A 72,089-nucleotide genomic window follows, 5' to 3' on the forward strand; every position below is an offset into this window, starting at 1 on the left:
AGTCTGATAGCAGGATGTCTTTACTAATTAACCACAGAGCAGAAACAGCTTGTATGGCTGGCAGGGTCACAACTCCCTCCGGAGGCAATTTAAGACTACTCGTGTAGGAGTGAACTTTTGACCCCGACTGTGCATCATACAATATATATGTCCCTTTGTAACTGTTCATCTGTCAACAATCCCAAACTTAGCAAAACTCGAAGGCAGCACCAATGCAGTCACTTGGGCGGTCGGTCACGTCTCTGTTATGCACTGTTGGCAAGTACTGGCTCCAGAATGCAGCTTTACTTGTACCAGTGTTGGTCAAGTCTGGCAGATTGTTCCAAGAGTTTAAAATTTTCACTCTGAAAAAGGTTGCCGTCACAATGTTCTGGACTTGTTGCTTTTCCAACCTTGATCTGTGACCCCAAGTGGGACAGGCGTCCGCCAGCTCCATTTATGGATACTCTACTGAGTAGTGCTCTCTGAAATGTTTTTAGACTTTAATAAAGTCACCCCCTGTCCGTCTATAGTACAGTATAAGTTAAGCAGTTGCAGGCGTTCTAATGTCTCTGGGTAACTGGGGTGCCATAGTACAGGCAATTGTCTGGTGGCCCTCCCTGGGACATTTTCAATCAACTGACAGTCTCTAAGACAGACGTTCCCAAGCATTTTCCAGTGCGACCTCATCTAGCGCTGTCGCCTATCCAGTGCGACCCCAAATCATTACATTATATATATTCGTATAATAAACACGGACATATTTTTACACGTATTTAACTGTAAAAACAATCAAGGAAAATACATTACATAATTGAGAAGTGTAAAAGTAAACACTGGCAGAAACAAGTTACAACTCTGTCATGATTATATTGTAGTGGATCTCTCCCCTACAACTACATCCGCATTCCAATGCGACAGTATCCTAGCAACCAAGTGAGCTGCCCAGGGGTGGAAGGGGGTCACCAGCTGTTACGTCTACCCTAGCAACGGAGTCAAGAAACCGGCGAGTTTCCACGGGTTTACTTCCGGCTGCTGTGTATATAAGCTCTGTCTCTCCATTGAGATTCACTTGAGAACTGAACCTCGGCGAGGTAGGTTCTCTCTGCTCCCGAGGTACCGTGTGACCATGTTCACCTTCGACCAGGCGAAGGTCGTTAGACTGCTTCCGGTCAAGCGCCCTTCGCGCAAGGAACTCAACCTCCTTGTCCTGAGGAAGTTTTTTGACTCCTCGGGAATCACGGGGGTGACAAGGGTCGTCCGCAGTGACAGCGGTGAACTTATCGTCACCTTCGCGGAGTGGGGAGGGGCCCAGCAATTAAAAAACATAAGAAAAATCAATGGAATCGAGATCCAAGTTGCATACTCCTTTCAGGACAACTCGGTTTTGGGAGTCATCTCCCACACAGAAATCGAACATCTCGAAGAAGAACTTGCTGAGCTGATCGGAGATCAGCTCTCAATAGTTAGGAAGCTGACCAGCACAGCTGCCCTGGTTGGCTTCCCAAAGGAACTTCCTAGCTCCGTTTTGCTGGGTTGGGAGAAAATCCCAGTAAAATCGTACCAGCAAAGACCTACTCGTTGCTACAAATGCCAGAAGTACGGCCATCTGGCGCGGAAGTGTCGTGCTCGGGAGGTGTGTTCAAGCTGCGGGACACCCGGGCACATTGACGCTGACTGCTTGGCGGCCGTGAAGAAGTGCGCAGCTTGTGGTGGCCCTCACTCCTCCTCCGACCGGGAGTGTCCCAAGTGGAGGGAGGAGTGCAGGGTGGCCAAGCTGCAGGCTAAAGAAAAACTGAGCTACAAGGAGGCCCTCCTTGTAGTGAAAAATCAAGAAAAGAAAAAGCAAGACAAGAACAAGCAAGACAAGAACAAGATCAAGGAACCCGATAACATTACACTATCTTTAACATCGCTTATTGACGTGTATGAGAATATCCTAGAAGAAGACCAGGAAGAAGAAGAATGGAAAGTGAAAAGCAAAAGAAGAAACAAGAAAAGAAAGAAGTCCAACCAATCAGCTTCGGCCGAAATAGCCAAACGGCGAAGAGGCCAGTAATCCCAACATCAACGTCAATTGAGATTCATTCTACCCTACGTTCCTGAACACGCAACACCTCCTCCAAGCAAGCTCCTCGCTGTCCAGCTCTCATTCAACCTGGAGGCCAGCAACATGCAACATCTCCTCTAACGAAGCTCCTGCACATCTACCTCCTTCAGCACGCTACTCACTGAACGTGTCTTCCAAGCAAGCTCCTCACCACACGGCATCTCCAGCACCAGACTGTCTTTCGTATAATATATTTTATATAAGAAAACCACTACCTAGAGTTTCCATCCATCCATCCTGAGTGCTAGACAACATAATATCACGTAACCCTACAATATCATCATTTAGTGTTCTATACCTGAGGGTATAATTACGTGGTTAAGCAACATAACATACAGTTTTCTTAGTTACAACTCTGTCATATTTCATATGTGATATGTGTGCATTATCATTTAATTAATCTTAATGCACGTTACATAAGTCATAATTCATATGTGACATGTGTGCATTATCATTTAATAAATTTTCTGTTAACTGGGGATATAATTATGTGGTTAAACAACATATGCTACGACTGTGTCATATTTAATATGATACGTGTACGTCATCATTTGATTAATTTTCTATACCTGGGGTTATATGAGGTTAAGCAACATAGCACACAATTTTCTAAGTAGAAGTTTGATGATATACTGTTGCCAGAACGTTGGTTGCTCGATTTTTAACAGTTGAAGGTCTCTGATAAAGCAATCACAAACTTTGTTATGTCATCATAGACGTAAAAATTCACCCTTGCCTCGTTGTCAGCCTGCAATTCTGACATTTCGAGTGCAAAGGACTCGGTAAGCAACAAATTGAAATTTGTTGCCATTTTCTGTGCGCATTCATGGGAAATAGAGTGAACTGAGCTGAGAATAGATAAAAGGGATACAGTGTATACGAGTGTGGAACTTCTGTTGTGAAATGTGTCACAGGGCAAGGAGAGTAACTGCATTAATTCCTTGACCATAATTTATGGTCCTGACTTAACAAGACAGCACCTGTCGGCCTTGTCCTTCAGTCTTGGACACCCGGATTAAAAAGAACGAAAAAAATCACGTGTGACCGCTGCAAGATCCAGGTGACCCCATCGACCCCAGGACCTCTATGCAACCCCAACCCCGTGTTTGGGAACCGCTGCGAGTCTAAGATATCTCGGGGACCAGACGAGGCGACAGTACTCTACACGGGTAAGCACCTCACTCTTGAAGGGCGTTACGTTACGACCTTCTTATAAGACCTACCACCTTAATAGCTTGATTCACCTTCTCACAAGGCCCGAGAACTTCAATTCGTTGTCAACATACACATCCAAGTCCTTTTCACATTTGGACTCTATTAATGCTGAATCTTAATCCCATTAGGACATGTGATATGCCTCCTTACTGTTGGTATGACATAGGTGCATCCCGTTACACCTTGAATTTTAACAGCCATTTCTTCAACCACTCTTGAAGCTGACAGGGATCTTTCTATAGTTCTTCACAGTCCATTGGTTCTTAATTTCCCTGAATAACTTGGCATCGTCTGCAAACATATGCATGGATTTCATGTCATTAATCACCACATGCTGCTTGTGTTCATGAAGAAAGTCACTTCCCCGAATCCTGTACCCTTCCAGTTTAATTCTAAGCCTTTCATGAAGTACGCTGTCGAAAGCCTTGGCAAAATTCAGATTTATATTGTTGATATTGCCACCCTGTTCCAGAATTTGAGTTCAAACATCCAGCACTTTGAGTAATTGTGTGAAGTAGAAGCGTCCCGGAATAAAACCATAGTGGCACTCCTTTACAAGGTTATTTCGTAGTAGAAGTTTCATCATAGCATCTCTTATAATGCACTCTAATACTTTACACACTATGCCAGTCAGGTTCACTGGTCTACAATTCTTCGTTGATTGGTGGTCGTTCTGCTTGAATGTAGGAATCTCACAAGCCATTTTCCAGTCACTGAGAACTTTTTGCTCATCTAGGCATCTACAGAACAGGATCTTCAGGGGCTCAGCAAGCTCTTTATACAACTTTCTTAGCTCTCTGGGATGGACCATGTCAAGGCCAGGGCTATTATGAACCTTTAGCTTTGATAATTGATTTCTTATACCATCTTCTGAGAACACAGCACTGTGTCAAACAGTCTTTCCTCAAACACAAGATTGTTTGAATCCTCTCTTGTGAACACCGAGGAAAATAAATTGTTTAACACCTTCACTTTGTCCTGATCTGAGTCTGTGTAACTACCATCTTCAAACCTCAGATCCGATATGCCTACACGTTTTTAATTTCAATTTTGCATGATGGCAGAGACTAGTTTTGACTTGACTTTGCCTGCAATTCACCTCTGGAACTCTTTTCCAGCCTCTCTGCACTTTGCCTTTGCTTGATTCCTGGCATATATCCTCCTGTGCTGCTCATCATTTGTTGTAGCCCACCTCTTAAATTTCTGATTTTTTTCTTAAATTTGTCAACTGATGCATGGTTCATGTGTAAATGTCTCTTTGTATTCCCAGAGCCAGTGGGTTTGGTCTCGGGTACACTCGTATATTTATCAATCGAATAGTTCACCTTACTCTCTATGGTATTCAGCATTGTACAGTACAGACATCTGCATTCTTGTATCCAGCAAGTCAGGCAAGTGAATACCCTACATCTCCTCCCTCATCCTGTCATGATCTCCCTTTTGTAGAAACTCTGAGAGATAATTTTCTGTTCCAACATGTTAAGAGACCTGACACATTACAGAGGGTAGCAAACACCCAAGCCACTAGACCTCATCAAACAAACGACGAAGGTATGGTGGCCAAACTGAAACACCTTGCTCCAGTTGGCACCATATAGTGTTGTCATTCAGATTTAACTGTTACCTAGTTTAAGATTAGGCCAGGCCAAGGTGCAAATATTACAAGGGAAATTACAACTGGATGAGGGGTATCCACTGGCCTGACTCATTAAGGCACAAGACCAAACCCAGTGCCTCTAGGAATACGAGGGGATCCCTACACATGAACCATGCGGCGGTCGACAAAGTTAGAAGAAAACCCAGAAATATCATATGTCCCAACGGGATGAAGAAACTGCACTATTTGAGACTGAATGTGAGAAGGACCTAGGTGTGTATGTTGACAATGAGCTGAAGTTCTCGGGCCATTGTGAGAAGAAGGTAAATCAGGCAAATAAATTATTGGGTCTTATAAGGTCGTTCAAGAGTGAAGTGCTTCCCCATCTGGAGTACTGTCACCGTCTGGTCCCCGACATATGCTAGGGACTGTCATTTGGTTGAAAATGTTCAAAGGAAGGTCACCAGACTGGTGCCTGCACTTCGGCACCTCAACTACCCTGAGAGATTGGAGCGCCTGAACTTGCCTAGCTTATACTACAGACGGGCAAGGGGCGACCTAATTGAGGTGCATGAGCATCTCAAGGAGCATTGCTCAGTCAAGTGTCCTTACTTGGAGCTGGTGGACGTTCGCCCCATTTGGGATCACAGCTCAAGATTGAAGAAGCCGCAGGTCCAGAAAACTGTGAGGGCAAGCTTTTTCGGAGTGAGTTGTGAATTCTTGAAAATATCTACCATTAAGTGTTGTGACGGCACCGAGTGTGAGCTCTTTAAAGACCAGACTTGACCAACACTGGAGCCGGTGCACGCCCAGTACTTGCCAACAGTGCGTAAGAGAGACGTAACCGATTGCCCAAGCGGCTAACGAGCCGATCAGTGGTGAATAGGATAAAAGTAAAAGTACAGTACTGTACCATAGTCCAATTGCCCAACATACACTGAACAAAGCAACAGTAATGCTTTACACTTTTGTACAATCTTTTCTGTATTATACTTTCATAATTAGATCTTAAATTAGGGAAAGTAACATGTTAGATGTCAATTGTATTTCATTAAATAAACTTGGTAGGTAAAAAGAGAACTTCGCCTGTAGTTGTATTATGTACGTTAAGTACAAAGTACAGTTCAAATGTTACTAACTACATTATATATAAGGCAGATTGCTATATTCAAGCTGAACTGTATAGATTATAAACATGCTTATCCAATTGTAAACATGTACAGTTGGGTCTCACATTACGCGGTTAATGTAACCCGGAGGGTACCGCGGAAAGTGAGGAACGCGTAAAGTGAACAACATAACATATGGGATTAATTGAAATGGAGTCCAGGCCGATCCCCAAACTCCACTTTTTGACGACACATAACTATGTTGCAGTAAAAATTTTATCTTAACTTTATGATGGTATGAAAAAACCAAGTAATATAGAAGAGGTTAGGTTAGGAAAGATAAAGGTTAACATAGGAAAAATAAAGGTAAGGTTAGAAAACTAAAAATTATGTGGAACACTTACGGTAGTAGAAGAGATGGGTCGGCATACGGGGATGGAGGCTGGTTCCGAGGCAGAGGGCAGATTACTGGCCCTCAGGTGAATCACCATTACTAGGTGAATCATCATCACTGTCACTTACAGTTGTCAGGGCTTCCCTGACAAATCCCTCAAAGTCAACTTCACTGTCACTATCACTGGCTTGGGCTGGCTGTGGTGGGTTGCGGGTGAAGAAATCTGTTATGCTTTGCTGACGGCTGGCGTTGATGTTGTCGTGATACACCTTGATGTACGGCTCCATAGCCTGCACCAGCCGGTTATGGAAGACTTCATAGCGGTCATCGTCATTGTCGCGGGAAAGGAAGGACTTCATCTTCTCTGCACACTCCATGGCACCCTTAATATCACTATGACTTAAATTGTGTTCTTCGGAGACTGCCGCACCTTCTTCCTCCTCTTCACTGACGTGTTCTTCTTCCAACATCTCGTCGGCAGTCACTTCAGGATTTCTGATCACCTCCAGGATGTCGTCGTTGGTGGTCTCGGAGAAGCCTGGAACTGTAACAGTCTGCGCAGCTTCTCTGGCAAGGTCCACTGCTACTGCAACATTCTGAACCTCACCAGTCACAGATTGACTCCTCCTCTCACCTGGTATTCCATGCAACACATGTCTCCATGCGTGACGAATTGTAGCAATAGACAGCTGATCCCATGACTCCACCAAGATGTCCACAGCTTTCTTGATGTTAAATACTCTCCAGAATTGTTTGAAGAGTATTTTTTGCTGTGCTATCGGTGGTGGTGTCACTCAGGTCACGCAACTCTTCCCTGGTGTTGGTGTAGTCGTTCAGGAGCTGGAATTTTTTTGTTGAGAATGCAGCTTTCACATTGCAAATCAACTCCTGGTCCATGGGCTGGATTAAAGACGTAGTGTTGGGAGGAAGGAAGACCACTTTTACGTTGGGGTGACGATCTAACAGTAGGGGTGAGTGTCCTGGTGCGTTGTCCAGCAGCAACAAAATATTAAATGGGACATTCTGTTGCTCACAGAATTTCTTTACATCGGGAACAAAACAGTCATCAAACCAGGAGAGGGACAGTGTAGAGAACATCCATGCCTTACGTGCTGTCAGCCAGTGGACATTTAGCTTGGTCATGTCCATGCTCTTGTAGGCGTGCGGCTTGCGGGCTGTGTGGATCACCGATAACTTGAGCTTACAGGTACCGGAGGCATTGGTGGTAAACAGGACGGTGATGCGTTCCTTCTGCATTTTCCGGCCCCGAATCCTGCTGGCATTCTTCACAACGTAGGACTTGGAAGGTAGTTTTTTCCAGAAAAGACCAGATTCGTCCATGTTAAACACCTGGTCGTCACTGTACTGTCCTTCCTCCATAATCTCACGTAAAAACGGAGGAAATTCCCGAGCCGCAGCACGATCAGCACTCGCTTCTTCACCACCAATGTTTATATTGGTGATCTTGTTCCGGATCTTAAACCTCTGTAACCACCCAGAGGAAGCAGTAAAGGGTTTGGGCTCTGAAGTTCCCATCTTTCGTGCCACTGCCATGTACAGTTCACGTGCGTAGTCCTTCACAGAGCCTGACGCACCAAGTACCTCACAAGTAATTTTTCTGTCTTGAGAAGCACCTGGTTGTGAAAATACTTGATCATAGAAGCACCTGTAGACTTTGTGATCTTCATGTGCTCCTTTATCTTGGCTGAATCCTTCTTTATAGTCCGGATCGTAGATTCGTTCACGCCATGCTGGCGCGCCAAATCAACCTGCCTTGTTCCTTTCTCCAACTCTTGGATGATGCTATACTTCACCTCGTAGCTTAAGGAACGTCGTGTCTTCTTTGGTTTAGTGCCGCTGGGTCCAGGTAAGGAAAGGTTTTTCTCTGGGGGTGGTGGTCCGGCGGAAGCCATTTTACGGAACAATGGATGCGCGTTTACACGGAGTGGCCTGGAGGGATGAAACTGCCGCGGCTAGGTCAAGCGTCGTCTCTCCTCCCTCCCTCCCTCCCCCGGGTGGACACGTCATAATACTTTAAGCCAATTACAGCTAGCAGCAGAGGGGGGTAGGGATGCATGGCCAATCACAGGTCTGATACGTCATATGACGTCAGTGATAACGCAACAAAGACACACACTGCGCAACCTTACCGCGCCGCTTGCCCAAGCGGAGGGAGGAGGAGGGAGAGGCAGGCAGGCGGGCGGGTGGGTGGCGCGTGGGGCAAATCTAAAAATAGCGTCGCGCCAGACACTCTCCGCGTAATGGCGTTCACGACCGCGGAATGTGAGCATGTTAGGTTCTGGCAAGGCACCGCGTTAACGGTGAAACGCGGAATGCGGGACCGCGTAATGTGAGGATTGACTGTACAATATACAGTTCTAATTTTACTGAATAAATAGTACAGTATTATTCTTATTATAAGATTACTGTAATTGTTTATTACAAACCTTCTCATTTAAAGTAGAAGACAAGAAATGAATACTGAGGATTTTTCCCCTGCTGGGGATATACAGGTAAATCCGATGCAAAAATTTTATTTGACGGAATTTTATTATTCTTTACTCAGTGGAAAGAGGATAAAAGGAAAGGAAAAGTAACAGAGACGTGACCGATCGCCCAAGCGGCTAACGAGCCGATCATTGGTGAAGAGGATAAAAGTAAGTAAAAAGAAAATAACACTATAAATAGCTTTCATTGGCAGATTAAAATATTATAAACAATGTTTTAATAACATTTTGGTTCTCCTTGAAAAGATGGTTATTCAGGTACTGGCTGCATAAAAATTGAGAAAATGGACAACATTATAAGGCCTAATATTCTGGCATGTGATTGTCAATCTGATGTTGCAAGGTTGGGTTCACACTCCAAACAAAGGCCTCTCATTTCTGAAAATTATAAACCTTAAACCAACATGCCTCAACAGAGAAATGGGTTTGTCTTAATGTTAGGGTCCAATAGCATCAATGCTAACACTACGAATGTCTGATTTATTAAGAAGTAATTCAGTGATTTAAGGAAATTTAATTTGGATAGAGAACTTAGTAGCAAAGTCTACACACTGCCACAACACACAGCTATTATACTGTAGGACATTAAAAATACTTTACATATTACTTTATTGAAACCCCCCAAATTGTAGAATACCCTATACTTGTACAAAAAGACTGTGCCTGTACTGACAAAACTGTATAACAAAGGTTCAGTTACTAAACCTTAGTACAGTACACACCAGTTCATATTCGACTACAATAAAATCTATTATAAGCTCACGAACTACTGTAAAAGGAATGTTTATTCCCTTTATTAACATAAGTTTTATGTCACCTCTTTTACTTTCACAGACTGAATTAAAAAAAAATTTCAGAATTTAAACTTGGAGCAGTACTGTACGTATATACAAAGTTATGTGGAGGTCAACAATTCACTTTGTATACTGATTAAGGTGAAACTATAAAGTGTACAGTATCAACTTGTTGTTTCTACACCTTTCTTACTCTTTGCTACAATAGTCTTCCTCCAGTTTCCTCAACTAATACCTCCTCCATTGAGGGTTTACAATCCCTTAATCCACACTACATTAAAGTTGAATAAAAATATGATAAGAGATTGAAAGATAGACAAAAACTGTATACTGTACTTCAAGTTTAGAAAACAACCATTGCACTTGCGGATCAATTAAATAAAGGCAGACTGATATATGAGGAATTGATTTATGAAAATTTGGAGTTATAAAAAAAAAAGTCCTATGCTTTGAATTAGAGCATAAACCACAAAGTTAAAAAAAAACTATTTTAATACAGGGGCATAGTATGTAATAATGAAAATACAGTACTATACCTGTATACTGCACTAAGATAATTAACTTTTTAAATGCCCAGTATGCTATTTATTTCAATAATATATATTTTATTATTCGCTAACACTTGTATTGTTAATAAGTCTATAAATAAGCATCAGAAACATCGCATCTTGTTCGACCAGCGAAGTTAAGCAACGTTAGGTCTGGTTAATACGCGGATGGGTGACCGCCTGGCCCCAAGAACAGCAGATGCTGTTGGTATAAAGACTCTACTGGAAACAAGCTACTCATAGCTTTGTCAGCTCTCCATGGTCAAATTGATATAATATCAACTACAGTATTATTAATGCATCATCATTCTTCTACAAGTAAACTCATTACTCACACCACCACACAGTCACTCAGCCAGTTATCTGATAGTCCAATTTCTCCTGTAATATGTAGAAAATTAAATAAAAGAAAATTATTCGGTATTCTTAAAGTTCATATGCTAATTCATGTACAATAAAGGTAAAGAGTTGTAAGAAAAACTGTGGAATTAGGAAGTGAAGAAATGTTTGGAGGTGTGGAGAATACAAGCAACACAACAAGAGAGGGCGAGTGGAGTGTTGGCTGATGGTCGAGACGATAATAGTATCCGCAAAACAAAGCAGCCGAAAGGCGATGTGGCCAGAAATCCCCAGACAAGCTAAAGCACTGGGAATTTAGCATGATGCAATAACTTATCAGGGGTCAAGTAAGGATATTTAAAAAAAAAAATATATATATATATATATATTTAATCACTGTATACAGTGGTCCCTTGGTTAACGAGCGCCTCGGTTAACTAGATTTCGGTTAACGAGTTACCTTCCATAAGATTCTTAACTTCGGTTAACGAGCAATCCCTCGATTAACGAGTTTCTTACGAGCGGACCTCAACATGTTTTCGCTTGCATTTGGCGGTCCACCAGCTGTAGTATTAGTCCGCCAATACAGTAATCGGTTCTAGGGCTTAAATTCCTTACCATTTTAGCAAATATCAAGAAGTTTATACTATTCAATAATTTTAAAAGTTTAAAATTAAATTTCTTAGTCATTTTAACAATTATTGAACATAATTGAAGGCAATGAAACTAGTTTAATGCGCGCCATCCAGCCTCTCAACACACCATACAGGCGTCAGTCTTTGTGTCTTTTTAGTGGAGGTAACATCTTGCTTGAGACTCTCTTCAACTAATGCTTTTTTCTGTGTTTGCAAGCAAATTATTGGTCATTTTGAAATTTATTTTACATATTCACAATATGTAACGCAGTGCAGTGTTGATTTTAAGAAGATAATCTTGAATTACACCAAGAGAACTAAAATTTTATGGGTGAAATGGAGCCATGGGGTGACTTCTCTTCCACCCCAATGCCTTCTCTTCTCCCTTCTCCTCCACCCCCATTCTAATTCCCATCATCATCATCATCATCCAGGAGCCTTCTACATACACACCTCAAAGTAAGTGTACTTTTCTACATTTTTTGTTGAATTTAGGCAATTTTTGGTGAGCTGGAACCAATTACCCAAAAACCCATTGAAACAATGGTTTCGGTTAACGAGCAACCTTCTAGAACGGATTGTGCTCGTTAACCGAGGGACCACTGTATAGTGAGTCACTGTAATACTCTGGTAATATAATTATTTACATGTTGGCTGAAAATTTCATACTATTCACTCTGTTTCCAATTTCGTCCAGTTTCTTTTAAGTATACTGTACTGTACAGGCATAAAATAATTACACAGTATTGTACTGAACTGTATCATCAATGTTTTAGGCAATTTTACTCCTATTGTTTGATATTGGCTTATAATTATTATTTTTTCCATAGGAACTTATCTCAGCCTTAATAATGGATGACTGTTGGAAAATGTGCTTTGAAAAAAAAAAAAATGAAATTTTTTCCAGGAACTGAACCCTTTTGTAACTTGGGACTGCCTGTCTGGCCTAAGCTTAATACAGGTTGTACCTCTCTAGTCCGGCAACCTCGGGACCTGACCGGTGCCGGACCATGGAAATTCACCCTTGTCCTGGATAGATAGTGACTTGTGCTTACACTTGGAAGCACTAGCACCACTTTCTCTGCTTCATGGTCTCTTTGAAGACATATTGAAGGGTTAAATGTCGTACAGTAGCTTCTCAAATTTCGCGAGTTTTTAATTCAACGTTTTTTATTGGAACAAAAAAAAAAAAAATTTGACGGCGGAAACTCAAAATTCGACGGGTTTGAACGGCTCACCAACGTTCAGACGTGCACAATCATGTAAACAGCGTAATTTCTCTGATGTACAAAGGATTCATTATTGTTTATTACTGAATGTCTTTTTGATTGAATTAATGTTTGTGTGCAAAATGAGCAATACAATTCATTAATAATACGTAGAATATTAAAACACACGAGGAGACGAGACGGCTTTGTTTTCGTTGTTTACAAAACCAGTGACTGACTGGTTCTACACATAAAACTGAAGAAAATAAGACCCTGGTTGTAGCTGTAGTAAAATTAATATGGTTGTTTTAAGTACAATGTTATTTAATGTTAACAAATGGAACAATAGAAGTAGCTAACGATAATGGTAAAGAAAAAAAAGAGAGATTGCGTATGTAAGTGCGCACATGTGAAAACATATCGTCATTACTCTACATAAGAATATGAAAGCAACACTTATTTACCGTTCATATACAGTCAACCCTCACTTTACGCGGTCCCACATTCCGCGTTTCCACGTTTAAGCGGTGCCCTGCCGGAACCTAACATGCTCACATTCCGCGGTGCGTGTACCCCATTACGCGGAGAGCGGCTGGCGAGCCGCGCCATTTTTGGATCCAAACCTCCCGCCATCCGCCATGTTGTGTAAGCGGCGCGAACATGGCGCGCACAAGGTCGCCCAGTCATCAAAACATTACCAGTTCTTCACCCGCCACCCACCACAGCCGGCCCAAGTCAGTGATAGTGATAATTATAGTGAGGATATGGACTTATATGGACTTTGGGGGGTTTGACAAAGATGCCCTGCAAGCCTCTGTGGTGGATAGTGATACAATTGATACAAGTGATACAGGTGAGGGCCAATAATCTGCCCTCTGCCTCGGAACCAACTGCTCATCCCCGTGTGCCCAGCCATCTTTTCTACTAATGTAAGTGTTAAAAAACCTTATATTATTGATATTTCTCTTAATTATTAATTATATGTGCATACCATCATAAAGTTAAGATAATATTTTTACTACAACATAGTTGTGTGTCGTCAAAAAGTGGAGTTTGGGGGTCTGCCCGGTCTCTATTTCAATTAATCCCATATGTTATGTTATTCACTTTACGCGTTTCTCACTTTCCGCGGTACCCTGTGGGTTACATTAACCGCGTAAAGTGAGGGTTGACTGCATATTTTAATTAATGTTTCTGAATTTTTTTATTGAATTAATGTTTGTGTGTGCAAACTGAACAATACAATTCATTAATAATACGTGGAATATTAAAACACATGAGGAGACGAGACGGCTGCCGGCATTGTTTTCGTTAATGCGTACAAAACCAGTGACTGATTGGTTCTACATATAAAACTGAAGAAAATAAGACCCTGATTGTAGCTGTAGTAAAATTAATGTAAAAAAATTAATATGGTTGTTTGAAGTAATGTTATTTAATGTTAATAAATGGAACAATATAAGTAACTAACCATTAATGGTAAAGAAAAAAGTGAGACTGCGCGTATGTAAGTGTGCACATGTGAAAACATATCGTCATTACTCTACATAAGAATATGAAAGCAACACTTATTTACTGCATATATATATATATATATATATATATATATATATATATATATATATATATATATATATAGAAGGGTTAAATGTTGTACTCTGTACAGACAAGCACACACACAGAGAGAGAGAGAGAGAGCAGCCGAACTGCCGGATGTAAACAAACCTTAATTTTCTGCGGCTTTGTTGTTTTTTTTCGGAGATTAGCCCACCCGGGCATAGGTCACTGACCCACATTGGGGCCTGAGGGGCCAAAATTTAATACTCCTGTAATAATAATAATAATTCAGATAAGTAATTAAAAAAAAAAAAAACTGCCTATCTACAGTACCTATTGGACAAACTAAAATCGTTCCGGACCACGGGAGTTTCCGGACCACAGAATGCCGAACTAGAGAGGTACAACCTGTACAGAATATGTGATGACAGATAGTTTGTCCCATATGAACAGCAACATTTTGACAGCTTAAAAATTTAAGATACAGTATAACATCTGGATGAAATTGTTATCACTATCAAATGTCTATTACAAATAATTCCTCCATCACTTATAAAATTAAAATCATGAAACTTTGCTAAGCCACTTTTCAATGGTCTTTAGAGAAATAGGTGATGTTTATGGCAAAAATAATAAGTACTGGCTATTTAATATCGAGATATAATGTTTCTTGTATACTTGAATTTACAGTTATGTTGAATTCTTTTATGTGCTTTTTTTTTTATATATGAAACATTATTAAATATAATATACTGCACTGTATACTAATGATGTGATAATATCTGAAGGGCATGTCCGTACATTACATGATCTCTTACAAATACAGTACTGTACATATGGTGGCATTATCATGTTAAACACACTATTTGTACAGTACAGGTATTAACTTTCATCAACACAGGCTAACCTCACAAATTTGTGTCTCTGAAGTCTGATTTTCCACAAACAGATGCATTTTCATGAGCATTCCCCAATTACAATGTTTTTCGCTTCTCCGTGCTAGTTTGAGAAAAATTAACAGAAAATTGTTTGGATATTTAAAAGTTCATAAAAATGTACAAATTTGAGGAAAATCTGAGCTTTTTAACACTGATTCCACTCAATATAAATGATGTGGCTTAGAAATAAAGAAAACTTAAAATAAAACTATAAAATATGAAAAATGTTCCCCCCCCAGACATAATGGTACAGTATACACACAGCGCAGCGAGGCAGTAGCCACAGCTGCCACAAGATTCTTTTCAAATTTTCTTCATTATTTAAACAAATATACAAACATTTGGAAACTTCTCTTGACCATAAATAACAATGAATAGTTTATTATTATAAAAATTCTACCTTTGGTTTGTTTAATATTTATCCTGACAGTGATACAGCCAAACAGATCCACCAATCACAATCACCTTTACATACAGCCTTCCTTTACCAAGTATTGCCAGGTAAAATTGCGAGCACGAGACCCAGGGTGGGGTAGGTGAATCTTTGGCTGACTGTACATAAAATACCGTAAATCTGAAGTTTAATCTCGTTTGTATTGGCAGATGTTCGTAAGTCGGACGTTTGTACCCTGGGGACTGCCTGTATACATAAAATATGTGCTATTGTATTACAGTATATGATGTGCTATGTATCAATTTTAATGTTTACCTTAGCATTTATTTTTTTTATTTTTGTCATATGCAATTTGAAATTTGTTCAAATTAGGCTAAGCTTGTGCTCACTAAATTGTTTAACTCTTAATCATATGGCATTGGACTGTGAGTTTAAAACAATAAAGATTTATGTTGTACAATTAGATTTAGTTTTATAACAAATGATTAGCAAATTTTTCCCTTACATAGCCTACAACTACTACTCTCCCTGATAGTAACTTACTCCCCTTACATAGCCTACAACTACTACTCTCCCTGATAGTAACTTACTCCCCTTACATAGCCTACAACTACTACTCTCCCTGATAGTAACTTACTCCCCTTACATAGCCTACAACTACTACTCTCCCTGATAGTAACTTACTCCCCTTACATAGCCTACAACTACTACTCCCCCTGATAGTAACTTACTCCCCTTACATAGCCTACAACTACTACTCTCCCTGATAGTAACTTACTCCCCTTACATAGCCTACAACTTCTACTCCCCCTGATAGTATCTTACTCCCCTTACATAGCCTACAACTACTACTCTCCCTGATAGTATCTTACTCCCCTTACATAGCCTACAACTACTACTCCCCCCGATAGTATCTTACTCCCCTTACATAGCCTACAACTACTACTCCCCCCGATAGTATCTTACTCCCCTTACATAGCCTACAACTACTACTCTCCCTGATAGTAACTTACTCCCCTTACATAGCCTACAATTACTACTCCCCCTGATAGTATCTTACTCCCCTTACATAGCCTACAATTACTACTCCCCCTGATAGTATCTTACTCCCCTTACATAGCCTACAACTACTACTCCCCCTGATAGTATCTTACTCCCCTTACATAGCCTACAACTACTACTCTCCCTGATAGTATCTTACTCCCCTTACATAGCCTACAACTACTACTCTCCCTGATAGTAACATACTACCCTTTCATAACATGCCCCTCTGAAAAGCATATTCATTAACTTTAGTTCATGCAACAATAATAATAAAATCGGTAAACCCACCAATCTGCAAATCTTGAATCTGTGATCCACCAATTCATGGTCCACTGATTTTTAGTACAAAATGCACATAAAATATGTCCTTTCTAAGGTACAAGACCATTAAATAAACATTAAAATATCCCAAAACTCCAAAGTAGTTAAGCAATTGTTATGAGAAGCTATATTATCAGTCGGTAAGAAGGTATTGGAACTTCAAATAACCATTGTATATTACATAAAAAATTCTTTATAATATTTTAATCAAATGAAGTAAAGTGTGAAAGTTCAGCAAAATGAAGCACTGTTTACAACTACCCAAAAAATCACTTTTGACACTTAGAAGCATCATTTTAGCTAATTTACTGTATAGTTATGATCACATCTAAAACTTTTTCACGTGTAATCACAATCAGAAATATACCGGTAAAACAATGTGATGAGATGAAGAAATAATTAGGAATAGTAAAAGTGTTAATTATTCTGGCTAACTGCATCTGAAAACATTGTTCAGAACAATGTACGATAAATGGTGTTGCCTTGCTAACTTTACTTTATTTTTGTCTTTAATGTACAGTAAAAGATAAGTATCTTCCCAGTTTGGGCTGAAATATAATGAAACCTGGCGGATTATACTGTACTGTAAGTGTTACTGAGACTACATGTGTGTCGAATGGTTCAACTGTGTCTGTGATATATTCGTCAAAACCAAGGAAGATACAGTGAGTTCTGCTATAACGCGTGTTTTGACAACACGAATTGGCTCTAACGCGATTTATGAATAGAGGAACGATATTTGTATAACGCGAACGCTTGTTTGCTGTAACGCGATTTTTGCTTACTATTTCTCCAATTTTGTGGTATTAACTGTGAATATGGTAAAGAAGAATATCTCCAAGAAGCATTCTGGTGATCGCATTCCCGGTGATGACCGTAAAAGAAAGGCTATAACCCTTGAAGAGAAGCTCGATGTTATCAGCCTCAAAATCACCCTTCTCCCCCATCAAGTTATATTCATATTTTTTCAAGGTAAAGTGTTACATTTACTGTATGATTTCATTATTGGATATGAATGTAACATTTATTTAGACTGTGCTAACCTTTGTGTTAGGCTAACTACTAAATATTTTTCGATTTCGAGTAGTAATCTGCACCTAACCCTATTTTCTCCATAAGCCCTGTTATTTCTATTACGTGAATTTCTATAACACGATGTTTTACAAGAACACAACTATCGCGTTATAGCAGAACTGACTACTTCATTCTCTCACTGTGCATTCTGATAAAAATAAAAATAATTCTGTGACAGAGGCAGAATAGAGTGTCTTAAAATATTCTTGTGACAATTACCACTTGCTGCTTATAAAGGTTCCCAACACTTCCTCAGCATCCAGTGATTTCAGCATGCTCATCTCTCAAGCTAGTGGTCCTGGGTTCAATCCCCAGGAATGGTGACACAATGGGCAAGTTTCTTTGTGCCATGTGCCTCTGTCTACCCAGCAGTAACTGGAAACCTGGACGTTAATTGACTTGAGGAGTGTGTTATGAGGTAATGGTTAGCCAGTGCAGTTGGCAAGTTGTCTGGTCCTCTTGGATTATTCCTTGACACTACAGCTTGTAAACTTAGGGTGAGGTTTTTGTGTTGGAAACAGCTTCTACACCTTAAACAAATTCACACCCAGGTGGCCCTAAGTGGCCAATCAAATATAAGGGAAACCATTATTATCATTAATATTATATTACATGTACAGTATGTTCCAGACTACAATTTTCTTCTTTAAGAAGATTTAGTTAACCGGAGAATGCAACAAGTATTTGGATATTTTTTGGGGGGAGGGGTGAATTTTAGGGGACTATTTTGGGACTCTGGAACTAAACCCTATTTTCACCTTACACTATTTAACTTAATTTCAATATAAACTCAATAAATTTACAATCCATCAAATTGATGATCTAAAATATTTACAATCTTCAAAGCCTGTAGAGACATAGTCTTGCAGATTGGGTGAGATTTATATTATATAGTATTTCTAATGATCAAAGAGTCATAATTTTTAATAAGGAAATTATTACACGAAATTTGAGAGAAGCGCTAAAGCAAAAAATATCTAAAACTTTCTGAATATCTCTCATAGCTAATACAAAATAAATAGCAAAATAACATTTTGTTATACATATCCAAAAATAAACTGTTGTGACAATTATATATTCCTTCTAACTTTCAAAAGGTTTAGAATTTGGCAATGTGGTTTTTATCATGGCAGTAAATTATAATTTACTGCCATGATTATTAGTCACAATCTATGTGGAAGTCCTAGATAGAATTGCACTGCTTAATACAAATGGAATTCATTGATAAAATAGACCTGTACATTATAACCTACTGTATCAAGGCACAACATTAGTGGTTAAGTTTTCCTTGGTCCACCACTCCTGGGTGCTGGCTGCCACCACCAAAGGGCATTGTATCTCTTAACACTCTCTACCTCCTTATCTGTGAATTTAAGGATCACAGATATTGCATTTAACATCAGCTGGCGGGATTCTGCATCAGAACTAATCATATACTGCAGAACGACATTCTTCAAGTACTCAAAGTTCTCGCTCTCTCGAGAGACATTTCTGCGATGCCTGGAAAATATGAAATCACAAAATAGAGTAGGAATATAACAAATATGCATAATTATCTAATCAATAATGCATTAACTACATTACTGAGTTACACAATATATATACAGTATATATATATATACAGTGACCCCTCGTTTAACGAACACCTCGGTTAACGTAATTTCGATTAACGAACTGCCTTCCATAAGGATCTTCAATTCGTTTAACGAAAAAAATTTCGCTTAACGAACTTCTTACGAACCGACCTCAACATGTTTTCGCTTGCACTGACCGGGCAACCAGCTTTAGTATCAGTCCGCCAATACATTAATCGGTTCTAGGGCTTAAATTCCTTACTATTTTTGTAAATATCAAGAAGTTTATACTATTCAATTATTTTAAAAGTTTAATATTCAATTTTTTAGTCATTTTAACAATTATTGAACAAAATTGAAGGTAAAGTGACTAGTTTAATGCGCGGCATCCAGCCTCTTAACACAGCAAACAGGCGTCAGTCTCTCTCTGTTTTCACTGGAGGTAACATCTTGCTTGAGACTCTCTTCAACTAAACGCTTTTTTTCTGTGTTTCCAAGCAAATTATTGGTCATTTTGAAAATTATTTTACATATTGACAATATATAGTGCAGTGCAGTGTTATTTTAAAGAAAATATTCTTTATTTACAGCTAGTTTAACTTTGAAAAATACGTGTTGCCATTGTTTGAATCCAGCATGGGGCCTAAGAGATCAAGAAAAGTGATTTCAATCCAAATGAAGCAGGAAATAATAAAAAAACACGAACAAGGTATTAAATCAAATGCGCTATGCAAAGAATATGGCATGTCGGCATCAACTGTGTCGACAATTCTTGCACAAAAAGACAAATTTAAGGAAGTGAACGTGAGAGACAAATCTACAAGAGTGTTTAAAAGTAGATCCCTAATCGTAGAAACTGAGAGGTTACTTATCATCTGGATTAGGGAAAAACAGATGAAAGGTGATTCAGTTTCTGGTGATTTCATTTGTGAAAGAGCCAGGGAGATTTATGAACATTTAAAGACAGATCAACCTAGTTCTTCAGGAACAGAATTTGAAGATTTTCGGGCTAGCAAAGGCTGGTTCGAAAAATTTAAGAAAAGAAGTGACATTTTAAGTGTTGTTAGGCATGGTGAAGCTGCTAGTGCTGATAAAGAAGGGGCAGCAAAGTTTTTAATTGAATTTAAAAAACTGATGGAAGAAGAAAATTATCTTCCACAGCAAGTGTTCAATGTTGACGAAACTGGGCTGTTCTGGAAAAAGATGCCCAAAAGAACATTCATCACCAAGGATGAAGCCTCTTTACCTGGGCATAAACCCATGAAAGACCGTCTCACTCTATTGCTTGGTGCCAATGCTTCAGGGGATTTCCGACTGAAGCCTATGCTTGTCTACCACTCTGAAAACCCCAGGGTGTTCAAGCAACAGAAAGTGGTAAGAACAATGCTTGGAGTTTATTGGAAGTCCAACCGTAAGGCATGGGTGACAAGACAGTTCTTTAATGAATGGGCTATTGATGTGTTTTGCCCCTCTGTCAAGAGCTACCTAACCACCAATAAACTTCCTTTAAAGGCTCTTCTCCTCATGGATAATGCTCCTGGTCATGACCCTGACCTTGCCAGAAATTTGGAGTATAAATTTGACTTTGTGAAAGTGTTGTTTTTGCCTCCAAACACTACATCACTCATACAGCCAATGGACCAGAATGTGATCAGCAACTTCAAGAAGTTGTACATGAAGAAAATGTTTAGGAGGTGTCATCAGGCAACTTCCATTGATCCTGAACTAACACTGAAACAGTTCTGGAAGACACAATTCAACGTCCTGGAGGCTGTAAAATTGATTGTGTCATCATGGCAAGAAGTCTCCAATAGAACCCTCAATTCTTCATGGAAAGCACTGTGGCCATCAGTAGTCCATGATTTTGAGGGATTTGAGGATGACACAGAGTTGGACCAGGAGATTGTGTCCATTGGTCAGTCATTGGGTCTTGAAGTGGAGGAGAAGGATGTGGAAGAGCTTGTGATGTCTCATGAGGAGGAACTTACTCCTAATGACTTGAAGGAACTGGATGAGATGTTACGGGTAGAGGCTGACAGTGGTGAGGAGGAAATTGAAAGTGATGACCATATGTCAGCTAAACAGTTGAAAGATGTGATTTACCACTGGGAGAAGTTCAGGGAACTGGCTTCAAAGCACCCAGAAGTGGAAAAAACTGAACTAACTTTGTGTCATGTTGAGGACTCAGTGGTCTCCTTCTTTAAACATAAGTTAATGGTGAGGAGGACAGATGCCCCACAGACCACAATTGACACTTTCTTCAGTAAAAGGCAGAGGGAACAAGATGCTAGCCCTCAGCCTTCCACTTCAAGAAGGAGAGAGGATGTTCATGGTGGAGAATCTGTCAGTCCAGAGGTTCCTGACATTTTCATGGAAGGTGACTCACCTTCCAAGAAGCAGTAAAATGCTTCTCCTCCACCTCCACTTCCTTCTCTTCTCCCTTCTCCTCCTGCACCTCCCACTTCAAATGCACATCATCACCATCATCCAGGAGCCTTCTACATACACACCTCAAAGTAAGTAAATTTTTCCGCCATTTTTGTTGAAGTTAGGAAATTTTCGGTGAGCTGGAACCAATTACCCAAAAACCCATTGAAACAATGGTTTCGGTTAACGAACGTTTCGGTTAACGAACGACCTTCTGGAACGGATTGAGTTCGTTAACCGAGGGGCCACTGTATATATATATATAAATATATGGTTAATGTGTGTATCTTTTGTAAATACAGCATGTACTGTACATGTGGAGGTATGGAATTTTTATATGCAAATGTTTAACTGCAAGGCAAGACATTTCTGGAAAATGTATATGAAAAGTTAAAGTTGTCAATAATAACGATTGATGTTCTGTAAATTAAGTGTTGAATAGATATACTATACATAGACTGGATATCCCTTGTTATATGAATGAGTTAGGTTCCTGAAAAGCCATTCGCTAAGTGAATTTCGTATTGCGAATAAAAGAACATACGGGTAAAAAATAGTTCAGTTCCCCAGTGACAACAAAAACCCAATATTATACCCCGAAACATGAAATTAGTTCCCGAACAACAACAAAAAAAGAAGTCCTAATTAATGATAAATAGTACACAACTACTGTAATTTACTACCTAACACAGTGTTTCTCAAACTGGGGGCCATGACCCCCAAGGGTTTTCAAACCCATGGACTTCCTGATTAAAGAAAGTTACTCAGTCCATGCAGTAAGATTCTAAATGACCCTAACCTCTCAGCCTCCTCTTCCAATGCTTCAATAGTATCTTGCTGAGCTTGTTGTCTGACTAGTGCAGCCATCTGTACCTCCCTCATAGTCGTCTCCAACTGTCGCTTTTCTCTTCTAAAGTGAGAAATCTCTTGGTCTTTGCGTGCTAATTCCTCCAGGTGGTGCAAGAGAGGACCCTCATTTCCACCACTGACCTGGGATAACAGTGCTGCTGTGGCTTCTAAGCTCCCGATATTACTCTGAAATACAAATACCATATTTTGATGAATACAAATTGCACTCTTTTCCTAAAAAAAAAAATTGGCAAAAGTAGGGGCGTGGCTTAGTACTAGAGACAATTTTAGTAAAGCCTGAAAAATATCCGTAAGTATTCAGTTAAGCAAACTGAATCTGTACCACCTGCTTTAGGCACAGTGTCTATATTATTAGCTCATTCTTTTCACACCCTTTGCAGAAGAACAGAGACATAGTGTACACCTGATGTGAGTGTTCTTTTAACTTAATGCAAATTAGAAAAAATGATTCAAATGTTCCATTGAAGAAGCATACAGTATATGGTGCATTTATCCAACGTGTAATCAATAGTTATAAGTAAATTCTATAAACTTGCTTAGTGAAAAATTAACAGCAAAGTTTATTATTATTATTTATGTGTCACCTATTTTGCAGTCGTTAATTAGTAGATTTAATTTCAAAAAAATTTCCTCATGTACTGATTTATTATAAGTACTGGGTAGTTTAAAAAAAATATATTCATTTTTATTAACCAACCCTCTGTTCATCCTCCTCCTATCTAATGCTTCTTCACCACTAGGCTTCCACCTTCTTCTTGGTCTTCCCATCTCTCAGTTACCTTTCGTTCCTGAAGCATACAGTATAATCTTTGACCAATCTTTTCTTTCACATTCTCATAAACCTTAGTCAGTTCTCTGTCCTACTGAATACTCCTTCCACTCCCTTATATCCATCATACATCCATATTTCTTTTTCTTTACATGCTATTAGCTTCAAACCATGTACTGTAGTACCGTGTTGGAAACACCACTTCTTGTTCGACCAACGAAGTTAAGCAACGTTAGGTCTGGTTAATACACGGATGGGTGACTGCCTGGCCACAAGAACACCAGATGCTGTTGGTATAAAGACTCTACTGGAAACAAGCCACTCATAGCTTTGTGAGCTCTCCATGGTCAAATTGATTGAAATTATTATTACACACAAGCAGAATGTTGTCTAATTCCTTCAGTGTTTCTGCAACCATTCAAGAGCTTCTAGCTGCCTTTCGATTTTTAATTTTCTCAATTGTTTTCCTAACCCAATATCCTTCTATTCTTGGAAAGTCCCTGTACTGGTTTTGCTGCACCTAGGCTATCCTTGTTCCATTCGTACTCCTCATTCAGTAGTTAATCATTATATTTTATTCAGGCATTGTTGTTTTCCACGTTATTAACAACCAATTTATGTTGGTCATTTCTCATGTAATGCTCACCACCATCATCTTTGTTTCTATCCACTGTAAACCTCTCTTTTGACCCTGTGCTTGGCCTTCAGGTACTCCTCCTTGGCACCATCCATCTTCCAGGCCTTAAAAAATCTTAAAAATTTCACAATATAATAGTTTTTCCCATAAAAAAATTAAATTATAAAAAAAATATTTAAATTTAATTATTATTTTTATTTTAACTCTTATTTTCCCATACTCAGATTTTTACCTGTGGTGGTGTTTTATCTCGCTCATGCAGCTGCTCGGTTAAGCGTTGAATTTCTAAATCACGTTCACTTAGTGTGGCCAGTGACCGCTGTTGTTGCAAAGACAGCTGTTGCTCAACAGCTGCCAATGTTGCACGGCCCTCACTCTCTACACGGCGTAACTGATTCTCATGTAATGCTCTCAAAGCTGACAGCTCCTGTAACACATACAGAATCTTTTATGGAAGTCATATGGATTATAATTACAGCATCTGTATTATGAAGAACTGATTTGGTTATTCGTTTCTCAAATTAGCTTCCTTTCCACAAATAAGGAATGATTGTCTTTATGATCAATTATCTTTACAAATCAAAGAAATTTAATGGAAACTTGTTATAAATGAGAGTAACATGAAGCTTTATGTCCAACTTGGGATGACAAATGTTCATATCGGACACAATCTTAAAATTGGACATCCCTACACAATTTCAGTAAACCTGAGCCAGCTGGTTTTAAGAAGTAAAAAATATGAAAAGTTGATGCACAGCTGACCCTAAAGGACGTGACCTTTGACCCTAATATTACAGGTCATTACAGTTTCCATGGATGTTATGATTTTAGTCTACCCGTTGTTTTTACAAAAATGTTTCTTAAAACACCTTTCATCCAGCTTACACAAGGGTGAATTCAAGTACAGTATGGACTCTTTGAACAACAAGAAGTAGTGTTGGTGGATGCACCAAGGACCGTGACTTATGGTAATTTTCCAAGAGCTATGAAAATGTGAAAATATGTGAATTACTTCATCTTCTATGTGAATGCTTGAAACTTATCTTCATAATATAATTTTTGAGGCATTACAGTCATTATTCAGCAATTTTAAGTAATTTTTTCAGAAATTTTAGGTCTAATTTTTTATTACGGGTTGGGTATCCCTTAAGAGAGACTATGAAATCAAAATAGCAAGAGAATCCAAGGCAAATCCCAAGGGATTTTTCCAGGTATATAGAACAAAGGTCAAGGACAAAGTTGGGCCTTTAAAGTCAGGGAGGGGGGAAGTGATTAATGGCAGTGAAGAAATAAACAAAGCATTGAACAGCTACTGTACTTCTTATCAGTTTTCACAGAAGAAATTTGCGATGAAATTCCAGAGGTGGAACTGATATTTAAGGGAAAGGAAGAAGAGAAATTAAAGAATATCACTATCAGAAAAGAGGATGTTCTTAAGAAGATAAATAAACTAAAGAAGACAAAATCCCCAGGGCCGGATGAAATTTTCCCTCGAGTTTTGAAGGAGTGTAGGGAACAGATTAGCGGACTCCTCGTAAACTTATTTACAAAATCATTAGACACTGGAGTTGTGCCAGACTTGTGGAAACAGGTAAATGTAGTACCCATATTCAAAAAGGGAGACAGAGCATCAGCGTCAAATTACCGAGAGATCAGTTTGACGTCAGTAGTGGGGAAATTTCTTGAATCAATTATAGCAGATAACATCCGATCGCATTTAGAGAAAAGCAAATTAATCTACGACTCAACATGGGTTTACAAAGGGAAAATCTTGTCTAACAAATCTGCTGACATTTTTTAGTAAAGTCTTCGAGGTAGTAGATAATGACGAAAATTACGATGTTATTTACTTAGACTTTAGCAAAGCATTTGACAGAGTACCTCATCAGAGGCTTCTGAGAAAAGTTAAGGCTCATGGTATTGAGGGGAAAGTTTTAAATTAGATAAAATCATGGCTCACCGATAGAACGCAGAGGGTCAGCGTAGATGGTGTTAAATCTGAGTGGGGTCGTGTAACCAGTGGGGTTCCCCAGGGGTCAGTACTAGGCCCACTCTTGTTCATAATCTACATAAACGATCTAGATACTGGGATCAGCAGTGACATAAGCAAATTTAAGGATGACACCAAAATAGGGCGGCAGATTAATTCAGGGCAGGATGCAAATGCATTACAGGAGGATCTAAATAAACTGCAGGGGTGGTCTGAAAAATGGCAAAATGAAATTCAACACCAGCAAGTGTAGCATACTTAATATTGGAAGAACAAATACTGTCAATGTATACAGCCTTAACAACATCAACCTAGAGAAGTCGACTTGTGAAAGAGACCTAGGGGTACTTGTAAGCCCGGACCTACGGCCTAGAAAACAGTGTGTTACTGTTTGAAATAAGGCAAACAGAGTACATGTATTGGGTTTTATATCTAGAAGTGTAAGTAATAAGAGTGCAGAGGTCTTATTGCAACTATATCTTGCGCTAGTCAGGCCGCACCTCAATTATGCGGTTCAGTTCTGGTGCCCTTATTATAGAATGGATATCAATTCACTAGAGTCGGTGCAGCGAAGAATGACGAAATGATTCCGGGACTTAGAAACCTTCCATATCAGGATAGGTTAAAGAAACTAAACTTGCATTCCCAAGAAAGACGAAGAGTGCAGGGAGATATGATAGAAGCATTTAAGTGGGTGAAAGGAATCAATAAAGGTGATATAGATAAAGTTCTTATAATATCCGAGCAGGATAGGACTCGGAACAACGGATTTAAGTTGGATAAATTTAGGTTTAGGAGGGAGATAGGAAGGAACTGGTTTACAAATAGGGTGGTGGACGAGTGGAACAAGCTTAGCAACTTTGTAGTAAGTGCTGGAATGCTAGAAAGTTTCAAAAGGAGGCTGGATAGATTCATGGATGATAGAGTGGTAGTAACTCTCGACAGGAGCTGCCATGCACAGGCCAACCGGCCTATTGCAGACTACTTATTTTCTTATGTTCTTATCCAAAATTCCCAAGTCCAAAATGATCTGAAATCCGAAAGCCCATTTCATTATATTTATGGTAGATAATACAGTGGTCCCTCGATTAACGAACACAATTGGTTCCACAGAGTCGGTTGTTAACCAAAAATTTCGTTAACTGAATCTATTATTTCAATGGGATTGGGTAATTAGTTCCAACTCACAGAAAAGTATACATACAAAGTACTGTACAGTGGTCCCTCGGTTAACGAGCGCCTCGGTTAACGAGATTTCGGTTAACGAGTTACGTCCCATAAGATTCTAAACTTCGGTTAACGAGCAATCCCTCGGTTAACGAGTTTCTTACGAGCCGACCTCAACAAGTTTTGGCTTGCACTTGGCGGTCAACCAGCTTTAGTATTAGTCCGCCAATACATTAATCGGTTCTAGGGCTTAAATTCCTGACTATTTTAGTAAATATCAAGAAGTTTATACTATTCAATAATTTTAAAAGTTTAATATTAAATTTTTTAGTCATTTTAACAATTATTGAACATTATTGAAGGTATAGTGACTAGTTTAATGCGCGCCATCCAGCCTCTTAACACAGCAAACAAGCATTAGTCTCTCTCCGTTTTCAGTGGAGGTAACATCTTGCTTGAGACTCTCTTCAAGTAAATGCTTTTTTTCTGTGTTTCCAAGCAAATTATTGGTCATTTTGAAATTTATTTTACCTATTGACAATATATAGCGCAGTGCAGTGTTATTTTAAAGAAAATATTCTTTATTTACAACAAGTTTAACTTTAAAAAACACGTGTTGACATTGTTTGAATCCAGCATGGGGCCTAAGAGATCAAGAAAAGCGATTTCAATCCAAACCAAGCAGGAAATTATAAAAAAAACATGAACAAGGCATTAGAACAAATACGCTATGCAAAGAATATGGCATGTCGACATCAACTGTGTCGACAATTCTTGCACAGAAAGACAAATTTAAAGAAGTGAAAGTGAGAGACAAATCTACAAGAGTGTTTAAAAGTAGATCCCTAATTGCAGAAACTGAGAGGTTACTTCTCATCTGGATTAGGGAAAAACAGATGAAAGGTGATTCAGTTTCTACTGAATTCATTTGTGAAAGAGCCAGGGAGATTTACGAACATTTAAAGACAGATCAAGCTGGTTCTTCAGGCACAGAATTTGAAGATTTTCGGGCCAGCAAAGGCTGGTTCGAAAAATTTAAGAAAAGAAGTGACATTTTCAGTGTTGTTAGGCATGGTGAAGCTGCTAGTGCTGATAAGGAAGGGGCAGCAAAGTTTTTAGTTGAATTTAAAGAACTGATGGAAGAAGAAAATTATCTTCCACAGCAAGTGTTCAATGTGGACAAAACTGGGCTGTTCTGGAAAAAGATGCCCAAAAGAACATTCACCACCAGAGATGAAGCCTCTTTACCTGGGCATAAATCCATGAAAGACCGTCTCACTCTATTGCTTGGTGCCAATGCTTCAGGGGATTTCCGACTGAATCCTATGCTTGTCTACCACTCTGAAAACCCCAGGGTGTTCAAGCAACAGAAAGTGGTAAGAACAAAGCTTGGAGTTTATTGGAAGTCCAACCGTATGGCATGGGTGACAAGACAGCTCTTTAATGAATGGGCTGTTGATGTGTTTTGTCCTTCTGTCAAGAGCTACCTAACCACCAATAAACTCCCTTTAAAGGCTCTTCTCATGGATAATGCTCCTGGTCATGACCCTGAACTTGCCAGAAATTTGGAGTATCAATTTGACTTTGTGAAAGTGTTGTTTTTGCCTCCAAACACTACATTAATCATACAGCCAATGGACCAGAATGTGATCAGCAACTTCAAGAAGTTGTACATGAAGAAAATGTTTAGGAGGTGTCATCAGGCAACTTCCAATGATCCTGAACTAACACTGAAACAGTTCTGGAAGACACAATTCAACATCCTGGAGGCTGTAAAATTGATTGTGTCATCATGGCAAGAAGTCTCCACTAGATCCCTCAAGTCTTCATGGAAAGCACTGTGGCCATCAGTAGTCCATGATTTTGAGGGATTTGAGGAAGAAACAGAGTTGGACCAGGAGATTGTGTCCATTGGGCCTTGAAGTGGAGGAGGAGGATGTGGAAGAGCTTGTGATGTCTCATGAGGAGGAACTTACTCCTGATGACTTGAAGCAACTGGATGAGATGTTACAGGTAGAGGCTGACAGTGGTGAGGAGGGAATTAAAAGTGATGACCAAATGTCAGCTAAACAGTTGAAAGATGTGATTTACTACTGGGAGAAGTTCAGGGAACTGGCTTCAAAGCACCCAGATGTGGAAAAAACTGAACTAACTTTGTGTCATGTTGAGGACTCAGTGGTCTCCTTCTTTAAACATAAGTTAATGGTGAGGAGGAGAGATGCCCCACAGACAACAATTGACACTTTCTTCAGTAAAAGGCAGAGGGAACAAGATGCTATCCCTCAGCCTTCCACTTCAAGAAGGAGAGAGGATGTTCATGGTGGAGAATCTGTCAGTCCAGAGGTTCCTGACATTTTCATGGAAGGTGACTCACCTTCCAAGAAGCAGTAAAATGCTTCTCCTCCACCTCCACTTCCTTCTCTTCTCCCTTCTCCTCCTCCACCTCCCACTTCAAATTCACATCATCATCATCATCATCATCCAGGAGCCTTCTACATACACACCTCAAAGTAAGTGAACTTTTCTACCTTTTTTGTTGAATTTAGGCAATTATCGGTGAGCTGGAACCAATTACCCAAAAACCCACTGAAACAATGGTTTCGGTTAACGAGATTTTCGGTTAACGAGCAACCTGCTGGAACGGATTGTGCTCGTTAACCGAGGGACCACTGTATACCGGTAATAGAATTAACTAAACATTAAATTTAAACTAAATACAGTACTGTACTGTACAGTAAACTGTACAATAATAAATAAAAAACAATAGAATATTGTATTTTAACTTACTTTGAGGTGTGTGTGTCGTATTCCCGGCAGCTTTGTTTACATATCAAACAGCTGATTGTAGAGGCAGTCGATGATGACATGCCATATTCTTTACAGAATGCATTGGTTCTAATGCCTTCTTCGTGTTTCATAATAATTTCTGCACTGTATATTATCAATATGTTAACTAAATTTCAGAATGACCAATAATTTTAATGTAAAAATGCAAAAATATTCAAGAGACCAACAAACTTGATGTTCACTCCACTTTAAACAAAGCTAAACTGAGAAGCGTTGGTGGGCGATTCTATCAGCTGATGGGCACACAAAAACTGTTCCCTGTACTGTATATATTATCAACATGTTAACTAAATTTCAGAATGACCAATAATTTTAATATAAAAAATGCAAAAATATTCATGAGCACAACTTTCTTGATATTTACTCCACTGGAAACGAATGTAAACATAGAACCAATTACTGTACTGGCGGACTAGCCGACCAGCTGATGCGCACAACACAGTGTGTTTCTCGTAAGGCTGTCGTTAATCAAAGTTTTGTTCGTTAAGGGAACTGAAAATCGTTATGGGAGCTAATTCGTGAACTGAAATTTCGTTAATTGAACCATTCATTAATCGAGGGACCACTGTACACTGAATATGGCATATACTGTATCATAATTTTTACTAGGGTAAGTATTGTATGCATGTGTAATGAATAAAGGTAAGACAGGCTGCTTAGCACCCTACAGTCAGGCTTCATGGCCATGCCAAACAGACGGTAGTGATTGCTTACCTTTCTGGGTCTTTAGTGTACATCTTATCATATATTTTATACAAAATGATTAAATTATATTTCATAAGACTACCTGTAGAATATATGTATCCATATGCTGTAAATGAAATATAAATGAATTTTGTGCCTAGACTTGGGTCCCATCCCAGCTGGGTGAGCTACCGCATTATACGGGTTCTGTATACACGATATAGGTATTCCAAAATCGGAAAATATCCCAAATCCGAGACCCTTTAGGCCCCAAGCATTTTGGATAAGGGATACCCAACCTGCATTTAAATATTGGACATACTGTATTTAGAGTTTTATGATCCTGTAAATGGTGGTATAATAGAGATCCACTGATGAGAATGTTTTGTCCTGGGGTGCTACATAACCCACACCTTAGCTAATCTTATGTCCCTACATTCTGTCCTTGTCTAGTCACAAACTGTAACCTAAGCTCTCCTGTAATTCTTCACTTCCAGATTTAATCCTAAATAACTGAGTAAGAAATTTTTTGGAGCCTTACTAGTTTCTTGTTGACTACAATTATCCATAAAAAATGGATTACCAGCAAAAGGTCTGTCCCCAGCCTTTTAGAATAATTGAGTGAGGTTTAATCTTACCTGTCTAAGGGATGCCACCTGTTGTGAATGGGAATCAGAAGCCAGTTGTGCTGCTGAGGTGAGACTACGTATTTTTTGTCGCAAGTCTTCCAGCTGTTTCCCACACTCTCCTTTGCAGGCTGATTCACCAACAACTCTATATACAGTACATATGTACATACGTCTATACATTATCCATAAATATTTAAAAATCTAATTCAAACCACCATTACCACCATTATTTTCAGTGTTTTTCAGTTACTAGTGAATTTTAACCAACCAATTTCAAATTTTGTGTACAATGTTACATCCAGGGATCAATCAAATAGGTAGCTTACCTTGACTGCTCCTTGGAAGAAATCTTATAGTATTCAAATTCCTCCTTCAGATGATCATATTCTTGCTGACACCAAACATGGATGTTGTCACCCCCACAGAGAAGACCTGTTATGTTATAAAGAATATCTAACTGCAAAAAACTTATCAATAACTCAATTCCCATTCAAATATGAGACATCAAGTGCAAAAAACTTCACATAAGACTAGCATAAATCCTCTAACAGTCTAACCCATAACCAAGAATCTATTACTAATTATTTGACATTAGACTACAAATACTGGGCATTGATCCAAAATCTCTCTTTATGAACTATGGCTCAAAGGAAAGAGCCAATGTGTCATGTTTCCTGAGCAGTGTCAATTCTATATTCACAGCTATCTTTCCATCCATACCTGGATTTATAATACCCAAAAGAATCATAAATTGATTTGGATGTTGCCACTTAGTGCCAAATTGATCAAAAGCCTTGACCAATTTCCATCTCAAATGACCCTAAACAATGGAACCCTTGGAAAAGTCCCTCACAAAGATACACACTAATCTATCAATACATTTTCCAAACTGTAGTGCCGGCCATGCTGTCTCCTTGTGGTACAGAGGTAATGCACCTATTTCTCACCAATATGTCAAGGTTTCGAGTCCTACTTGGCCCATACACATGTCTGCTTGACTGCTGGGAGACCCCTGAAGTGCTCAAGCTAGGAAGGGTTGCTATATCTCTAATAAGTTGTTGATTACCATGAGAAAGAATGGTTTGAGGAGTGACTCGTCAAAATCTCACTCGTCAGTCAAAATTACTAGATTTTGGTGATTTTTTTTCTTTTGAATAATTTGAGAATGGCATCAGTGCTAATTGGATGAGATTAAAATTGATGCAGATATCGGGTCATGGTGCACTGAGTGTTAAGGGACTCTTCCAAGGGGCCCATTTTCTATGATCAAAGAAGGCAGAATGTGGTCAGGTTGGAGGACCATTCTAGCCCTTCAGTATTTCTTGCCTTGAATCGCAACATGAACATCAATCAGAGTAATTTTCCATTTAGGAATTGATAGGCACATGAATGGTTGAAAAGGAAATTAATATAGCATTGCCACTGTGCTTTAGAAATATGGTAAGACAGCTCTGCCATGTGAGTCATTGTGTGTTTACAGTATTTTATATCTGAGGTAAGCAGTTACCAAACTATCTAAACACTAATTCATACTTTCAACATCAACAGGATGAGAAGTGTGAAGATTTGCAGTGATCAGCTGCTCCTTAAGTTTGGTGAGGCGGCGACAGAGGGCATTCACGTCTGTCTCACTGTTGTCTATATCTTGTTCTAGACGTGAGGCAAGAAAACTGTTCTCCTGTGCCAGTTCTGATACTTTCTCCTAAAAAGATAAAATAAATATATTGAAGGCATTGATGTCTGCCTCAGTGTTACCTGGATAAACATTATTTATTATACAGGTATGGGACCATTTATCTGGCATTATTAGGACCTGGGGGTTGCTGGAACGGGCTTTTTCTGGAATTTGGAGCACAAGGTCTCTAATGTACAGTAAATCCTCTGTAACTGGCGATGATACCTCTGTTTAGATCACTAGAATCACCCCTAAAGGTAGCTTTAAGTGTACACTGTAACATAGAAACTTAAAATTGTCGGCATATAAATATCAACAACAAAAGCATATAATTAACATTAATGAAAGCATAGAAAGAACAAAATGATACAAGTTAGTGTTCAAACTGTGATGCAGTCACCCGACACTCGTCAGCAGCGTCCCTAGCAAGAGAGCTGCACCACGGACCCTCCTGGCTCCACACTGCTTCACGGTAGAAACTCATAGATACATGATGAAAATTATTTCTTTATGCACTTACTGTATGTAGGACTGTGTGTATATAACCCAGAGAAAAAATAATAATAAAAAAAATAACTGTACAGTAGGCTCTCGCCAATAACGCAGCTAGAGACCAGATCTTGTTATTGATGACAATCAACTAATAAACACAACACTATTTTACCTTCAGTTTATGTATGGCATGAAGATCTTCTTGTCGTGTACGGTCATAGGAAGCAACTGTAAGAGAAAGGTCAGCCAGTCTAGCCTCTAAGGCTACCACTCGCTCCTCATGTGACTGAGCTAAATCCCTTGCAGACTCTTCCACTGCAGAAGCACGGCTGAGTTCCTGGTTGAATACAAAAACGATGATACATTGTTAAAACTTACAAGATACTAGATGAAAAATGTGACATACAGTACTGTACATGGAAGAAATATCAGGTGTTAATAATGTAAAAGCGGCTGGATTGAATCTGATACCATCAACATATTTCAAACAACACTACTGTATACCTTTGTCAAAAAGAGATACAAAGTCAAAGCATCAAAAGTGTGTGTACACACACACACACACATATATATATATAGCGGGTGATTTTAATAGTTTTCTTTTGAGACGTCCGCACTCCACGGATATTATTCCCCATAATCCTCATAATTGCAGGGATTTTTTATGAATAGTTCAACATTAATTTGGCCTCATAAATGCAAAAACCACTGTGATATATATATATATATATATATATATATATATATATATATATATATATATATATATATATATATATATATATATATATATATATATATATATATATATATATATATATATATCTTGATAAAATCACGAGGAAAATGGAAACAGGTGCGCTTTAGTCTTTTATTCAAAGATAATGTTGAATAAAAGGCAGCCAAGTTATAAGTAACAACGTATGATTTATCAAAATTTATATCTTATCCACGTTTTCGTAGCGTTTTACATGAAATATATATATATATATATATATATATATATATATATATATATATATATATATATATATATATATATATATATATATGCTGATAACCACAAGGAAGAAGAAAACTTCATGAAGTTCCCAAAGCGCTTTTAATTAGCCAATTCACATCTTCAGGGGTGAAAGGTACATGCAATCAACACCTCAACCATGGGATTCGAACCCACGGCTGTGACCGGGGAACGCTAACCGCTGGACCACCAGGATACAAAAGCAGTCCTAGACTTTGTTATATTTCAAACAAAGCCTGTTCAACGAGCTTATGGCGCCGTGAACCACTATTGGGGACTACCCGTATCACGTAGGTGGTCAGAGTAACGTTTTACCAAATCCGGCTTCGAAACACGAGGATCCATATATATTTCATTATATATTTCATTGATGATTATATATATATATATATATATATATATATATATATATATATATATATATATATATATATATATATATATATATATATATATATATATATATATATATAACTAATAATAACCTATATATATATAACAACAACAATAAACAATATATATAATAATAACAACTCATATATATATATATATATATATATATATATATATATATATATATACATACAGTTTTACCCCGCTTAACGCGCTTTCACTTAACGCGTTTTCGCATATACGCGGTGCCTTGCCAAAGCTGAACTTTCACTTAACGCGGCATTTTTCATCATATACGCGGTGAGTGTCCGGCTCGAGAGCTATTTTTAGATTCGCACCACCCCCCACCCGCCACCCTGCCTGACTGCCGGTTTTAGCTCATAAAATTCATACAAATTACCCAGCCAGAATATAATTTACATTGCTGGAATTCTTATAATTTGGTGATCATTTTGAATATAAACAACATATATTTTGCATTAAACATACAATTTGTAGATAAAAATTGTTCTCTACGTAATTATGTTATCTTTTGTCCAAAATATGACATTTATATTCAAAATATTCCTGGTCTTACAAGGAATCCAGCAATGTCAATTATATTATCCTAACTTTAGTTTGAGGTATTATTTATTAAAATTTAGTGGTTATCCCACACATCTCCTTGGGACGGTTGGTGGGGGGTGGGGGGGAGGGAGGGACCGACCGACCGACCATCTGTTACCCGTGAAGAATTATTTTTTTTTTTATTAACTGAAGATATTTGTTTTAGCTCATAAAATTCATACAATTACCCGGTCAGAATATAATTTACATTGCTGGAATTCTTATAATTTGGTGATCATTTTGAATATAAACAACATATATTTTGCATTAAACATACAATTTTTAGATAAAAATTGTTCTCTAGGTAATTATGTTATCTTTTGTCCAAAATATATGACATTTATATTCAAAATATTCCTGGTCTTACAAGGAATCCAGCAATGTCAATTATATTATCCTAACTTTAATCTGAGGTATTATTTAATACTAAATGTTAAAAACTCTTGAATGGAGGATTGGTGGGGGGTGGGGGGAGGGTTGGGACTGACCGCGTGGTTGGAAGAGGGGGGTAAGGCAAGTTGGGGTACTTTGATTGACAGATAGTGTCGAAGAATATTTTTTTTTTTTTATTAACTGAAGATATTTGTTTTAGCTCATAAAATTCATACAAATTATCCGGCCAGAATATAATTTACATTGCTGGAATTCTTACAATTTGCTGATCATTTTGAATATAAACATCATAGATTTTGCATTATGCATTAGACATACAAATTTTAGATGTAAAGTTTATTCTGAGTAAATATGTTATCTTTTGTGAAAAATATATGACATTTATATTCAAAATATTCCTGGTCTTACAAGGAATCCAGCAATGTCAATTATATTATCCTAACTTTAGTTTGAGGAATTATTTATTACTATCCCTGGTTTTCCCCCAAAAATTTCTCAGAGGGAAGAGCCAGTGAGTGTAGTGTGAGAAGAGGGGGAGGGAGTTGAGTCCATTATTTGAATGGACATTAACTTGGCGACTGTATTTCTCTATTTCTCTTAAGTATTAATTGTGTGCATGTACCATCATAAATTTAAGATGTTATTTTTACTACAACATAGTTATTTGTCGTCAAAAAGTGGAGTTTGGGGGTCGGGCTGGGTTCTATTGGAATTAATCCCATATGTTCTGTTATTCACTTAACGCGGTTTTCACTTAACGCGGGACCCTCTGGGTTCAATTGACCGCGTTAAGTGGGGTACAACTGTATATATATATATATATATATATATCACAGTGGTTTTTGCATTTATGAGGCCAAATTAATGTTGAACTATTCATAAAAAATCCCTGCAATTATGAGGATTATGGGGAATAATATCGGTGGTGTGCGGAAGTCTCAAAAGAAAACTATTAAAATCAGCCGCTATACACGTCGCTCCTCCCCCATACCCACGCTGAGCACCCACTCTCAGTCATTCACCCACTTTAAACAATGCATAACCACCCTTGGTATTCTGTTGTTTTTGTGAGCATTCTTGAAAATTCATTGATATTGTTTTAGGCAAAATTTTAAACTGAAGTGCTAGTGTTAAACCAAGTGCTGTCCCTAAAAGGAAGTGTAGCAGTTATGGTTTCTGTGTGAAATTAGATGTCATTCGTTGGAAGAAAAGTAGTGAGTGTATGACAGACATCTCATGTGCACTTCAGATTCCCAAGTATAAATGCTAACGTATACAAATAATCCTTTCAAGTGTCATTTAGTATCTTATGGTCTCAATCAAACCCTATTCCCTTTATTTTTTATGACCAGAAATTCTCCATATAAAGTGGATTTTTGAAGTGATGATTTTCCGGTCCCTATTAACCTCGGATAACAATGGACCTTCTGTATACATATACTGTACAGTATAAACAGAAGTCATTTGATGTATTGAGTTAATGTTTTGACATACAATTCAGTAACATTCTACTCAAAGATATAAATGCTTTGATTTAAGATTTTTCTATAGTGTGTACTGTACTTGAACTGAATTTAATAACAATTGACATTCAGAAAATATAACACCTTAGAATGTCAAAACACATACCTGCTGAAGGGCCTGATTATGTTGTGTTCGCATCTCCTCCATCTGCCCCTGAATCTTGCGTAACAATGGAGGCTCCTCAGACAGCTGTTCAGCTTTCTTCAGGCGAGAACGAACCTGTACAGCAACAAAAGGTTTGTGGTTATCAATTTCAAACATTAGAGGATGGAGGTAATTTCCTTCTTATGCACATTAACCGAGGTGAAGGGACAGGAGATAGGTTATGACCCTCCCCAAGGTTACCCACACTTCCCATCCCTACCAAATTTTAACTACAGGTAGTTCTGCTATAACGCGATAGTAGTGTTCTTGTAAAACATCGTGTTATAGAAATTCGTGTAATAGAAATAACAGGGCTTATGGAGAAAATAGGGTTAGGTGCAGATTACTCCAAATCGAAAAAAAATTTCGTAGTTAGCCTAACACAAAGGATAGCACAGTCTAAATAAATGTTACATTCATATCTAATAATGAAATCATACAGTAAATGTTACACTTTACCTTGAAAAAATATGAATATAACTTGATGGGGGATAAGGGTGATGTTGAGGCTGAGGAGTCATGAAACATCAAGCTTTTCTTCAAGTGGTATAGCCTTTCTTTTACGATCACCACCGGAAATGCGATCACCAGAGTGCTTCCCAGAGATATTCTTCTTTTCCATAGTCACAAAATTGGAGAAACAGTAATCAGAATTCACTGAGGACACTTAAAAACTTCACAAATGTTTCAAACAAAGTGTGGAGTAAACAGAGCGCGCGGGTCTAAAACGCTATGTATTTTGTTTTTCTCTTATTTAAAATTTTACATTTTACATATACTGTACAGGTATACTGTATACATAAATATTACATAAATTATTTCTGCAATTCTTCACAAACAAAACACATAAATCAATTGAACATGTGATGTCGAACGTGAACTGTAAACACTGCATAACCCCGCACCAAGCCACAATGTACAGTACACTTTAAATGCTACTTATTTTGTTTTTCTTTCTTATTTAAAATTTTACAATTTACATATACTGTACAGGTATTTCTTCACAAACAAAACACATAAATCAATTGAACAAGTGATGTCGAACGTGAACTGTAAACATTGAGCCAAGCCACAACACTGTACAGTACACTTTAAACGCTACGTATTTAGTTTTTCTCTTTTCTTTAAATGTTTACAATTTACATATATATATATATATATATATATATATATATATATATATATATATATATATATATATATATATATATATATATATATATATATATATATATATATATATATATATATATATATTTCATGTAAATCCACAATGAAAACGTGGATAAGATAAATCTTGATAAAATCACACGGGAAAATGGAAACAACGGAGTACCTTAGCTTTCATCTTTATTCAAGACATCTTCAGAGGCAACTGGGTTACATGGACAGAGAGAGGCTTAAATGTACAGGGTGACCTAAAAATATAAGGTCAGGTCATAATGATGACATCCACTAATCCGCACACCAACACACACGTAGAGGAGCTTAAGAGAAGGGTGGTGACGTGACTAGACAGGTCAGGTCAGAAAAAAGGGACCCACAAAATAACTATCATACATCAAGATCAAAGGTTTTCAAAGCATTTTTAACCTTGGGCCACTGACAAATAAATTTATGATGGTCAGTTCAAAACTGATAATATGTTACGCCAAATTTTATTTGTCCCATTTAGGAGTTGCATCTTTAACGCTACTGATGCCATTCTGTCAATTACTGGAGTCACCGACGACACTAATGCAATACTGCTACTACAAATAATATTTAGTAATAACAGAACAATAAATTATAAACCTATTACTGTACCGTCACCAACCCTCAACTAGTTCAATTTAGCCAGACAAAACAGATAATTATATATATATGTATGTAATAACCAACCAACATATATATATATATATAACAACAACATATATATATATATATATATATATATATATATATATATATATATATATATATATATATATATATATATATATATATATATATATATATTGTAATTTACATATTATTCATATTATGCTAGAGCGCCCACAAAACATGAGAAACGTTTGAGTCCCCCAGTAGAGATGTCAGTTCTCTATCCACTCCAGGATGTCCGTTTTCTTTTTGTGTACTCGCTCAGGGACTCAAGTATTTCTGTATATGACACAGGATGATAAGGGAATTTGAATTTATTTGTTTATTTATTTATATATAATATACTGTAATATATTAAATATACTGCAAGTATTTTCTTTAATTTATATACGTGTTTCGCGAAAAAGGGAGGCTACATTTATGGTGATCGTTAAGGACCAAACTCCGAATCCATGACGTGACTTCTGTTCATTATTTATATCCTAAATTTACCACTGTCAGCAGTTTCAAGAATTAATGCAGTCATTTACTGAATATTCTTTGCAAAAAAATAAATTTTAAATGAATTATTTATAAGAGATAAGTATTATGATCAGTAAATATACAGAGATGCATTACTGACCACCTCCGAACACAAGGACGGCTAAAAATAGCCACAGGCGGTCACAGTCAAGGTCACTTTCCCTTTCTTGTCACTGGCAAATGGGGGAGGGGGGGATGATAATAGCAGCTGTGTTTATTACGGTATGTTAGACTGGTTTATAATACATTTTTATTATTTTAATATACCGGTAATCTTCATTTTAATCCAGCTTACCAAACGTAAGTTTCAGTATAAAATAATTAGTGGTACTGTAGGACCTTGTGAGTGGTTTACTGTATACATAAATATTACATAAATTATTTCTGCAATTCTTCACAAACAAAACACATAAATCAATTGAATATGTGATGTCGAACGTGAACTGTAAACACTGTGTTTGATGTAGAGAGAGCGCGGGTGTAAAACGCTATGTAATTTGATTTTCTCTTTTATGTAAAATTTTACAATTTACTTATAATATATAGGTATACTGTATACATAAATATTACATACATTATTTCTGCAATTGTTCACAAACAAAACACATAACTCAATTGAACATGTGATGTCGAACGTGAACTGAAGCCACAACAACCGTTCGAGTGGAATCGCGTTAGAGCAAACGAGTTCGCGTTTTACAAATATCGTTCCTCAATTCATAAATCGCGTTCGAGCAAATTCGCGTTGTCAAAACACGCGTTATAGCAGAACTCACTGTACCTTCAAAACTGTGAAAATGCACAAGGAACATAAAGACAGCCAGACACACAAACATACACACAATAAATGTATTTTACATAAATAGATTAAAATCTGTATAGTATATAATTTTCAGATTAATCAAATTTGCATACTTTGCCATGGACACATTTGATTTACAGAAAAAAAGCAAATCAAACATATACTGTTGACCTAACCAAGTGTTCTTTAGAATCACCAACTGCTAACCCAAAAGGTCGATCCTAACACAATTTTATATCAACTTTTACCACATTATAAACTATTAATGCAACAGAAATTTAAAACAAGTGAAGGAAATTTTCACTGATGCTTTATTTTATCCAGAATTTAGTTTGTAAACTCTGCATGAAACTTGAGGATCCAAGGAATATTTCTATACTGTATGTTGTTCCAACCTCTCCGGTTGCTTTTTACACTTGTTTTGACCTGTTTGCCTCCCATTTTCCTCCTTGTTGATGTTGAAGTATTTCATCCCAAGGTGAAATAAAGATAATGGGATGGTGAGCAAAAAAATATTACATTAATCAAATAAATCCTATAATTATTACCTGCTCTAATTCATTCTGTAGATCACTTATTTTCTTTTCATAAAGCTCTTGTGGACGATGGTTGATTGGCAGTGAAGGGCGATGTAGCTGATGTTTTGCTTCATCTAGTGATGCTTCTAAACGCTCACCGGCATTCCGCTCCACTGCCAACTTGCTCTCTAATTCCCTACAAAATTTAAGATACAAGAATAACTAAGACATCAAAAAACCAGGAATAGAAGAACTCAAAGAAAAGAGGATACTGATGTGTTACAAAGAGTAGAGAAAACAATGAGGAAAGAAAAGTAAGACTGAAATGTTCTATATACAATAATCAAACCACTTCAATGATTGTACAAGGCCCTGGTCTAACCACATCTAAGAACAATCAATGCAGTATGGTATCCACATAAGATGAAACACATCCATGTAAATAAGAATGCTCACATGTGGGTGACAAGAGCGATATATGGGCTGAAAAACAAACCCCCAAAAAACTTGAGTTACAAAGACCATTTGAGGAAAAAAAGGAACCCATCATTGGTGTATCTGAGAATAAGCAGAGATATGAGTGAGATTTTCTAAAGAATGCAAATTACTGTGGGCATATTAGTAGAGCTTCTACTTAAAATATTGTCTGATAACACCTCTTTGGGTAACAGTGATCAAGCTGTAACTTCTACCATGATTAAGGTGAAGATAGTGGCTATCCTAACGGGTGATCCCACAAACTTATCCTGATGGCTAATCAGTATGACAGAAGGGTTCAACACCAAAGTCATAACCAAGGTGGGGGGAAAAGCAGGTTGTACATCACATTTATACAGGGGAAATTCTACAAGGCTGTGATGCAAGGGGCACTATGAACTTAATTTAACACAATGGAATTAATAAAAGATGGAAAATGAAACCCCAATGAACCCCTCAAAGGTACATTACCCGAGGGAAAACAACTAAGAGCTAACTGAGAGTGAAAATAAACAGTGGTGGGATGAGGTGTAACTCAGACTCTGCAGCCAATGGTCTGAGATGCTATTACTCCAAGTGAACCATCCAAACATAGTAACCAGCTGGCAAGTACTCTAAATATATTCTCTATGTCCTACAAAGAAGAGCTAAAATCAATATTAGTCAAAAGGTCCAACATCTTACCTAAGCATGACGGCAGCATTTTGTGCATCTTGGTCACGTTCATGTTGGGCAATAATCAATCTACTACGTAAATCCTGGATCTTTTCTTCTACGTTTACTTCACTTGCAAATTTGGCATCCAGAGCTTCTTGCAAGTTCTTTTCCAGCTAAAAACAACATAAATATTAATTCCTTAAGGCTTTTAAAATTGGAGTTAATCAATAATTTCATTCACGAAGACAACAAAATGAAGCATTAGGTACGGGAGGCTGCCAAGTCAAAAACCGCTATGATGATACAAAATTAAGGAGTGATTCCTGAAATTCCACCTTATTACCATTACAACTCTTCTGGAACTTTTACTCTTTTCCCTGCCATCTGACAGCACCTTGTTAGATGTTCACTATTTTCTGCTTCCTATGTTTCAGTATCTCCCCTAATGTTTTCACTAAATGTAATAATGAATATATATGCAAGGTTGTTCTCATCTCCCCATAGGTATATTTCCTTTTTTACTGCCAGAGTCCTTCTTCCTTTCTCCATCCCCCAACATGAAATCTTTGCATCTATCCATCAGTACCTATCATTATATTTTCAATTTATGCTGATTTGTTAACATTCCTAACATTGTATCTTGAAATGAACCGTTTTTATTCCTTTCCCATCCTCTTAATTTTTTTATGGTTATATATATTGTACTGTAATTAAATTTTCATTTCTACAAATCAACCACTGAGATTTCTTCCCACTTCCTCCCACAGCTTCTGAGGGTCTTCAATGTATTTCTTTTCTTTGACAGCCTCATCCAACTCCTCCAGTTTTTAGAAGTTCTCTTATTTAATTTCTATCATACACTGAATTACCTCAATATTTACAGAGGGACTGACACACATATTCTACAGTTTAGGTAATATGATATAAACTTTTTTTCTCTTTATATTTTTCATCCAGCTAGACCTTACTCTGGTGTATCCAATCAATTATTCCTTCTCACATGCTGTTTCTATTTCCCATCATCCATAATTCCCTTCCCAATAGATGCATCTCCCTAATGCCTAAAATGCAAAAACTATCATCTATAAAATTGTTGTATGTCTTCCATTCCCTTAATCTTTATTTAAACAATTTGCATTTATATACATACAGTAGGTATATGCATTTATTCTAGTAATCTCATCTCTCTTTACTCTCTGTAGTCCTCTGCTGTTTCTTGCTTCCATCCATGAGGGGGAACTAGTTGTCCCATGAGGCAGTATCTCTCTCTGGCTGGCATCAACAATCTCTCTATCCTATGGTGCAAGGAGCTGGGCACAATTGGATGTGTCCTCATGCCAAACAAAAAAAATCTATGGCTACCCTACTTGCTACTCTAAAACTAAATGGAAACCAGTACCTAAAATCAATATTAAAATTAACGCTTTACTGCTATAAATAATAAATTTGTGAACATAATACGTTTAGTTACAATTGAATTACTGTACGGTAATACCCGATGACACGCCTACTCATACATATTCACAGCATGCTGACATAAAGCATTATAAATCAATGTGGAAGCTAACGATTTAATTTGCATACTAAATATAAGCAAATGTGTGTGTGTGTCACTATCACCCATCACTTTCTATACATAACTTGTCTCACATTCACCCTATTACTTTTCCGTCTCTTTGTTGTTTTTGTACTTCATGATCTACCCGACACAAAAGAGGGCAAGGAATAATGAAAATAATAAATAGAAAATCATTGTGAATATAAAATCGAACCTTTTCCTTTTCAGCCAGAAGTCTCTTTTTGTCATTTTGAAAAGACTGTTCAATTCGCTTCTTCTCTGATGTGAGTGTATTTAGACCAGCTGTTAATGCTGAAAGTTTCTTTCTTAAATCTTCAGTAACTTCAGATGAGCTTCCCTGCTCTGCACTGTCCTGTAAGAAAAGAAAAAACAATATTTTTTGATCAGCATGTTTAACCCTTTTACTGCTATCATTATCTTCAGATGGTTTAGCACAAAACCATTATTGTCCTCTTAGGACGATTGGCATTTGGCACCATGAATTTAAAGATGTGTACCATAAATTATACTAAGAATGGAAGGTTGATGATTGGTAGCAGACATTGGGCCAAAGCCAGATTTGGCTTCTAGAATCCAGGTTTTTTGGCATGGCTTTGGATTTTCTTCTTTACACAGACACACTGGTCATGTTGTGATGTCACAGCTGAGTTGATCTATGACTTTTCTAATCTCACAATGACCTGACCTAAACCTTGGACAAGTAGGACCTCTGCCTCCCTACCTCCTTACCCCTAGGTGATGACCGACAGCACTTAAAAATCTTAAGATGATTTGTTGCCATGCTTATCTGTGATTGCGATTTCATATAACTATTATGTATAAATGTTATGTATATTTAGTAGATTTTTTTACATTAGAGATTTGTTTTGAGTAACAAAAAAAAATGAATGATGATGAATAATGATAATTTTTACTATGATCAATTTCTTTCAGTCCATATGTCTACTATATAGGGAGAGTTAAAACTTACCCCAAGAACAATCCCCTTAAAGTAGTCAGTTTAACTCAAAGTCTTGCTCATTGGAGTAGATTTATTGTGGATGAAGAGGGGTATGACTTCCGAGACTTGTAAAAATGTGCCTCTGAACATCTTTTGTATCGTTTTAGAAACCATAATGCTTTTTTGCAGATTTGCTTTGTGTGGACTGCTTATTATGTATGACCCCAACGTCTCTAGCTGTCACCTGTATAATAATCAGGTTTCTCAGAAAATTCTATATATTGGACCTTCTCCCCCAAGTCATCATTGTTATCAAGGATTTCCTGTATTACAAGAGTCACCTGGCTCTTAAGATATATACAGGCATTTCAACCAAAGAGAATAAGCACACTTACGTTGGTAATGATGATGCTTGCCAAATTTCAAATCAATCTACTAATAATTAATTGTAAAACTCAGCACTGATAAGGTTTGGGTTCATAGTGATCCAAAACACAGAAATACTGGTATCTATATCTATTGGGCAAAGCTGACCAAGGTAAGAAATTAACTAAATAAAATCTCTCTCTCTCTCTCTCTGAAAGGACAAAGTAGAGTTTAAGAAGAGTACTGAATACTTTTATACTCTCAGAACTCTCCAGAGTACAAACCTGTAAGTTCTCTTTGGGGTGATCCTGAGCAGTACCGGCATCCTCGCCTTCCTGTGGTTGTGGCTCTGTCTCCTTTCCTGAACTTTTTGGCTTCTCTGCATTACCTGCATCATTAGACTTTGCAGTGTGGGTTCCTGCTAAGGCTGACAAGCTTGTTTCAAGGGCTTCCTTTTCTTTCAACAACCCTTTGTAAGCTCTCACAACATCTGTTCAAAAAAAATTAATTATTTTATATTTTATTATTAATTTTTTTTTATACGGGTGATTAGCCCACCGGGGCACAGGTCACTGACCCACATCGGGGCCTGGGGGGCGAAAATGTAATAATAATAATAATAATAATAATAATAATAATAATAATAATAATAATAATAATAAATAATAATAATAATAATAAAGAACCATAAAGAAAAAAAAAAAAAAAGATCAAGAGTGAGAAACAATATATGTATGTTGTGTTGTCAATGGTAAGAGAAACAATTGAGGCCCTGCAATTGTGTGTAAATGAGGCGGAAAGTCAGATCAGCAACCTGGGACTTGGTCACAATTTTCGTGATGCCATATGGCAGCAGGGTCTACCATTAGACAACACATTATGCTTCCAATTACAGGTATTCCTCGACTTAAGACCTACTCGACTTACGACCACCCGGACATACGACCGCCGCAGTCGTATAAAATATTTTTCAAATTACGTATTTTCAATTCCCGACGTTAGTGTTTGCGCTGTGTACTGACAAAATTTTCGTTTGTAATTCTCATTAAAATGGCTGGCAAGCATAAAAGTGAGAGCTCTCGTGGTGCTGAGAAGAAAAAGAGACACCCATTTTAGATTTTTATGTATTATTTTCGCATTTTCGACTTACGACCAATTCGACGTACGGCCTGGTCGTTGGTCCCTAATCCCGTCGTAGGCCGGGGACTCAATGTACTGTATATATTCATGTACAGTAAGTCCTCGCTTAACATCGGGGTTACAATCCTGAAAATGCAACGTTATACGAAACAACGTTAAGTGGATCAATTTTCCCCATAAGAAATAGATAAAATACGGGAGTTACATTCCGGAGCCTCCCTTTGCCCCATGAAATACATTACGTATACAGAAAATCATTGCCATTTCTATAGAAAATAGTGGATGCATATACAGTACAGTACAACTATACTAAGTTTGTATTGGTACTCACTGATGGGTGGAGGTGGTAGAGCGAGTGTGTGGTGGGTAGTGGAGCGAAGGGGGAGGATGGTGGGAGGGGAGAAGGAGGGTGGCAAGTCACTGAGACCCGGCGGGTGGCTCCTCCCGCCTCTCAAAACAGTTTAAAACCTCAATTTTCTAGCAAGGCTAATGGTCTTACGTTCCTTCTTCACATCAATAACACTTGATGGGCGCTTGGAAGCCATTTCGAATGATTACAGTACAGTATTAAGAGTAAAAACGCTTAAACACGCACGAATGTTGTGGAAGCCTAACAAAGACTGGCTTCGCTTGGGGATGGCTGTGACGTTCTGCGCCAATAGAGCATAGCGCGGAAAGACCAGAGAGGGTGAGGCGCCATAAAAAGTAGTCCGTGATGGCGCAAAAACGACGTTATATTGAGTCGTCGCGACGTCAAATGAATTATTGGTATCTAAAGAGTAGCGGCGTTGTACCGAGACAACGTTAAGCGGGACGACGTTATACGAGGACTTACTGTATAAACCAATTTCATGTATATTCGACCGTAGTTTTTGAGAAATATTAGGTATAATTCTAGACATATTTTGTAGCAAGACACCAGATTCTTACCAATGCATCTTGACCATTAATCACCACCACAACAGCTGACACTATGAACAATGTTATCAATTTTGAAACTGAATTACCCACCTTTCAATTTCCCTTCATACTTGACAATCTGCTCCTTCTGCTTCTCAACTGTGGCAAGCAATTCTCTCTTGCTGCCCATGGCTCCAGCACCGGCTTGGAGGCTCACACATCAAAGTCCTGAAATATAAAAAATAACACTTTAGAGGGCAATGTAGCCATTGGGTATATTATTCTGGCTAACACCAGATTGATTTTATTCAGCTGAGAGAAACCCCTGCAGTATTTTCAGCACTCGAATTTTTAAAGTTTAGAGGCATTTTTTCTGTTACACTCATCACCCTCAGAAGACAGAGATTAGAAGCAAAGGTGTAATGTTAAGCTACCTAGTTAGTACAGTGCCTTCCACAACCATAACAGGTCATCATCTCAGTTATTGATACCCTTCTATCTTCTGAGCTGTTTGGGCTAATCTGGAATACAAAATATCAAGCTCTATCCTCTGTTTCTAGCTCATCACTCATCAACAAATGGCTATTGTTATTGAAACCCAACTATAATAGTGGGAAGAAAGAGGTACTACAAATACTCCGATGACAAGGTAGACAGACACCCTAAGAAAGGTGGCTAACCCAAATGGTGTTAACAGGACGTAGATCAGTGATAAGGATGAAAATGCAGTGAAAATAATACTGTACTGTAAGTATTATGAAATTGCAAATACAGCACTAGTCATTTTTACTTATTTTCTACAGGTAAGCACGAAGTTGTCTTCACAGAAAATTTTTAAAATTTAAGGACAGTAGCCTGGGTTACACAGCCACTTAAGAAAAAATATCTATGGAAGAAAACAAATTTATTACCACAAGAAAAGAGCAAATTGGGTGGAGGAATAGTACTTTTACTACAATACATGTAATTATAAATTATTCTTCCTTACATTAACAATAATAATAATAATAATCATAATCATAATAATACACAAAAAAGACATGTACCCCCCTGTATTATCAATAATTATAGAAGCTACGTAGGATTTGTAATTTTACCCCAAATATTGCACACTGCACTGTACATGTACTAAGGTGGTGATTCTGTACAGTACAGGTATACACGAAACAACAAAACTTATCTATCTAACTTAGGATGGACGTTTATAACCTTTTTATTTTGGGTTACTACTGTGAGCAAATTACACAGACAGTTTGTATGGAGAAAGTTCAATACCTGTAGATCAATGCACACTGTGTTTGTCAATTGTCATGCACAGCACGGCATTGTTCGTGCAGGTAACAAATGTGTTTGTCATTGTCTATGGGAAAAAAAGGGACAAAAACTTGAACATGAAAAGTGCTATTATTTCACCCATTTTTATTTACTCTTGAGGTAAGAAATACGTTTTCATTTATAGAGATTTTTCATTAGCTAACTGGATAACCTGAGAGATTCTCATTTTATATTACTAAAATTTACTCTAAAGTTGCTGGTTAACCTGCACAACCACTCCATATTACAGTACTACCCATTCTATACCACAAGCATGCAGATTTACTGATGACATTGTGTAAACACAGTGGTGGCAAATCAATTCATTCTAATTTCACTTGAAGTATAATAATATATGTAATTACTGTACTACTGCCAACACTGGAATTGTATTGCAAGTTAACCAAGAACATGAGGACATTTTTCTCATGAAGAAAAAAGCTTTTTACCCCATGAAAATCCGAGATAGTGAAATTTCAGAAATACTGTACAGTGCTGTAATACATTTCTGATCTTTTCATCCTGAAAACCAATCTACGTTGATGTGGTATGATGTCATATTCACTGTTTACATGACAAGTGTTTGCCAGGTACTGCTGCACTAATTGATTTATTGGATATAAGATGAACCAACCTAAACTACCTATTCTAGGTTAGGTTAGGAAGATTATCTTATATTAGAGTGGTTCATCTCTAATGTTGTAGTAGCTAGTGTTTTTTTTTCTCCATGGAACTGTGGGAGTATGAAACATTGTTACCAAGTGCTTTGCTACAATATTACAAAATTTACATATCCACATCATTTCTTGAGATCACCAAAAACAATAATATGAAATTTAGTCAGAAAGTTATCAAACGCATTCTAACATCATCTTCTATGCAAAATGTTCGAAAAGATGTTAGTGGTCCGTGTGTATGGAGGTATAAAACAAAGTGCTCGGTAATGTACACAGTGAGGATAGAATAACCAAAAGGTGGCACGTAGATGTGCTCATGATGGAAAACAAGCAAACAAATGCAAATACAATATTAAGGAAACTGAAAATGCTCATCACTTACAGGGTTTTAGTGAGGTATAAAAGCATTTATCTACTATAGAAAACTTTTTCAAGTTTCTGGTTAACGTGAGATACTCTCTTCAAGTACGTACTGTATTACTGTACAGTACCTTTTTTTGTAGTACAACAGCACCCATTTTCTTCTTGCCATTATAGGTTCAACTCTGATACTTGCTTGGTTTAAATGAGAACATCATTCAATGTGACCCATCAGAAAAAAATAAAAAATTAAAAGCAGTTTCCTCACCGTACCTTTAGGGGATGGTTGCAAAGATTCGGAAAGTGTCTACCAAAAAACTACTAAAAAGAATACCGGGTAGGTTTTTCTTAGTGTATTTTGTGGCATTTTAATGGAATGTAACCTTCTTTTCTGTTGGAAATGAGCCGTTAAGGAGATATGACTCCCCCTACTACCAACAATTTTGTTTGCACAAAGTGAGCAGGGTTTTTAAGTACAGTAGAGGGAAATTATGGGGTTAAAAACAAGGAAAAACTGACCGATCAAAACCTAACCTAACCTTAATTATCTGATACTGGAGGATAAAGTGATGCTACTTGTAAGTACTTTGTCCAACCAAGTGCCCTTAAATTCCAAAATGGAGAAGCCACAGTAAGGAGATTTCTTTTTGTCTTGGGAGTTTCTGTCTTTTAGTAGAAAACCGAAGGTTCTTATCTCGACGATTGTGACAGTCTGAACCGAACTTTGCACACTTCACTGACGTTGGCAGAATACCATGATCCTTAAAAATATCAATAACAGCCGCTTCATTTTCAAAGATACAATGCATGGTTTGCCAAGCTGACAAACAACACCTATTGCACAGACTCCATCTTGCAACTAGCCAAGCAAAATTCAAAACTGAGCACATGCAGGAGTATCAAATGACACCGAGAGCAATGCTGATTGGTGGGACATAGTTACACGAGTAAGATGTAAGCTGTGTCTCCCGCTGAAATGTACTTTCGAAAGTCGAAAAGAAAAGTCCTCAAAAATTGAAAAATAAAAATTTATGACAAACGAAATAAAATTTTTTTTTTTGTTCTATCTCCCTATATAAATATCAATATAAATTTCTGTGGTAGAAAGTTTATGAATCTTAAATGGGATTGCCCTTCTTGTACCCATAGGGCCTAGGGGATGACCCTCACTGGACCTCTAAATAGACCAATTTCTCATAAATGACAGTGCAGGACGAATAAAAGGAAATACTGTACTTCTTCACACAGAGGGTGGTAGACCTATGAAACAATCTACCATTTCAAGCTGTGTGATTGGAAACTGTAACTGGGATTCAAAATAGCCCTGACCAGACCACCAAGAATAATGGAGGGATCCTACACAGCCCCCTGGTCTTCTTCCCTCAGGTGGCCACTAGATAAATAAGGAAAATACTGTACATCAATCAATCAATTAATCAGTACCATCAAATCATTGGTTAATATATAGGACTAACCTAGTAGCGAGGTTTTTTATTACTGTTTACTTTCTTACAATATTTTCATCAGTGAGTTCTGATATGATAATCATTTATTGTGGAAATTGTTCATTTCATAGATAATTGGGCGCTAGGCGTGCACTAGTTTGTCTTCCGGGGGATAATGAGGCCCAGAACTGCACTCGGGGCAGTTTGTTTTTCAGCATGTCGTGTGAAGGTGTCACCAATCTTAAATGGACGTAATTTGTGAATTTAGGGGTAAAAGACAACGAGTCTCTTCAATTGTTTAAAGATCACGCCATTGTTCCTTTACATAGAGACTGTATATTTTCTTACATTATTTTCATCAGTGAGTTCTGATGTGATAATCATTTATTGTGGAACCCGCCAACACAGTAAATCAATCCGCCGCCAGGGGTGCATAGCCCCGATGCGGCAGTACCATCTCATGTCCAGAAAATGACTCAAATTTCACCTTATCATAGAAAATTCTTTCTGTTTAATATATCGGGGGGTCTGGAGGGCGGAGCCTCCCGGTTAGGAAGTTAGGTAAGGTTAGGTTAGGTTTGTTTGGTTATGTCTGTTTTTCATACCCACAAATGTTAAGTAATGTTTATTTTTAAAATATCCAATTTTTAACATACAGCCACTCCTCGACTCATGACATACTCTACCTACGACCACCCGGACATACGACCGCTTCAGTCGTACCAAAATTTTGTCAAATTACGTATTTTCGAGTCCCAACGTTAGTGATTGCGCTGTGTACTGACAAAATTTTCGTTTGTAATTCACTTTAAAATGGCTGGCAAGCTTAAAAGTGAGAGTTTTGTGGTGCCGAGAAGAAAAAGAGACACACATTTTAGATTTTCTATGTATTATTTAAGCATTTTCGACTTACGACCAATTCGACTTACGACCTGGATTTGGGTCCCTAACCCCGTCGTAAGTCGAGGAGCAGCTGTATTTCCACAAACTAAAACAGTGTCCACTTTAATATAACAGTGAAAATCCAGTGTTTTCATAATTTTTTTTTAATAAATTTCGTTTATTGGTTAGTCCTATATAATTACTGGTATTACTTTACTTTTGGTCATAGCACATCCGAAAGTTATAAGCTACTTAAACATTTAGATCTCCCTATTCTGAGCATCTTAAGCCCCATATATACATGGTGGAAACGGATAATAGCGACACAATTGAATTTAATTGATTTTAGGAACTTTTCAGTCTTCGTCTGTCAGGAGATGTTACCACCGTGAAACCGAGTTAGTTGTGGATCACGCAGGTGCAATATTGACTGACGTCATCCAGTCGTGACCAATGATGTATCGATATCAACTGGGAATTATTTTTGACCAATCACATTTGCATTTTTCAAAGCAGCTTGGGTAAGGATTTGCAAATCTACGGCTTGGAAATTCAATCAGTGTGACAATGGCCGTGGTCGAGGTTGGGTGTCAATCGTGCTGCGTTTTACGAAAAAGACGATAAAGCTATAGAATTTCAATGTAATCAAGGTGTTCTCCCTTTGTTTGTTGAGTGCCCGCACTGCAAATTTAGAAAGGACAAGCATCAGTGGTTTTGTAATTGGCCAAGAAGCATTGTAAAGAAGATAAAAACGAAAATTTGTAGATACGTGATCTCGGATTTAACTAAGGTATTGTACTTTCGGACATGGCGTGACCCAAAGGTTATGTTAGGTTAGGTTTGGTTAGGTAAGATGACCAGTTTTCGTGTTCTTCCCCACCCAAAACCCCGATTTCCCAGGTTTCCCCCATTACCGTTGGGTGAGGAAGGGGGGTGGGGGGGGGGGATATCAATTTCCACCCAAAATGAAGGTCATATTCGTTTAAAACACAAAAAAATACACTAGAAAAACATATGTTAACCCCTAGGGATGGGTCCGACTAATTACACAAATGTACCCAAATATAGCCGGAATGAAGTCAAATAATGGTCCTAGATGAATAAATCGGACTGCTAATCACTTCTCGACTAGTATTTGGTGTCACAAAGTCACAAAAAATTGGTAAACTTACTTTAATCTGAGTTAATAGATCGCGTGCATGTACCGACGGAGCGAGGAATTACCCAAATGTAGCCGCAATGAATTCAAATGATGGTCGTACAAGCGTAATTCGGGCTGTGAATCACTTCTCGATTATTATTTGGTGTCATAAAGTAAAAAAAAAATTGGTAAACTTAATTTAATCTGAGTTGTGTTAGGTTAGGTTAGATTAGGTTAGGTTAGGTTAGGTTAGGTACATGCACTTGATCTATTAACTCAGATTAAAGTAAGTTTACCAATTTTTTGTGACTTTGTGACACCAAATACTAGTCGAGAAGTGATTGGCAGTCCGATTTATTCATCTAGGACCATTATTTGACTTCATTGCGGCTACATTTGGCTACATTTGTGTAATTAGTCAGACCGCTAGGGATTCATGTCCGTAAGTAAAAATTTATTTAATTACCAAATAACTTTATTTAACAAGCAAAGCCATTCTCAACAACTACCATTTTATGTATTTTGTAAAATCTAAGAGAATCAAAAATAAATATTATGAAGCTCCCTGATACTTAACTGTGGACAATAAGCTGATAACGTCACTTACCGTAGCAACACACACTCAGGTGAGGAGATCAAAATACTCTTGATAAAACAACGATAGAACAGATGCTAAGGTTCTCTCTAGGTCCAGGTGGGGAGGGCTGAAGGACATAATAGTTGTTGGAGTAGTTGAGCAATTGTGTCAATAGTGTCCACGTACAGGAGTCGTGTTGGAGCTGTCACATGACGTCGTCGGTATCCAATGGTCCCCGTAAATATATATAAAACTTCTGTTTTTTTGTCATAAGTCTGAATACATATATTTATAAATAAAAAAATTAAAAACATTTCAAACAATAAAGTCTCCTATCAGCTGGCAGTGTTACCAATGGTTTCTGAATATAGAGATCAACAATTACTCGAGTGACGCATCAATGACGTCATAAGTTAGTTACTATTTTATGCGAACGATAACAAGTTTAAGGGAGTCTATATATAAATATTTACATTTTTTATTATATTCCTAAGATGGTTTGATTGTGAATATTTTTGGTATTTTATGAGCATTATTCAAAATAAGTTACTAAATCATCTCACAAATATAAATGATTTTCGCATATACATTCTTAATTACAAAAATAAAAAACTGATTGTTATACTTGAGTGTGATTTACCTGTAAGTGCTATAGTACTAAAGTATGAGGTCTACCGAGCTGGTGCTACAATAGTATCTTACATCGTTTACGTTGCTGGAAAGGAAAAGCTTTAAAACCGTGAAGTCCGGTATACTGTACAGTATAATACAAGACAGACTTAATCGATATTCATTTGTCACAATCATTCAGAGGCAATAGGTATGTATTGTTTGGTTAGCTGAATCGCTAATCAGTGATGCTCTTCGCCACTGATCGACGACAGGTTACCCCTGTCAGCTTCTTGGGCAGTCAGTCACGTCTCTGTTATGCACTGTTACTTTTTTTTTACTTTTATCCCCTTCACCACTGATCTGCTCGTTAGCCGCTTGGGCGATCGGTTACGTCTATGTTACGCACTGTTGGCAAGTACTGGGCATGCACTCGCTCCTGCTAGTACCTGAACCTGCTCCAGTGTTGGTCAAGTCTGGTCTTAAAGGAGCTCACATTCGGTGCCGTCACAACACTTTCTGGCAGATTGTTCCAAGAGTTCACAACTCTCACTCCGAAAAAGTTACCCCTCACAGTTTTCCGGACTTGCGGCTTCTTTAACCTTGAGCCGAGTCCATTTGTGGGGCGACTGTCCGCCAGCTCCAGGTAAGGACACTCGACTGAGTAGTGCCCTTTGAGATGCTTGTACATCTCAATCAGATCTCCCCTTGCCCATCTGTAGTATAAGCTAGGCAAGTTCAGGCGCTCCAATCTCTCCAGGTAGCTGAAGTGCCGCAGTGCAGGAACCAATCTGGTGGCCCTTCTTTGGACATTTGCAATCAGCTGACAGTCCCTGGCATATCTCGGGGACCAGACGGGGTGACAGTACTCCAGATGGGGAAGCACTTCACTCTTGAAGATCGTTGCGAGGGACGGACCATCTAGATATCTAAACGACCTTCTTATAAGACCTTATAACTTAGTTGCCTAATTTACCTTCTTCTCGCAATGGTCCGAGAACTTCAATTCATTGCCAACGTACACACATAGGTCCTTTTCACATTCCGCCTCATTTAATGCAGTCTCTTCGTCCCGTTGGGACATATGATACGCCTCCTTACCGTTGGTACGTCACAGGCGCATCCTCTTACACTTCGTGACATTATATCTTAGCAGCCATTTCTTCGACCATTCTTGAAGCTCACAGAGATTCTTCTGCAGCTCTTCACAGTCCGCTTGGTTCTTAATTTCCCGAAATAACCTGGCGTCGTCCGCAAACATTTGTATGGAGGAGTATATAGCGTCCGGCATGTCATTTATGAAGCAAACAAACAGCAGCGGGTCCAATACACTGCCCTGTGGTACCCCGCTTTTGACAGGTACGAATGATGATTTCGTGCCATTAATCACCACACACTGCTTGCGATCATGTAAAAAGTCTTCTACCCACTCTAGGACATTTTCCCGAATCCCGTACCCTTCCAGTTTAATTTTCAGCCTTTCTTGGGGTACACTGTCAAAAGCCTTGGCAAAATCTAAATCAATATTGTCGATATTACCACCCTGAGTCCAAATTTCCATTACCCTGAGTAATTGTGCCAAGTAGGAGGGTCCCGGCATAAAACCGTGTTGGCAATCCTTTACAAGGTTGTTTCGTAGTAGATGTTCCATCATGTCATCTCTTATAATGCTCTCAAGTACTTTACATTTTATGCTTGTTTGGCACACTGGTCTATAGTTATTCGTGGAGTGACGATCACCCTTCTTGAAAATAGGACTCACATAAGGCATTTTCCAATTACTAGGGACTTTTTGTTAATCCAGGCATTTACAGAACAGGATCTTCAGGGGCTCAGCTAGCTCGTTGCACAACTCCCTCAGCACTCTGGGGTGCACCATGTCCGGTCCGGGACTCTTATAATCTCTTCTGTGAACACAATGTGGGTCAGTGTTGTGTTGCATCGTAACTCTTAAGTACTGAGCATGCACTGGCTTGATGGTCTTGGGCTTACATTTTACTTATATTTGTCAGTATGAAAATATATTATTTAGCGCTCGTTCACACACTTCTTATAAGTAACTTATTATTGTTAATGATATATCTAAAAATTCTTATTCACATATGCCGAAGGATTTCTATTATATGGGTACATCATCCAACGAGAGAGACTGATGGCTGGCAGCAAGGTGAACTCTTTTTGTAATAATGGTTCGTGGAGATTACAGGGATCATAACATTAGGGGTGTTGGTAGTTCAGTGGTAACCATGGGCAAAGGATGACTTAATATAAGCCTATAAGTACTCCGTCCCACCAAATGGCACAAGTTCAGAAAACTGTCCAGGCAACTTTTTTTTGAGTGAGTGTTGTGAACTCTTGGAATAACCTGCCAGAGAGTGTTGTGACAGCACCAAGAGTTAGCTCGGTGCAGGTTCAGATCCATTCTGGAGCCAGTACATGTCCAGTACTTGTTAACAGTGCGTAACAGAGACGTAACAGATCGTCCAAGCGGCTAACAAGCCGGTCAGTGGCTAAGAGGATGAAATAAAGTAAAATAAAACAAAGTTATTTTCAAAGTTAACATCACTTACGTTAGTGAACTATTCCTACTACCGAGTAAACACAGCTGACCACTTTTGCGACGACTGTAGTCACAACAATATCTGAAAAGTGATGTGTTGATGGGTGGCGGACCAGAATTATATCTCTGAAGATTAAGCATCCAGTTTATTTCACCTGATAAATAAACATCCTTCGGCTAACCTAATCAGAGGGCCAGGTATGGTTATCAGAGGGCCAGGTATGGTTAACAGAGGGCCAGGTATGGTTATCAGAGGGCCAGGTATGGTTAACAGAGGGCCAGGTATGGTTATCAGAGGGCCAGGTATGGTTATCAGAGGGCCAGGTATGGTTATCAGAGGGCCAGGTATGGTTATCAGAGGGCCAGGTATGGTTATCACAGAGGGCCAGGTATGGTTATCAGAGGGCCAGGTAGTTATCAGAGGGCCAGGTATATGGTTATCAGAGGAGGTATGGTTATCAGAGGGCCAGGTATGGTTATCAGAGGGCCAGGTATGGGTTATCAGAGGGCCAGGTATGGTTATCAGGGCCAGGTATGGTTATCAGAGAGTATGGTTATCAGAGGGCCAGGTATGGTTATCAGAGGCCAGGTATGGTTAACAGAGGCAGGTATGGTTATCAGAGGGCCAGGTATGGTTATCAGAGGGCCAGGTATGGTTATCAGAGGGCCAGGTATGGTTATCAGAGGGCCAGGTATGGTTAACAGAGGGCCAGGTATGGTAGAGGGCCAGGTATGTTATCAGAGGGCCAGGTATGGTTATCAGAGGGCCAGGTATGGTTATCAGAGGGCCAGGTATGGTTAACAGAGGGCCAGTATGGTTATCAGAGGCCATATGGGTATGGTTATCAGAGGGCCAGGTTATCAGAGGGCCAGGTATGGTTATCAGAGGGCCAGATATGGTTATCAGAGGCCAGGTATGGTTAACAGAGGGCCAGGTATGGTTATCAGAGGCCAGGTATGGTTATCAGAGGGCCAGGTATGTTATATGGTGCAGTATGGTTATCAGAGGGCCAGGTATGGTTATCAGAGGCCAGGTATGGTTATCAGAGGCCAGGTATGGTTATCAGAGGGCCAGGTGCCAGAGGGCCAGGTATGGTTATCAGAGGGCCAGGTATGGTTATCAGAGGCCAGGTATGGTTATCAGAGGGCCAGGTATGGTTATCAGAGGGCCAGGTATGCAGAGGCCAGGTATGCCAGGTATGGTTATCAGATGGGAGGGCCAGGTATGGTTATCAGAGGGCCGGTATTGTTATCAGAGGGCCAGGTATGGTTAACAGAGGGCCAGGTATGGTTATCAGAGGGCCAGGTATGGTTATCAGAGGGCCAGGTATGGTTATCAGAGGCCAGGTATGTTATCAGAGGCCAGGTATGGTTATCAGAGGGCCAGGTATGGTTATCAGCCAGGTATCAGAGGGCCAGGTATGGTTATCAGAGGGCCAGTATGGTTAACAGAGGGCCAGGTATGGTTATCAGAGGCCAGGTATGGTTATCAGAGGGCCAGGTATGGTTATCAGAGGGCCAGGTATGGTTAACAGAGGGCCAGGTATGGTTATCAGAGGGCCAGGTATGGTTATCAGAGGCCAGGTATGGTTAACAGGGCCAGGTATGGTTATCAGAGGGCCAGGTATGGTTATCAGAGGCATCAGAGGCCAGGTATGGTTAACAGAGGGCCAGGTATGTTATATGCAGAGGGCCAGGTATGGTTAACAGAGGGCCAGGTATGGTTATCAGAGGGCCAGGTATGGTTAACAGAGGGCCAGGTATGGTTAACAGAGGGCCAGGTATGGTTATCAGAGGGCTCTATAAATAATTATCCTAAATAAATACAAGAGATAATTCAGTACAGGGAGGCACAGAAGGTGTTACAGGTGTGCTTCGTTCATTGGTGTTCAACTTGATGTTTGTCTCATGATGATACTTAATTCTCCATTGGTTATTCTCTTAATGAACTCTTTTGACTTCTTAGATTCTTGATGGTGTGAAAGTTTATTGTGGCATTTAAGAGCCGTCATTCACATATAAATAATGGTTCTGTAACTAAGGATTGCAGATCATGCTTATCCCTCCCGCCCTCGAACTGAGAGAGAGAAAGAAGAAACACTACTGCACTTGTAATAGCACCTCACCTTTCCTCTTCTAGATGCATAAGATACGAGTAGTTAATAACTGTGCTCAGGACGCCAAGAATTCAATAGTATATCATACATGCAGTGGACTCCCGCTAACGTACTGGCAACAACAAACGGAAGAGTTATTGCCATATAGACTCGTCTTAAATGCTTTACAAAATACTTCAATTCCAATGTTAACATTTCACACTACATTTATTTTGATTGACCTTTCTGTCGATAATGATGAATTATTATTATTTTTTTATTTCAGGTGCATATCTGCTTATACTTTACATAAGAAAGCTTCATGAGAGTGTAAATAATAGTAATATTTATATACATATCATAAACAACAACTGGGGGGGGGGCACGTGTCAAAGTACGGGAGTTACTGCTCACACTACAGTAATAGAGTCTTTACAAACCTGTCAACTCTCACGATCTCAGCGGGAGTTTCTGTTTATGGTGTCCTGTTTCTCGTTCTCTCGACACGGGACCAGAATCTCCCGATAATAACCTTTTTAACAATTAAAACAAAATAATAGAGGCCCTTCACTCAACGTAACTGAGTGCCAACCAGGATGACGTCAATATTTACTCATCGCGCTACACTGTTATACTTTGTTGCGTTATTCTTCCAACAAAAAACATTATTCAATAGAAAATGTCTTTGGAACAGAAATGTCTTTGAAATTACTTTACCTTAATGACAGTAAAAGTGGTCTAGTCTAGTGTCCATACGCTGATGTCAGAGGCACGATACTGTACTGCTCATACAGTACAACAGATAGATAGGTGATTTGTTATCTTATTTTGGTGGTCATAACCTCGTTAATATTACCGTACAGCGTGCCATTTTATATATATATATATATATATATATATATATATATATATATATATATATATATATATATATATATATATTATTTATTATAATTTATAGCTAACACTTTTACTATAAGTTGTTTAATTAAAAAAAAGACATTAATTAACGGAATGCTAAATTACAGGTGAACTGCACAAGTGTGTTGCTGGAATGTGAAGATAATACCAGAATAAAAAAAATAAGGATATGTGTATACTGTAGTTTTATCTTCCAATTCTTAGAATTAAAGTGTTTAACAATATCAGTAGATGACTATAATTCTCTTAGGGAGAGGAAGATCTTTCTCATTGCTGGTGAAAACATTAAAAGAAAATATTGTTATAATGTATTTGTTTCTTTTGCTAATTATGGCGGGTCATCAATACACGGTTGGATCACCAGGCAGAAGAAAGGCTACACAAATAAGTCTGTGTAAACCTTGGTACACGCATAGTCCCTCACTGTAGCTACTGAACGTTGTGGTGAGAAAACTGGACACAACGAGACACCATTACCAATTGTGTTAAGTTTAGTACAATATCCTAACCAAGTCATGATACGGCGTGATGTGATGGCGAGGGTTAAGAGACTATAGTCGGTATAGTTTGTTGTTATGTAGTGAAGTTATAAATAATTTAATATATTGTATATACCGGAGACTTACAAACTGACATTGACAAAATTATGAAGTACTTCCTCTCTTTATTCTGCCACATTCACCAATTAGTCATTGTAACTGTCATTTACAAGATGCGTTACTCGAAACACTCGTAGCATCAGTAACAAAGGTAACGAGAAAAGTTAGACAGTGATGGGAAATCCGTCATATTACAAGAGCGTCGTATATCACAAAGAACGTCATAAAATAGCACAGTAAAGGGGATACTGCACTAAATATGTGCGCTGAGCCAAGCACTCGCCAGAATTCGTAAAGGTGCATTGTGTTGCTAGCTAAACAGGTCCGAAAATTCATGGCAAAACTTTCAGCATGCTAGAACAAACTTGGGCAATTCTCACTTCAGACAACAGGGCACGATCCCCAGCTCTTTTCCTACAAACACTTGCCTTAGATAGTGTGTGAGGAGGGAGGAGGGGACACCCAGTGGGGTATCTTGGTGTAAAACAAAATTTCATCTAATCTTACTTATTCTATCCTATCTTACCCTATTATAACTAAACCTATCTTAATCATAAAGCCTCAGAACTTGAACTGATGGGATTTTTGTACAATTATTATGATTGTTTTTAGGTTCTTATCTCCTACGATATATTGTTGACTTAGGCTTGTGTCTCTGTACCTGTGTTATGTTAAACCTGTTTCTTCCTTAAATATGTTAATAAATGTGAATAAGACATAACTCACGAGGTTAAAGATTGAATCTAACCTAACCTACTGGTGAGTGATGCTGTAGCTATAGTAACAAACACACGTGCCCCCTGATCAGTATTACCAGACGCATTTATACCACTACAGATTTATACCGGGCTGGGATATGCTACTCGTCCAAATATACCGAGAAAGTTTTACCGCTTGTCTAATAAACTGTGTCTTCAGTAGATTAGGTTAGATGTGTGAGTGAGCGCGTGCGCGCGCGCGCGCGCGTGTGTGTGTGTGTGTGTGTGTGTGTGTGTGTGTGTGTGTGTGTGCGAAGTATATTTTTCCTCTTGTATTTTGCTTCAAGGAGTACATAAATCATTAAGGTTTACTGTTGTTGCTGTTCCCATACAACTTACTGCTTCCTTCTTTGCTTACTTACCCGAATAATGGGATTGGAGGGTGAGGGGAGGGAACGTATTGTTGCATGCAGCTTATGTTGCAATCAAACGGGTTTTTTTTCAAGTGCAGTCAAAGAAAAAAGTTGTGTTACACCCCCTCTAGCGTTATGTTCCGAAACCCATGACGAAGAATTTGGGAAAAGTGACAGTGAGGCTTCAAGGTTAGAGTCTGAACGGGGAACTATAACCAAACTTCTTCGCCATAGATTTCAGAATATAAGGAGCGGTAAGTGTAACGCGACTCTTTTTCTTTGACTGTACTGTACATTGCACAGACGAATAGATAAGTAGTTATAAATGGAATCGTTGCAGGCAGACACGTCCCACTGACAGTATTTCTGCCACATGGGTGCAGTGTTAGAGAGTCGCTAGGAATGATGTGGACATTCATGTGTGAGTGAGGATCAGTTTAATTACTGAGTGCTGTACTGTACTGTATTTTACACATTGGCTGCCTACTTACGTATGCTTTAGTGTTTGAGAAAGATGTGCTGCGGCAAAGATAAAAAGACCGAAAGGTAGTCTAGACATACGAGAACAAAGTATAATATTGTAAAATTTCAGGGACGAACAGTTGTTAATTATTTAAAATAAGAAGTTGATGTGGGGTCCCATAGGCATGACTGCCCGTTCGGGACAGTGTGGCTACATCACACTGTATATTAAGCCTTCGGTACACAAGGAGGCAGCATGGCCGGTACTGCACTCCACCGTCTTCACTTCCCCAATTTGTAAACTTAGGTACCTATTTACAGTTGGGTGAACTGGGAGAGCCCGGAGATCCAGCCACCAACCCATGGAACAGGTGATAGGCGCTGAATCACTCAACTGCTGCAAGAAATCGTAGTTGTTAGAATGCACTACTACTACTAATACATATCAACTCAATACTGGGAGACTCATAACCAGACGAAGTGACCACAATACAAGACTCTCCCGTCGCCTCCCGGACCTGGACAGACGCACTTAGCTACACATATCTCGTCCTATCTTGCAAATGTCGTTCTCACCCTTATGCATGATGGCCCCAGTAAAATATTCTACCAAAATTTCGATCTTTGCATATTTGAGCGCGTTCTCTCCGACTCTCGCCCGTCCGTTGAGAAGTTTGCTCATATTCTAAACACATTCCGCAGATGGAATGCAGAATGGCCTTGCTCGAGAATGGCGCCATCTTGGAGCATCTGGTAATGATGGTGCCGGGCTGGGCCAGGTTGGGCTTGGGACGGACCGGGTCGGGCTGGGCTGGGCTGGGCTGGCAGATATACGAAGATGTCTTAAGTATCACACATTTACAAAACTTAGCCACAAAAATGCAAAGTCTCAAAGAATATTACCTTACTATCACGCCCATGGGAACTCTACTATATACTCAGGTCTATACATTATTATTGAACCAAGCTCAAGAAAACGTAGCCCTAGCCCAGATTAGTTAAACAAGGCTTCCTTATATTGTTCGCAACAGTTAACATTACACATTAACTGCCATTAACTGCTACATACAGTCTCATAGGATAAGGGTGGTTATGTATACATCTAATAACAGAGCCAACAAACTAAACTACACAACGTAACTATTGGGTTAAGAATTACTAGTGTTCTCCCTCAGTATACACAAAACAACGAGAAACGCAACTATGTTATATAAGGTCACAGTTCACGGTCACAAATTGGCGTAGAAGACTGCAATTATATCTACAGTAATGACTCGCGAACGAAAAACAAAAACTGACAAATTTCATACTTGGTTAGGTTAGGTGTTGGGTCAAAAGGTCAAAGGTCATTATGAGAAAGGCACTACTAGTCGGTCGTGAGCTGGTACTGTATCCCCTCGAGTGTATTCTGGTCTGGTCTGTATAGCTGTTTTTATTCAGTTGTTCACGATTCTTCCTTGTTTACTCCCTCCCCTCTCTCTCTCTCTCTTCTTCTCTTTGTTCTTTTATTGTCCCACTCCCTTTTCCCCCTCGCTCTCTTCCTTCCTCTTCTATTTTTGTTCCTTTCTTTTCCTCTTTCTTCCTTCATTCCTCTTATTTTGTACTCTCTCTCTCACTCCGTTTCCCCCTTTCCCTTTCTTCCTTCTTCTCTTTTTGTTCCATTATCTCTCTACCTTCCTTTCTCTCTCTCTCACTTTACCTTTATTCGTTTTTCTTTATTTTCCTGCTTCATACTCATTATCTTTAATGACTTATCTCTCACACACTTTATCACCAGTCTCTTAATTTCTTTACATTATATTGTCAGTAATTTTTTTCTCTTACTGTTCGTATATATAGTTTTTGGTGAATTAAATATTATTATTATTATTATTATTATTATTATTACATCTATTTTTATCTCTTGCAATTCTATCCATCTTTATTATTCTATTTATTCCATCGTCACACACACACACACACACACACCCATATGTGAGGGAATTGCTACACCACGTGAGGACCCTCATAACACCATCTGTGAAGGAATTACTACACCACGTGAGGGTGAGGGAATTACTACACCACGTGAGGAATTACTACACCACGTCATAACACCATCTGTGAAGGAATTACTACACCACGTGAGGCCCCCTCATAACACCATCTGTGAGGGAATTACTACACCACGTGGTCCCTCATAACACCATCTGTGAGGGAATTACTACACCACGTCACCCTCATAACACCATCTGTGAGGGAATTACCACACCACGTCAGGTCCCTAATAACACCATCTGTGAGGGAATTACTACACCACGTGAGGACCCTCATAACACCATCTGTGAGGTAATTACACCACGTGAGGTCCCCATAACACCATCTGTGAGGGAATTACTACACCACGTGAGGTCCCTCCTAACACCATCTGGGAGGGAGTTACTACACTACGTATTTGCTGTTCAACACGTACAATCCTACATTAATCTGTATGTTCACAGTATGTTCCTTTACCTTTCTCTAATGAAGGCTTTTGTTAAACCACCAATGTATGTAATAAGTCATTTATGTCCAATGTATATTTTCAGCCTTCGGACTGCAGAACTTTTTCAATAAGCCGTTAATTATTATTATTATTATTATTATTACACACACACACACACTTAGCCATTATTGCCTCTCATTATTTGTTCAATAATCCTCTATCCTCAGACACATTTTATCAGGTGAGTATAATAACCGCGGTGTAAGTTATTAAAAAATCTTGTGTGTGTTTTTTATCCCTCCGTGAAGCTCCGAAACTCTCTAAAAGAAAAGTCGGCCGAAAACTTTCTTCATTAATTATCAGCCGTCTTTATATATACAGGTGATGAGGGGACGTAAGACTCACCTAAACATGGTAATTGGTGGGAATTTTCACCTGTGTGGATGCATCTAGGGCTCTGTCAAATCACTCAGGGGGGAAGATAGTGCTAGGATGAAATTTTAAAGGCTTTTGAAAGAAGGAGTTTATAAGCGTATTATATTACGGCCGGAAAAAAAATAGGGTAATAGCTCACTTACTTTCTTTCTCTCCAACGCAGTGAAGTTTGGTTTTAGGGAAATTTGCTTCAAGTACAGCACACCGGTTTGCTTCACCCGAGGGAGTTTTGAGAGTTGGTTTACAAAGAGGATTTACATTACATATTTTGAAAACTGCTTAAAAAGTTGATTTTGAATTAGATGAATAAATTTTGAAAGTACTTTTTATAGAGATTTAGAATGTAGACATTTCTGATGACTTAAGCACACTACCAACGCTATAATCAAATCCGTTTTCATGACTCAAGAACGCAGAGGATCTGTGAGGGAGGTGCTGTGGTGTTGTGACGTACCGTACGTTTGTATTATTTCTCTCTATCTTTCTCAGTTTTTATTTCTCATTTTCGCATACAGTGACACACATTTTTTCTGTCTCTCTCTCTCTCTCTCTCTCTCTCTCTCTCTCCCAATACGTGTCTCTCTCCCTCCCCGCTTACCAATAGGGCTCCGCCACACAGCCTGGTCATCACAAGGCCCAGCACGTCCTCCCAGCCTTACTGAAGTCTGTAACACCCACCCTAGTGAGGGAGACCTCCAGTCACTCCTCCATCCTTCACAGCTTCTACTCACTCCATCCTCCACCTCCTTCTCCATAGCTTGCACTCACTCCTCCATTCCTCACAGTTTCCATGACCACTCTCCATCACCCACAGCTATCCTCCATCATCCACAACCATCCTCCATCATCCATAACCACTCTCCATCACCCACAACCATCCTCCATCATCCACAATTATCCTCTATCATCCACAACCCATCATCCACAGAGGCATTATACGCCCACCACCACCTCCATATATCTATTACGCCCATACTGTACTCCCACCACCACCTCCATCTATCAATTACGCCCATACTGTACGCCCACCACCACCTCCATCTATCTTACGTACGCCCATACTGTACGCCCACCACCACCTCCATAAATCTATTACGCCCATACTGTACGCCCACCACCACCTCCCTCTATATATCACGCCCACACTATACGCCCATCACCACCTTCTTCCATCCACCACACCCACACTTCACGTCCATCATCTCCTTCCATCCACCACGCCCACACTACACACCCAACACGCCCACTGACCACTACGTCAACACAGGTAGGTAATCAAAGCAACATTGTCGATTCCCTTCCGATCGCCGCCGAGCCAAATTGAATCACACGGACCAAAGAAAGCCTTTTATTCCCCTCCTCACCGACAAACTCTATTTTTCCTGTCAACATTTGCAAACTGTGCACGTGGCTCACTCGCTAGCCCGCCGCCCCACCAGGGAAGACTCACTCCAACCTAAGGAAACCTTCTCAATGGTGTATACGTTAAGTTATACTCTAACTGGTTTTCCAAGTAATTTTTGTTTGGGTGATTTTCTCCACTAACTAGAGATGCAAGAACTGGCGGCTCTTGGATTCTCAGAGATACTTAAGTTAATTTCCTCTCTAATTGGGAGAGCAAGTATCAATTACTAGATTGTTAAAAGCTCCGTACTTTACTTCACTGAAGGTACGGTACAGTACAGTACATGCAAGAATACAACGATCGCCTCCTATTTCCAGGGTTGTTGGTTCTCGCTGAGCACGACCCCAGTTCATACAGCTTAGAATGGGTACTGTACCTAACTTTGACTGTACTTACATAGGCTGTGTGCTGTGGCCTTGCTGCCCTAACTTTTCTCTTCAGTGATCAACAATACGGCTCCCATAGTGGACGTTGTATTGCTGATCTTGTTACAGTGAGCAGCAGTGAACCTCAACAGTTTGACATTAATCTTCACTTGAAAATTACCCCCTTATGGCTTCTCTCAAGTCCTCTAATTACTTCTCTTATAACCACCCGATCACACATAGTTCTTGACGGTCTTTTGTCTGACTGTCCAACAATTCCGGGGTTCCTCAGGGCACCTTACTAGTACTAACTCCCATCTTATTACACCTTAATGATCTTCTCTCAACAACAAACAACTCACTTAATTCTTTTACAGATGAGTCAATCCTTCATATACCATTCTCTCTGACTGGGATGACACAAACATTTCTGATAATATTACAGTTTGTAGATTTCTTGCCTATCGAAGTCTCTTTATACCCCAAACTACAAACCTAAACCACACAAGTGTTTTTCATAATAAACTCCAACAGATCAAAACATCCTGCTAAAAGTCTCTTAAGGTGTTGACAACGATACTTATTTGATCTCTGTGTTAAAAAAGAGAAAAGAAAAAAAGATGCACAGATGTAAGAATCGATGTTTGGGTTCTCAAGGCTCCATAAGTTGATTTTCTCCCTTAACTGAACATATAACAATCGGGGATGCAATTCTCAAAGGTTCGTAGGGTTATTTCCTCCCTGAAGTGCGGATGTAAGAGTCGGTAATTGGATTGTCAGAGTTACCTAAATCTTTTGTTCTTCTCAACAACTGAGAAAACAAGACATTATTTGTACCCGAGTTTTGAAAGGTTTCCAGCACTGTATTTTCATCTTCCTGCTGGAGATGTGAGAACCCATACAACTGGTGGGCGTGGGGGCGTGGTGGTGGGCGTGGGAGTATGGTGGTGGGCGTGGGGGCGTGATTGTGGGCGTGGGGATATGGTGGTGGGCGTGGGGGCGTGATGGAGGGCGTGGGGTGGCGTGTAAGCGGAGCCCATTAGTAGAGCGCCTCGTCCCTGCCATTGCCAGCACCCGACACTTGTGGCTCCGGGAAGAATGACGACACAAGATGGACGACGCTATGTGTTCCTCCTCCCCTAAGTTTATCTATCTATCTATCTATCTATCTATCTATCTATCTATCTATCTCTATTTATGTCTATATTTATCTAACATCTATCCCTTTATCTCTCTATCACCACCCATCCATCTATCTATCATCATCATCCACCCATCTAGCTCTTTATCTCTCTTTCATCAATCATCCCTCTATCCTTTTATCATCATCCACCCATCCACTTCCTCACCTCGTCTCACTTGCCTCTCCCTGTCTGCCTCCCTTCCTCCCTCACCTCGTCTCCTTGCCTCCTGTCTCCCTCTCACTTGCCTCCTGTCTCTCCTCTCCTTCACTCTGCCCCCTCTGTCTCTCCTCTCCTGTCTTCCTCTCCCTTCACTTCTCCCTGTCCTCCTCCCTGTCTCCCTTCACTTGCCTCTCCCTGTCTTCTCCCTCTCCCTTCACTTGCCTCTCCCTGTCTCCTCTCTCCCTTCACTCTGCCTCTCCCTGTCTTCCCTCTCCCTTGTCTTCCCTCTCCTTCACTTTTTGCCTCTCTCCCTGTCTTCCTCTCCCTTCACTTGCCTCTCCCTGTCTTCCTCTCCCTTCACTTGCCTCTCCCTGTCTTCCTCTCCCTGTCTTCCTCTCCCTTCACTTGCCTCTCCCTGTCAATATTTACTCACCCACCTGACGCGACACCAACCTTCCTAGACTTGACTGGACGTGATGGAGGCAGTGTGTTCCTCTCTCTCAACCTGAGTGGGTCTCCTGCTTACACCTCTCTCTCTCTCTCTCTCTCTCTCTCTCTCTCTCTCTCTCTCTCTCGCACTACACCTGAGCCTTGTGACTGACTGCTCCGATAAAGAGGAACAGAAGAGATATTGAAAACAGAGAGAGAAGAAAGAGGAAAAAGAGGAAGAAAAATAAGAGAAGAAAGTGTAAGATAACGAAGAGGAACCAGAGGAGATTATAAAGAGGAATGAGGAAGCTATGGATAATAAATAAGAGGGATAAAGTATAAGAAAAGGAAGAATACGCAAAGAAGAGAAGAAGATTGTAAAGACGAATAAGAGAAAATGGTAAAGAGGAACAAGATGGAGATAAAGAATAAGAATAAGAGGAAAGGAAAGACGAGGAAAAGTTAAGGATAAAAAAGAAGAGAAGGAAGATGCAAAGAAGAAGAAGAAGAAGAAGAAGAAGAAGAAGAAGAAGACGATAGAGAAAAATAAGCGTAAAAGATAGAAAGAAGTAAAAAAAATGAGTAAATGAAAGAAGAAAGAAAGAAGTAGAGGAAAATAGAGAAAAGGTAGAGTAAAACAAAGAAAGGAGGAAAAATAGCAACAAAAAGAAGAAAAAGGTAACAAAATAATAATAAAAATAAGAAGAAGTAGAGGGGAGGGGGAAGGGGGGGGAGGAGGAGGAGGAGGAGGAGGAGGAGGAGGAGGAGGAGGAGGAGGTGAGTGAGCGTAGAGTCAGTGAGCAGAAGTAACTAAGGAATGATCAGTATGCAGCAGACGGTAGAGGGAGGACCTAGTCAAACACACGGTCCCTCCTTCCCTCAGGCACTGATTTCTTAAGACTCTCTACCCTTCACAGGTGAGTAGGAGCTGTCAGTACCAGCCCTTAAGCGTTAACTCGGTATTTAGTAGTTTTAGAGGAATGAAGCGCTAACCTTAAAGTAATTGGTTGCACTTCCTCGAGAGACATAGACTGAGGGGCGATATGATAGAGATGTATAAATGGACGTCAGGGCTAAACAAAGGTGATGTAACAAAGGTACTCAAACTATCCAACCAGGAGCGAACTCCTAACAATGGTTTTAAATTAGACAAATTTAGATATGGGCGCGAGATAGGTAAACATTGGTTTGGAAATAGAGTAGTGGACGAGTGGAACAAGTTACCAAACATCATCATTAACTCGAATACGTTGGATAGCTTCAAACATAAGTTGGATGGATATATGAGCGATAGGGCTTGGGTGTAAACGGGACTGACCAGTATGGGCCAATAGGCCCGCTGCAGTTTACCCCATTCTTATGCTCTTATAAGCTGAGATGCGGACACACACACACACACACACACACACATTCAAGCCGTGATCTTTTAGACCATGGAAGCAGCCGACAAGGCCGGACTGTCGCCCCCCTCCCCCCCATCAATAATTATCAACATCCTCCCATCAACAATAGTGCGAAGATAGACAATCAACCCACAACTAATACAGAAAAGAAACAATTTTAACTCAAAGGAATGGAAACAAGTATTAGACAGTGGCAAACCAATGCCCGCGGCCAGAGAACACGGCCCAACTAGACCTGACCACCCACCACCACATTAACACCAGCTGTGATACCAAGACTCCCAGCTACACCAGTTGAGATATAAAGAATTTCAATTACACCAGATAAGAAAAGAGAATTCCAAACAATATCCGATGAGAAACAAGAACCCTCTCCAACACCTGTGAGCTGAGAGACCTACCTGTAGGCTACCAGGACCATGTGATGGGAGTGTAAACAGTGCAGATTGTGACCATCGGAGACCAGGATTGTACCTTAGTGTAACCCTCTGCACCGTGAGAACTCCACAGACAGTTTACAACACCGGCTGCCCTGCGACCACCGAGATTACTTCCATATCTCTTTTTATTGTATATTTTCAGCTTTTTGGATGCCATTTTCTCTTAATAAACCGTTAATTCTTCTTCTTCTTCTTCTTCTTCTTCTTCTTATTATTATTATTATTATTATTATACACTAAGTACAACGCACAAACGGACATAGAACACGTAATGCATACAAAAACAAAGGTCACACTCACATGAAACGTAATACACAAACTCCCAAGACATTTGAGAACACACTGCACACACTAACAAAAAACACTCTCCTTACACTAACCTATAAAACACCCACGTAATGTGTAAACTCATAGAAAAGTAAACCCTACTACCAGAATAAAGTGTACTCACGGTCAATGCAATATTCTCATTCCCAGAAAATGCCATGTACACATATTCAGAAAATGTCACACACACACACACACACACACACACACACACACACACACACACACACACACACACACAAACACACACACACACACATACATACATACATACACACACACACACACACACACACACACACACACACACACACACACACACACACACACACACACAAGAAAAACAAAGTACACCCCTGTAAGAAAAACGCATTGCCTGTACCTAAACTCATAGAAACAAGCAATACGTACGACCCCAGAACACACAGTATCATATAGTCTTCCGATGACGTGGGGAGAAACCTTAATGTTAAATATTTTCATGTTAAATCGTTCCCTAATGAAGGAGGGGGGGTAGGAAAAATGGAGGAAGCGGAGGGCGGTGGGAGGAAGGAGGAATGGAGGAGGGGGGAGGAAGGGTGGGAGGACGACCCGCATTTGTCAATCAGACGGAAAATGGGGAAGCGTCTGTCTCTTGTCCCATATTAAGGTTACTGAACTGAACTAGTTAGATGCGTTCTCAGGTCTCCATTTAACAGGAAAATTTAATCCATGAATCTGTGGGACTCCATCTTTGTGTCGTAACTTAACTGAAGAAGTTAAATACTCTCTCACTACTAAAGTTAGGAGAAAACTTTGTGAAAATCTATCTTTACGTCGTAACCTCATCGATCCAAATTCGTTTTCACGTATTAATGAGAAGAATTTAACCAAAGAATAAAAAAGAATCCACCTCTGTGTTGTACTTTAAGGAAATCAGTTAGATATTCTCACAAAAAAAAGTTAGTAGGAAAATCTAACCAACGAATCTATGAGAAGTTATCATGTTTCTGTGTTTATGTAAATCAGTTAAGTACGTTGTCACCTTACGAAGCCATGCGACACTTTACCATAAGAGTTTCTGAGAATCCATTCATATATCATAACTTAATTTATTTGAAGCGGGTGGAGGGGGGGGGGGGACTTGACACAACACTTTCGTTCGATCCATCTATAAGTCGTAACACAAGTGAACAAGATAGATTCGTTCTCACCTCACCTGCCAGAAGAAATACTTAACATACAATTATTTGAGAATGATGATATACTGTAGGTCTCAGGTTCTTCAGCATTTGTAAGTTATTCTCCTTTAAACAGAAAACGTGTGGGAGCACCTACTTGACCATGTATGGTAAGGCATAATGATGGTGGCCACA

General features: G+C 38.9%; 1 protein-coding gene across 2 annotated transcripts; it reads right to left on the minus strand.

Annotated features, from left to right (window-relative positions):
- Positions 1–18,354: 18,354 nt before the first annotated feature.
- LOC121868623 (GRIP and coiled-coil domain-containing protein 1-like) lies at positions 18,355–54,008 on the minus strand. 2 transcript variants are annotated; one of them, XM_042369445.1, is made up of 14 exons: positions 53,796–54,007; positions 47,481–47,597; positions 45,614–45,819; positions 44,217–44,375; positions 42,472–42,617; positions 41,341–41,506; positions 37,567–37,680; positions 33,697–33,861; positions 32,891–33,059; positions 31,684–31,789; positions 31,367–31,502; positions 24,273–24,467; positions 22,564–22,799; positions 18,355–19,263 (listed from the first exon to the last, which is right to left on the minus strand). In XM_042369445.1, exons 2-14 carry the CDS (start codon positions 47,557–47,559, stop codon positions 19,041–19,043), a joined length of 2,100 nt encoding a protein of 699 aa, XP_042225379.1. In that variant the 5' UTR covers positions 47,560–47,597; positions 53,796–54,007; the 3' UTR covers positions 18,355–19,040. The 2 variants fall into 2 exon arrangements, with proteins under 2 accessions (XP_042225379.1, XP_042225380.1); XM_042369446.1 differs by lacking the exon at positions 24,273–24,467 and having other exon boundaries at positions 53,796–54,008.
- Positions 54,009–72,089: the final 18,081 nt, after the last annotated feature.

The sequence above is a fragment of the Homarus americanus genome, unplaced genomic scaffold, assembly GCF_018991925.1.
Source record: "Homarus americanus isolate GMGI-L3 unplaced genomic scaffold, GMGI_Hamer_2.0 scaffold59495, whole genome shotgun sequence".
Lineage (NCBI taxonomy): Eukaryota > Metazoa > Arthropoda > Malacostraca > Decapoda > Nephropidae > Homarus > Homarus americanus.

Coding starts and splice junctions, on each gene's coding strand:
- LOC121868623 (XM_042369445.1), bottom strand. CDS start 47,559: ATGGGCAGCAAGAGAGAATTGCTTGCCACAGTTGAGAAGCAGAAGGAG. Junction 22,800..24,272: donor GAGATAAAACACCACCACAG/GTAAAAATCTGA, acceptor TTTGTATTTCAG/AGTAATATCGGGAGCTTAGA. Junction 19,264..22,563: donor TTGGAAGAGGAGGCTGAGAG/GTTAGGGTCATT, acceptor CATATTTTCCAG/GCATCGCAGAAATGTCTCTC.